The sequence below is a fragment of the Electrona antarctica genome, assembly GCF_951216825.1.
Source record: "Electrona antarctica genome assembly, chromosome: 23".
Lineage (NCBI taxonomy): Eukaryota > Metazoa > Chordata > Actinopteri > Myctophiformes > Myctophidae > Electrona > Electrona antarctica.
Genome location: NC_136804.1, coordinates 3,114,873 through 3,181,103, shown reverse-complemented (window position 1 = coordinate 3,181,103; position 66,231 = coordinate 3,114,873). Strand labels below are relative to the sequence as shown.

Genomic DNA, 66,231 nt, shown 5'->3' with positions numbered 1-66,231 from the left:
CCATATAGATCTTTAACTCTTGAGAGCGTGAAATGATTGCTAAATATCTGCATTACTTAACTTACAAGTCTACACAATTAGAGAATATAGAATAATTGATCGTTTGCCTGTTATCTCTCCCAATGGTACCAACATCAATACACAAATCTCATCAAATAGTGGTCCATGGCTCAAATCCCGAATAAATAACGGGCCTGCCCTTGATATATGACAAAAAGGTCGAAACCCCATGATCTAGAGCCAAACAAAATGACATTCCGAGTGCTTGTCAGGAGGGGGGTCCCACGGGGTCACGGGCTGAAAACAGGTTGAGTACAACCACTGTTGACACCAGAGTTGAATATGCAGACCACCTCCAACCACAGCACATGTACATGGAAATATGCTCCAGGTACAGTGCATTGGGTTTTTTATGTTTACATGTAGGCTAGTGTGCCATGCAGTGGAGTTGGTATTATATATATATATATATATATCCATTGAGACCCGAGACCAGATTCTACCAAATGTCTTCTAAATCCTAACAGTTTTCTGAAAAACATATGTTTCTATGTCAGTGGTTCTCAAACAATTTCATGTCAAGGACCCCAAATATTATAGCCCTTGTATTTGGCCGCCGACCCCCATCTGAAAATGTGTTGTTCCAGGGATCCCCCAGATGCAAAAAATATGAGTTAAAAACGTTCACTGTGAAAGAATATTCAAATATTTCCACACGTGATTTTTCAAAAATAGCAGATCTTCAAGCTCATAGTGTGGCACACGGTGCTGCGCTATGAGCTTGTAGATCTGCTGTTTTTCAACAGCTAAAGTTTAAAATAATGGTTAACTTTAACCATAATGGTTAAAAACCAAGGTGACACAGATGCATTCCTGGTCTTAATTAGCCTCGGTCCCAGGCTTACTTTTCTGGTCTTAATGGGGTATACAAAAGCCACAAAAAAAAAACAATCGGCTTCAAGGTAATCATAATAGTCATAATATACAGGCCAACATAATTCAATCACCCTTTGTCCAGAAACAAAACTCAACAAAGAAAAACATATCTGTATCTGTTTGTCTGTCAGTCATATTTAAGGCCTATATATGGAGGTCTCTGTATATGTGTGTGTCCCTTTTAAGAAAAAGGAAGAATATGTCTGCACACCGTTTTGAAAGCTCCCCAAAAACGTTATTTACCAAGGCGGGGTAAAACACAACGTTTCGGCCTCTGTGGCCTTCGTCAGGTATATTGGATAGCAATGCATATAGTACAGGTGTATAAGTGTGTAGATACAAATCAGTGACAAGCTCGCACACCTGTGGACAGTCCTTTTTATGCCCATGTATGGAGATCCCTGCATGATGACACCAATATGAAGTCATAGAGTTAACCCATTTTGACCTGAGATCAGATTCTAAAAATGTCTTCTACATCCTGACAGTTTTCTGAAAAAGCTATGTTTCTATGTCAGTCGTTCTTCGATTTTTCAAAAATAGCAGACCTACAAGCTCCCAGCGCGCCACTCGGTGGCGCGCTATGAGCTTGTAGATCTGCTATTTTTCAATAGCTAAAGCATAGCATAATGCTAACACCAAAATGGGTTCGTCACACGCTGCCTGATATTGGGTGCAACAGGTGGACACAACAAACTGGTATGACTCGCATTGCACTGTTCCCAACGGGCATCGTCTCAGTAATACATTCATAAATATATCATAAACCATTTAATTTGTGATTATTTTTAATAACATTTCTGTTACCGTGTGTCATTCTATTGACTCAAATATATTCTATATACCATGAATGTATACCATTACAACATATATCTGTTTAATAAGTTAGACAAGTGTGTCATTTCTCAAATAAAACATTTGGCAAAGCTAGTTATATAACTTAGGGAGGGTTTACCTTTACCCTCCACTCCAAAAACGGATCAAACTACATAAAGTGCCCCTCGGGGCACAGGTCTCCACCAGGACAGGTCAGGTTGTAGCCTCCTGGTGGCGCTATAATAGGGAAAAGGGTGCCATTTCTTCTTACGCCTTGGATGGCAATTGGATGATTTGAGGCATTTTGCTACAAAAATGTGTTTTGCACAAATCCACCTGTTGGTGGCGCTATAACAAACCAATGTGAAAAAGGGTGGGATATATTCTAGCAATCCTGCAAAATTTGAAAGTCAATGTTAGCCAATTAGGAATGATTATGAAATATCGGACAGATCCGTCTTGAACACATGACTATAGAGATAGGACTGTGTAACGATTTGCGGAATTTTTGGACAGAATCTGGAGGAGTAATATCAAAAAAAATGTTTTACAAAAGTCAGCCTCCTGGTGGCGCTATAACAGGCCGTTCTGGAAAATTTGTTAACGGTGCTGGAGATTAGCTGTACACCGACGGACGGACGGCCGCACGCACACACGGACGGAGTGCAAAACATACTCTCTCCCCATGCCTTCGGCCTGGTGGAGACAAATATACAAATCGCTTTCATTAGATGCATTTTGCGTTTTCCCCATCAGGGGGCAGGCTTGTCCAAAAAAATGACAACCATCTTGAGCCATGAGTTCAGACTCACACACACTGCTTGGGGAATTTTACTGTAATGTTAGAATTTTCAACCTATCTTCATAATACGTAATTGGTCCTCACTAATGTTCAGTATTTTCTACTCGGTCTGTGTCTCATAGAAGGGCTGTGGCCAGTTCAGAAACCTGTCGTCCACCAGTGACATGCTAATAGAAACAGTATGCGATAATGGAATCTCACGATAATACAAATATGCCAAACGATGATGTAGTAGAACAGAATTGTGGTATTTTATCATGAACATTATAGGACAGATTATATGAAGATAGGTTGAAAAGTGGTGAAGTGGTCCTTTAAGTAAAAGTCTGGACCCTTGTCCTGCTTGGGAGTGTGTTATTCAGAATCAGAATTAGCTGTATTGTCACATCAGTTTTACCAGTAACAAAGCTAATGTTTATATTATTGATTGGTGTATTTGGAATATGTTTTATATCATCAGTGAATTTGCAACATTTTACGCCAAATTCACATTTCTACAGAAATGGCAGCCATTGCATTCATACTACTTGCACCACCCCTTATTTTGAAAAACCTTTTAAATAGGTTCATATAGCCGATCTACAAGCTCACAACATGTCGATGTAGATCGGCTAGTTGAACAATATTTTAAAATGTTTTTCAAAATAGTAAAAAAGGCAAAGAAGATAAGGGGGTTTCGAAAGATAGGGCCACTAATGCATTCTCTCTTTGGGTATAATTAGATACATACTGAATGCAAACGTTGTAGTTTGTAGTCAAACAGTAGGCCTACTTGGTTTCATTTGTGACGTTTCGCTGAGTTTTCTCTGTGTTAAATCTCTTCCCAAATCAGGACAGAAGCACCCGAGACTCGGTTTGCGGTTGAGCATTTGACCTGGTTCTCTTTCAAGGTACACACTCACTGATCTGGCACGCTGGCACCACCACCAATCACAATGCTGTGACACCGTGACCCAAAAAAAAAACACCACCGCAAGGGGTAAGATGTCAAGAGATTATCTTTGACTTTTTTAATTGGACAATAATTACAGGATGTACATAGTGTTTCATTGAAACAAGAGTGTAACACTGGTGGGCGACGCCCTCTCTTTGCTCCTGAGGTCACGAGATGATGGCCGTGGTCACCCTCGAAGATGTGCGCTTGGGTAACGTGGTGTTGTCGTCGGTATACAGTTGGTATAGGATATTACTTTCAGGGGCAAAAAATAAAAAAAAACCAAGGCATGTGTGTCTACGCAGACTAAGTAACCACCGCTGGGTTGGTATATAGCTTCCACAACGAACATGGGCTTTCACAATATCAGCAAAGTGGGCCAACTTAGTCAATGGTATCAGAGACGAAAGCTTGAGGCTAAAAATCAATGAACAGAATAATACACCATCTTCTTTTTTGTTTACACTTCCAATGCGTTAAAATAGCAAAAAAAAAAAAAAAAAAAAGATCACAAAAAAAGCGTATGTACACTTTAAACTCAATAGATATATACATATATATACACATACAATATATAAATATAGTAAAATAGATTAAATTACATTGATTTCATGGTTTTCCATAAATAGTTGGACAATAACAGCTTGAATGATGTCTTTTTAAGTTAGCGGTGGAAGCACTGTGAGCCGCCACAAACGAGGTGACAGGCCCGGGACGCGACAAGTTTGTCGAGCAGTCAAAGCCCTCGTCCTCGCCAAGCTCTCAAGTTTTAACCGGTGGTACATTTATAAAGCACAAATCTGCAAATCCATATGGGAAAAACACAACAAAAAAAAAACACTGAAAATGTGACGCCGTCCCAAAGCTTTTGCGATGGAAGTCGGAAGTCATTTCATGTAACAATCGACAATGTATTTGGTTGTGTGCGGCCTTGCTGCCCGGGGAGTAGCCTATAGCCTACATTGTTCCGTGAGTTCCAACAGATAGATACATTATTATAACCACTGCATGTGGTCAAAATCCAAGTATTCTCCCATGAAGAAAAAAACTTTTTTTTTGTACATAATTATCCCCTACTGTAATGTAAGGGAGTTGGACCTGGGGGGACGTAAAGACACCTCAGATCTCTATAAAGCTTCATTTATAATCCGTGGCGCAGCGGTGTCGCTTGCCGACGAGAACCCATCGTCATAGCTTGACGATCACGGTTGTTTTTGGCGAGCATCATGCTACGGAGTATAAATTTGGCTTTTAAGCAGTAGTGTTGTTGGCTGCACACACACCTTCCAACATGGTCTTCAGTAGATGATGAGTAAATACAGTTTTGAAAGAGACCCCATTCCATATTTCGCAGCTCCCAGTGTTGGGTTTGAGAAGGCAGGTTGTTTTGTTGTTGTTGTTGAATGACACTATGCAATTTTACAAGTAAAAGCTGACACTATTTAAGCAAGGTCACAAAGCCTTGGTACAAATACTGATAGGCATTCTAGTGGGCCTAATCCATGACAAATGACCATTTCTTCTTCTTCTTCTTCTTCTTCTTCACAAGTGTGCTGAACGGTAAGTGCTTTTCAATATACAAAGATATTTTACAAATACGTTTGTTTTTTTGGCAAAAACAACCAAAAAGAATAACAGAAGGAACTTAATTGCCCTTTGAGTAGAATCTACTTTCAAGCTATAGCTATTGAAAAATAGCAGATCTACAAGCTCGTAGCGCGCCACCGAGTGGCGCGCTACGAGCTTGTAGGTCTGCTATTTTTGAAAACTTAATTGCCCTTTGAGTAGAATCTACTTTCAAGTCTATTGCCTCTAGTCAGTCTCTGTCGGGAAGTTCACATTTCTCGTACGGTTAGAATCAGTTGCTGAGCATTTCTGAGATGACAGCCAGTCACAGTTGACACAAACACACACACACACACACACACACACACTCACCGTACCTTAATATAAGCTGCAGTTGAATCGCTATGACCAATAAGCAGTGGCGTGCACAGATAGACACTAGGGGGTGCTAGAGCACCCCCTGCCCTTTTGGCAATGTGCCCTTTTGGAAAAATAAAGGGGAAAAAAAACTTTTTTTTTCTTACTTTTTTTTGGTTTTTCGAAAATAGCAGACCTACAAGCTCATAGCGCGCCACTCGGTGGCGCGTTATGAGCTTGTAGATCTGCTATTTTTCAATAGCTAAAGCATAACATAATGCTAACACCAAAAGGGGTTCCCGCCCAAAATGGATTAAGGCAACCGGCCGGTTCCACGCGCTGCACAAGGTGCCCTTTTTTAACTTGAGCACCTGCCCCTCTAAATGTCTGTGCACGCCACTGCCAATAAGTCGTCCTTGTCCGAGGCACCTTCAATTGTTTTTTGTTTGTTTGCTTTTAAAACGTGTACCATAAACTACAAAAAAAGTAACGTCGAGAGAACAACAAAAAAAAAAACGTAACCGAAGAACAATAACAAAACAAAGAGTTAACCGTAAAAATAAAACAAGCAAAAAAACACACCATCTTTGTGGTCTAAAAACAGCATACTGTACAAAGTTAGAATACATTCTCTCAGAATGGCATGGTCTATTGCTCAGGTGTTGAAGCTGAGCATTTTGTTTTGTTTTTACTTGTTGTTCAATATTTGTCCTTCTTTTTCCGTGACGTCCTCTCTTCCTCGTCGTGGGGTGCAGTCTTTTATAAGTCTTTAGGTTTTTGTTGTTTTTTTTAGCAACGCAGCACTGCTTTTAGCACTGCTGTCGCGGCTGCTCTGCCTCAGGCAGGCCAGGCCAGGCCAGGCCAGGCGAGCGGCGGCACCGCGTCACGTTTACTTAGTGTGGGGTCGCGGCAGGGCTGCCGGAGTTTTCCGAGGAGGAGGTGGCGTTGTGTATCCAGTCCAGGATGATGAGCGTCATGCTGCCGATCATCACGAAGAAGCCACAGATCAGGAAGATGGTGGCCTAGAGAGGGGACCAAAAATAACAACGTCATTATTCCAACCTCTCAATATTTTCCGACCTCCCATAATTTCCGAACGAACACTATCCCAAATCCTAACCCTGGACCTCTGTCTTAACCGGCCACGTAGGTCACTAACCCTAACCTCAGTCTTAACCGGCCACGTAGGTCACTAACCCTAACCTCAGTCTTAACCGGCCACGTAGGTCACTAACCCTAACCTCAGTCTTAACCGGCCACGTACGTCACTAACCCTAACCTCAGTCTTAACCGGCCACGTAGGTCACTAACCCTAACCTCAGTCTTAACCGGCCACGTAGGTCACTAACCCTAACCTCAGTCTTAACCGGCCACGTAGGTCACTAACCCTAACCTCAGTCTTAACCGACCACGTAGGTCACTAACCCTAACCTCAGTCTTAACCGGCCACGTAGGTCACTAACCCTAACCTCAGTCTTAACCGGCCACGTAGGTCACTAACCCTAACCTCAGTCTTAACCGGCCACGTAGGTCACTAACCCTAACCTCAGTCTTAACCGGCCACATAGGTCGGACTAACGGGAGGTCGGACTTATAAGAATGACCACCATCGGCATAACATGCTGTGAATAGGTCACCAAATTTGTATTGTTGTTTTTTTAATCTAAATCCTGCAAATTCAGTTTCTTAACCCATTTTGGGCGGGAACCCCTTTTGGTGTTTTATTATGTTATAATTTAGCTATTGAAAAATAGCAGATCTACAAGCTCATAGCGCGACCACCGAGTGGCGCGCTACGAGCTTGTAGGTCTGCTATTTTTGAAAAATCGTGAAAATATTTATTTCAGAAAACTGGAGGATTTAGAAGATTTTTTTTTTAAATTTTGAGGTCAGGCCTAAATGGGTTAAACATATGCAGTGCCGCGGTTCTATAAGTCCAAAGAACTTTTCATTCTTCTTACCCCAATTTTCTGCACAGACTTCATGGATTCCTTCTTCACCAGTTTGATGTAGAAGGCCGACGGCAGGATGAAGATGAGCATGGCTGCAGCCGAGGCACCTGGGTAAGGAAAGGACAGTCGTTTGAACAATTAGCATTAGCATACTACAGCGTGATGCAACATACAGTAATGCATTCTCCCTCTGCCAGGGCCGGATCTACCATATGGGCACTTTGGGCACGTGCCCAGGGGCCCTTGGGCACCAGGGGCCCCTAAAAAAAAATATATATATATATATATATATATATATATATTTTTTTTTTGCTCCACAGAAAACTTCCCTGCTAATCCGAATGAAGTGTTTTATTTTATTGTTGGTGAGAAGGAAGCTGAAAAGTGCAATTGTGTGTAAAGCAGCAACAATGCGCTAGATTGGCTGTCACTCTGGGGGGGGGGGGGGGGGGGTAGGCGACCGGAAATAGGCCAATATAACGGCATAAAACTGCCCCAAAACGGCTCCAAAACAGCAAATAATTTGCACGCGCGTGAAGGGGGGCCCTTTGAGCTTCAGTGCCCAGGGGCCCTCAGAGGTGTTAATCCGGCCCTGCCCTCTGCACTTCAATTCCTCTCCGTCACACACACACACACACACACACACACACACACACACACACACACACACACACACACACACACACACACAGATAGATATGAACGCAGACCACTCACCAATGAAGCCAAATATGTCCCTGATGGTGGGGACGAAGATGACCAAAAGGTTGGTTCCGGCCAGAAGGATGATGGTGATGGCGGTGTGACGGATCCAGCTGAACTCCTTGGACGCACACAGCAGGGCGTTGACAGAGGTACGGATCTGGACAGAGAGAGACAAGAGAAATGGGTCAGGAGAGTATAATTAACCCATTCTGGGCGGGAACCCCTTTTGGTGTTAGCATTATGTTATGCTTTAGCTATTGAAAAATAGCAGATCTACAAGCTCATAGCGCGCCACCGAGTGGCGCGCTACGAGCTTGTAGGTCTGCTATTTTTGAAAAAATCGAAGAACGACTGACATCGAAACATAGCTTTTTCAGAAAACTGTCAGGATGTAGAAGACATTTTTAGAATCTGATCTCAGGTCAAAATGGGTTAAGCCATGTATGCTTGTCACCGTGCTATGGAATATACTGAAATATAGACTGTACGGTATTATTATGATTTCATGAATAAGAAAAGTAACAGCACCCCGACGGGGACAGTGAGGGGAGGGAGGGCGTACTTACGGGGAACAGCACCACGGGGACAGTGAGTGTGACGGCGGTGAGCACGGCCAGGCGAACGATCAGCAGGATCACGCTTTCACTTTCACCTTTCACCTTGGAGTAAGTATGGAGCAGCTCTGGCTCCACTTTCACTGCACGGGAGAGGGAGAGGAGAGACAGACAGACAGACAGACGTCACAAGATGCCCTCTGCTGCAGAAGATTCAGTCTACCAGTCATAGTCAATGGAAGCCAGCGACCTCAAGATACAAAGATACATCCAACATTTGTGGCTGCTGCAAAAGAGATATGCCAGGGACGCCCCAAAAGAGAAGATTTGTACAACTCTAGCAAATGAAATGAAACTAGAAAAAGTGCCCTTCTGGGCACAGGTCTCCACCAGGAGGATAGGACTGTGTGAGATGTTTGGCAAAATGTTTAGGAGTAATATAAACATGTTTGCCTTTGATGGCAATTGGATGATTTGAGGCATTGTTCCAAAAATGTGTTTTGCAAAAATCAACCTGTTGGTGGCGCTATAACAGGCCAATGTGAAAAGGGTGGGATATATTCCTCAGCCTAGTAAGAAAATGTGTGAAAGATTTCACGTAAATTGCATGCTGCGTTCATGATTTGAGGCTTTTGTTCAAAACGGGGCAATCTTGCAAACTGTGAAAGCCAATTATAGCCAATTAGGATGGAATATGAAATATCGGACAGATCCGACTTGAGCACATGACCATAGAGATACTGTGTAACGATTTGTGAGATTTTTGGACAGAATCTGGAGGAGTAATATCAAAAAATGTGTTTTACAAAAGTCGGCCTCCTGGTGGCGCTATAAAAGGCAGATGCGGAAAATGCAGGTCAAAGGTTTGTCCTTGGCCTCTAGGGAGTGTGCATGCAACATTTCACGCAGATCGGTGCAGTTTTAGGTAAAAAATTAGAAAAGCTGCCTCATGGTGGCGCTATAACAGGCCGTTCTGGAAAATGCGGGGCAGAGGTTCATCGTTGGCATCCAGGGAGTGTGTGTGCAAAGTTTGGCATCGACCGGGTTAACGGTGCCGGAGATTAGCTGGTAACGGACGGACGGAAGGACGGACGGACGGACGGACACACACACGGACGGACGGACGGACACACACACGGACGGAGTGCAAAACATACTCTCTCCCCATGCCTTCGGCCTGGTGGAGACAATGAAATGATTACTATATTTACCCAGGGTATTTGGGCTAAGCTCAAGAACTTGTTTCCAGCCAGGCCCTGCTCATAGAACATTTCATCGTAGTGGTTCAATGCCTTGTTCAAGGGCACTTCAGCGGTGGTAATTTTAACGTGTCGGGCCGCTGATTCGAACTGGCGACCGTCCGGTATCAAGACCGCTCCGCAATCCGTTCGGCCACCGCTGCCACAGTGATTCTTTCCCCCACCCACCCCCACCAGTTTGACAGACCTACCGAGTTATAGACCTATAAAGGTTTCTTTGGCTCCTAACTATCTATCATTTAGCTGTGGACCACCTGGAACTCCCTCAAAGGAACCCTAGGTTCTATGACACATTGTTGTTGGTTTGGAATGAAACTGTCCTCGTCAGAGCTAGATTAAAACATGGATGAGTGTGTCCCATCCGGACAACGGCATCTACAGTCTGTAAAGCTTAATTATCTGGCAAATGTATTTTTTCCCCCCTGTGATTATCTCAATTATTTCCACCTGGTAACCTACATGCAGTTACTACATGACCCTGGCTAAATAAGTTATCGTTTTCCATCAGCTATCTTGAATGGTTTTCCATCAGCTATCTTGGGTCAAGTTGGGTGTACTTGTGAGTTTCTCACGAACACCGGGTTTTTTTGCCCACTATGTCGGCTGAGAACGTTTTTTTTCTTCCTCCTCGCTATCTGTCCTTGCATAACCAGTTTACATTTCTAGGAACACGTCTGCACACACGTATCAGGATGTTCCTGCCACAACAAACACCCGCAGAACGCCCCACAGCTCACAGGCACATCATGGGCACAGCTGTTTTATTATCACACCAGGCTTACATAACAGACACCCCCACACACGCACGCACGCACGCACGCACGCATGCACGCACGCACGCACGCACGCACGCACGCACGCACGCACGCACACAGTCCCCAAAACATTTGGAAGAAGCTACTGATATCCTCTGTTTACTTTGGAACCCATTGTGACTCCTGCAAACTTTGTCTGACGTGTTGCAATCGGGTCGTTCCAAGGACAGCCGAATGTGGCCGAATGTGACCCGTACGTTGGAGGGAGTCAATGAATCTACTACACTACTACGCTAGGCTTTTGACCACTTCCTTCCTAGTGGCATTCGTCCAACACTATGTGAAGCTGCTTCAATAATGTATGAACACTGATAGTGGTCCACTGGTTCAATCAATATTGTATATGTAGCACACTGGTTCTCAAAGTGGGGTCCTTAAGTTGACAGGTTTAAACAGGGTTTCAATACTTAAGGCCTATTTATTATTTCAGTTTGTTTGGGCACGCTGTGAACTTATATATCGGATATTTTCAAATAACGTTGTCAAAGTAATGTTGGCAAATCTTCTATGGGGGGTCCCTGCCACAAAATCATGATTTGAACATTGAGCAACACTGGTCTAGGATGCTTAATCATAAAAAATATTATATATTAGGCATATTATTTTATCACTCTTAAGTAAGTGCTAATGTGATGTCAATCATCTACTGCTCCCGATAGTTGAGATGGCTTCAATGCAAGATTACAACATTTCATGTACAGCATGTGCAAAATGTACAGTGACACATTCTCTTTCTTTTCCTTTTCATTTGAGCTGCATTTATTTTTTTTATTTTTTTTGAGTGGTGCAACCACTCCAAGGAACAGCAATGTGTGTTGTGTGTTGTGTTCAACTATGTGTGTGACTGTTTGTGTGTGACGTTAATGAGCACCAGTACCAATGAGTACCAAAAGTGGCGCTGTTGTGCCAGAAACAGAGAGAGAGAGATAGTGCTGCTGCTGTTGCCTGCTAATGAGAGAGAGAGAGAGAGAGAGAGAGAGTGGGGGGGGGGGGGATTTGCACCACTCAGTTCACACGGGTGTGATTTTTGCAGTGTGCGGTGCTTTTGGAAGAAGAAGAAGAACTCACGGTTGAAGGTGAGGTATCCGAACAGCGCCGCCAGCAGGTACATGATAAACATGGCCAGGAAGGAGACGTTGGCGACGCCCTGCATCTTTCTGCGGGAGCGACTGGAAGAGGTGAGAGGAGAGGAGATGGAAGGGAGAGGTGTTAGCCCATTGACACCTGGAACGCATCTGTGTCACGTTTAGCTTTGAACCACTTTAACCCGTTTTGACCTGAGATCAGATTCTATAAATGTCTTCTGCATCCTGACGGTTTTCTGAAAAAGCTATGTTTCTGTGTCAGTCGTTCTTCGACTTTTCAAAAATAGCAGACCCTACAAGCTCGTAGCGCGCCACTCGGTGGCGCGCTACGAGCTTGTAGATCTGCTATTTTTCAATAGCTAAAGCATAACATGATGCTAACACCAAAAGGGGTTCCCGCCCAAAATGGGTTAAACCATTATTTTATACTTTAGCTGTTGAAGAATAGCAGATCACAAGCTCAAATCTACGAGCTTGTAGATTTGCAAATTTAGAAAAATCGTGAAAACGTGTGCATATCTTTGAATATATATTCTTTATATAGCGAACGTTTTTAACTCATATCTTTGCTTCTGGGGGGTCCTTGGCATGAAATAGTTCGAGAACCACTGATATAGAAACAGGTTTTTCCAGACAAGACATTTGTAGAATATGGTCTCAGATGGTCTCGATAGGTTAGACTCAACACTTTCCTGTTGTCTACCTAGAAGGTTGCCTGTGACGTCCAACTATTGTTTGAAAAGAAAACACACACACACACAAAGCTAGTAATGTTTGGGTTTGGGTAAGGATGTGTGTGTGCGCGCGTTTGCGTGCATGCGTGCGCTAGACAGGAAAAAGACACTCACTCTTTCAGTTCCTCGTACATGGGCAGGATGGCAGGGTGGCAGACGAAGGCGAATGTCAGGATGGGCACTGCGTACACGGTCTGAAACGAAGCAACAACGACCACACGGTATAAAATGTCAGCCACAAAGTCGAAGATGAAGTGTAGTACAGACGACTCGTCGTGTAACGTAATCCGCGTTACAAAGAACAATGGATACGTTTTCAACGGCCTACGAAATAACACGATGTCGCTGTGTGTCACACGTTGTAACACGTCTGTCACACAGCAACGTTTCTGACACAAGCTTGCGCCTCGGGGGAGCTTTGCTGCCTGAGAGTTACCCGAGTTATTTTAAACTTGGGCTGTTGAAAATTTGCAGATCTACAAGCTCATACAGGCTTGTGGATCTGCTATTTTTCTTTTAATCGTGAAAATGTAGCGCAAATCTTTGAATATATACTGTATTCTTTTACACTTTACAGCAAACGTTTTTTGGGGGGGGGGGGTCTGTGGCCAAATACGAGCAACGTTTCTGACACGAGCTTGCACCTCGGGTGGAACTTTCATTACCTGAGAGTTGTAGACAAAGTATTTTGGCGTGCAGGCGTCGTCGCACGCCAACACCGTGGTGTTGAGTATGGCTATGGTGGCGTTCGCTAGCGTTGAGTTGACCAAATCAGCATCATCATCCACACTCACAAAAGGGCACGGGATCTGGAACTTCTTGTAAATGACCTACGCACACATAAAGGACAGGACATCGTTGAGTTCAATATTATAGCCACTGTTTTGTATGTTCTAAGCAAAGACATGTCTGCATATCTCTGCTGTCGGGAAGAAACCACCTAACTCCAAAATGTTCATTTTTTCAGGAATTGAAAAATATACATTCTTCAGGAAATTAAGAAAACCTCGGTATTGTGACTTTATATAGGTATTGCCAATTACTTGCATGAGAGGGGGAGAGGTGGTGGAGTTAGATGCTTTAGCAGACATTTTCAGGCTCCAATGGAGTTAAGAGCGTTTGTCCAAAGTGTTTTTTACTACTTTCCATTGGTTCAATATTTTCGAAACTTCAGCTCTTTGCGACGCGCCGTGAGCTTGTAGATCTGCTATTTTCCAAAGATTTTAATACATTTTGAACACTTGTGAAATGGGACATTCTGCATAATGAGTACTTTTACTTTTGGTACTTTAAGTACATTTTGATGCAAAAACCTTTGTACTTTTACTCAAGTCCATTTTGAATACCAGATCTTTACCTTTACTTTACTTTTACTAAATCATCTTCAGTGATTTCACTTAATTCTAATATCACTTTTCCTTTTCTTTTTTTGTGATAATCCTCCCAACTCTAGAGTGTGCTGACCATTTAAGGAGTTCCTCCCTGTCCACAGTTAAACCCTGGGGTGAAAAAAGCTTAGGTTTCGTTTTTGGCTAGGTGACCCAGCCTTCATCCAATCAGGATAGAGAGGTGCCTTCCTCCAATCATGATCGAGCAGAGGTGGGCCTTGGTGTGCGTGCTGTTGGCCTGTTGCGCGTCCCCCCACTGTAGAGCGTGTGCATGTGCACATCTTGTTACCGGGGCGGACCGGGGGGGTTGTCCAAATCACCCAAATCACTGAATGCTCCTTTAAGTAAAACATTTGAGTATTTTTTTCCACCATTGTTAGCCTGCCAATGCACACCATCCCCCCCCCCCCCCCCCCCGGTCTCACTCTGACGAATCCACGTCTAATCTGTGACATCACAGGAAAGGCATGGTCAGACAGACAAGCGAGCTAATAACACTGGCCACTTCCTGTTTATCATCGGTCGTCGTGGCAAACAAGGGGAAGGGAAACGCAATGTGTTGCGTGCGTTGCGTGTGCGTTGCGTGCGTGTGAGTGTGGAGGGGCTTTACTCACCACAATCACAAAGAACACCATGCAGAGGAGGGAGAACCCGCTGGTGTAACCGAGGTATCCTGAAGGACAGAGACGAGAGAGAGAGTGTTCGTTAAAACGGCAGCATGCTGTGAGAGAGAGGGCAGCGCTACACTTTCAAGAGAATTCTGCATTTTCTTTCCTTCTTTTTACTAGCCCCAAAGTGTTTTATTTTTATCGCTTAAGCTACCACACACCAACCCATTTACAGGTTTTGTACACATGCACACACACACACACACACACACACACACACACACACACGTGTTGCGTCAGCTGCCTCGCCCCCTACACAAGTATTTACACAGGCATCCGCTTTGTGTAACTCTGATGCAAGCATGTGGACACACACACACACACACACACACACACACACACACACACACACACACACACACACACACACACACACACACACACACACTGCTTACCTAGGTTCTTCAGTAGTGAGAGGGGCAGAATAATGATCACGGTCACAATCAGCACCAAATAGTCTCCATTAGTGTACCATTCACTGTAACATAGACAGATATATAACATTAGTGTACCATTCACTGTAACATAGACAGATATATAACATTAGTGCACCATTCACTGTAACATAGACAGATATATAACATTAGTGCACCATTCACTGTAACATAGACAGATATATAACATTAGTGTACCATTCACTGTAACATAGACAGATATATAACATTAGTGTACCATTCACTGTAACATAGACAGATATATAACATTAGTGTACCATTCACTGTAACATAGACAGATATATAACATTAGTGTACCATTCACTGTAACATAGACAGATATATAACATTAGTGTACCATTCACTGTAACATAGACAGATATATAACATTAGTGCACCATTCACTGTAACATAGACAGATATATAACATTAGTGCACCATTCACTGTAACATAGACAGATATATAACATTAGTGTACCATTCACTGTAACATAGACAGATATATAACATTAGTGTACCATTCACTGTAACATAGACAGATATATAACATTAGTGTACCATTCACTGTAACATAGACAGATATATAACATTAGTGTACCATTCACTGTAACATAGACAGATATATAACATTAGTGTACCATTCACTGTAACATAGACAGATATATAACATTAGTGCACCATTCACTGTAACACAGACAGATATATAACATTAGTGTACCATTCACTGTAACATAGACAGATATATAACATTAGTGCACCATTCACTGTAACATAGACAGATACATAACATTAGTGTACCGTTCACTGTAACATAGACAGAACAACAACAACAGCACGTCAACCTACCATCCCTATTCATAACAATATTTACCCATTTAGACCTGAGGCCGATTCTATAAAAATGGCCTAGGTTTTCTGAAAAATGTTTCTATGTCAGTGGTTCTGAACCTTTTTCATGTCAAGGACCCCCAGAATGATCTGTATTTGGCTGCGGACCCCCCATGTGAAAATATGTAGTTCCAGCCAGGGACCCCGCCCCCAGAAGAAAATATTTGAGTTAAAAACGTTCGCCCTGAAAGAATATATATTCACACATTTTCACGATTTTTCAAAACAAATAGCAGATCTACAAGCTCGTAGCGCTGAGCGTGAGCTTGTAGATCTGCTATTTGTCAATAGCTAAAGTATAGCATAATGCCCTAGAACACCCAAAGGGGTTCCCGTCCTTTTGCGTTTCCACTGGTAATGACAGGCAAACGTTGTGCTTGCAGCTCAAACCAGACGAAACGTGTCGGCTATTATGTCTACAAATGTCACGTTCCCACGATTCCTCCCACTTGTATATCTTTTTCTGTCTTGTATTTCATTTTAAATCAAGCTGGAAAGAACGTATCAATGGAGAAAAAAAAGAATCTGCTGCAGTGCACGCCAAAAAAAAAGAAGAGAGAGAAGGAGAGAGAAAAGCACTTAGGGGGTGGTACTGTATGACACTTAGGGGGCGGTACTGTACTGTACAGTATGTGCGCTGGCAGCAAAACCACATCAATGTTTCATGGTGGGACTGAGGTCTCTCTTAGCCCGTTTAGACCCGCGGACGCATCTGTGTCACCGTATAGCATTTAACCCATTCTGACCTGAGATCAGATTCTAAAAATGTCTTCTACATCCTGACAGTTTTCTGAAAAAGCTACGTTTCTATGTCAGTCGTTCTTCGATTTTTCAAAAATAGCAGACCTACAAGCTCGTAGCGCGCCACTCGGTGGCGCGCTACGAGCTTGTAGATCTGCTATTTTTCAGTAGCTAAAGCATAACGTAATGCTAACACATAAAAAGGGGTTCCCGCCCCAAAATGGGTTAACCACTCTAACCATTATGTTAAACTTTAGCTGCTGAAAAAGCAGCACATCTATAAGCTTGTTGTAGATCTGCTATTCTTTTTTTGAAAAATCGTGAAAATGTGCCGCAAATCTTTGAATATAATATATTCTTTCTTTCACGGCGAACGTTTTAACTCAAATATTTGCTTCTGGGGGAGGTCCCCCTGGAGCAACATATTTTCAGATAAGGGGGGGGGGAGTCCGGAGTCCCGTGGCCAAATTCAGATAATTCCGGGGGTCCCTCCTCAAGGAGTACCACTGATTAGGTTTCTCTGAAAACTGTCTTCGGGATTCAGAAGACATTTTAGTAGAATCTGGTCTTAATGGCTTAGTGAGCTCATCCTGGGCTCCGTCTCCACGCTGGTACTTCCAGATGCCTCCTTCTAAAAGGAGCCTTTGAGCGAGCCGCTCCGAGTGCCCCCCCACCCCACCCCTCCTCGCCTCCCTATCCAAACGGAGGGACTTAACAAAGACGCTGCTTCACCTTCCAACATGCGCCGCTCGGCACTCGAAAGCAACTCGCGGCCATTTTGCCGGGCGGGCACTCTTTTTTTTTTTACTTCACTTCGTGCGCTCGACATTTACCCAAAAGACACGCACACGAACAACACACACACACACACACACACACACACACACACACACACACACACACACACACACACACACGCACACGTAATCACTTACTCTTTGGCTCCTGTGAAGGATATGATGACAATAGGGAGCTCATATTTGACAATGTAGAGGTAGCTTGACATGGCTGCAAAACAAGAAACAATGGCACCACGGTTAGTTCGTATAATTCACGAGACCGCGTGGCGTCGGGCATGTCGTTATATATACAGGGCATTAAATTCTCAAGCGTTTCTGAACATTTTTCAAAACTCTTAACATACAAAAGCTCACACCATATTAGAGGGGAAAAACACGGTTTTCTGAGGTGGTGGAACACAGAATTAGTGAAAGGGCCGCTGATGTATTTGTCAATATATAAGGCCAAGTTGCTCCGAGGGACATTCTTGACACAAGCATGTGTCAACATACATACTGTACCACACATACATGTGGTACAGTATGACTCAGGCGTTTTATGGGAAGCCACGTCGTTCACCCGAAAACACAGACACGCTGTTTTCCAGCTTTGACATCACTGGCTGGGATCTCTGGCATGTTTTCCCCCCTCCCAACCCGACCCATTTTAGACAGACATAATATCCCTTCGCATAAACATACTGGGACCTTTACTGTAAATAAGCTAGGAATAAGTTAGGAATACAAAAAAATAGAGAAGCACATTGTGGAGGATGAGAAGAAATGGAAGTCGAGTGGAAAGTACATTTACTCAAGTACTGAACTCAAGTAAATCTTACATGTTACTGCACTTTTACTTGACTGGAGTATTTCCAAATTCCAGTACTTTTACTTCTACTCCACCACATCTCGGATCCAAATATTGCGGGTCCATTTGGTTTCATTTTACACTCCCAAGAGTTAAATTATTCAATTAGTGAATGTAGAAGAATTATCTCTCCTATGGTACCCGACTGTACCAGTGCCACATCAATAAACCATGGAATTGTGGACAGAATCTTATCCGACGATATAAAAAACATTTGTTAGTTTGGGTCTGAGAGGATAAATGTCATCAAATGGTCACCCGTGGCTCAAATGCCAAATAAATAATGGACCGTGGCATGCACAAACCACTGGGTTAGTTCAGAGTCAGACGCAGGTTGGACTCAGTTCTCACCTCCAATGTTCTGCATGGTGATGGAGATGGAGGCGGCCAGCTTCCCCGTCATGCCGAAGGCTTTGTAACCAAGCTCTTCATACACCAGTGACTCTGTGAGTGTCCAAAGAGACAGAATAATTAAAAAAAGAAAACGTTAAAAAGTCATTCATCCTTAATTTCACTCTGAGAGTGCACACACCCCGGAACCATAAAGGGTTCCATTTGGGTCCATGTGTACGCTCTGAGGATTTGTTTTACTAAAGTATATACTATAAACACATAAACACACGTACTAATGATTGTAATAGATTGTTAAGACACATTTGACGCACGCACGCACGCACGCACGCACGCACGCACGCACGCACGCACGCACGCACGCACGCACGCACGCACGCACGCACACACACACACACATGCACACATGCGCACACACACACACACACACACACACACACACACACACACACACACACACACTCACCTCCTTCACTGGCTGTCTTCAGCAGCAAGTGCACTGAATATAGAGAGAAGATCGCCACAGCAACCAGGAGAATCCTGTGAAGAAATAATAATAAAAAATCACCACGCGAACCCACAACAAAACTTCACATAACGAGCACAGGTTTGTGCTGATCGAGCACGAAGCGGCACACGGCGGCCCTTATTATTACAGCGGTGTCAACGTTTCGCACTCGAGGGCTAATCCTGTACCGTTACCTCCATCGATACACCGGAGACCCATTGAAGTGCAAGGCCAATTCAATAACAAATGTATTGTTCTAACCCACGGTAAACAATCACAATGACAACAGACCACGCCCAAAGGTCAGCTAGTCCTTCGGTTTCACATTTCTGTACATATACTTGTTGGCATCCTGTGCTTCACACATGTCCTGTACTTTGATGTGAAAGTTAATACACTATAAAACTGCAACGTATTATTATTATTCTTCTTATTTAACACACAGACAGCCAGTGTAAATGACCTTCACGCGGTCAGTCTTTCATCATCAGCGATCACCTGATCATCAGCACACAAAAAAAAAAAAACCCTTGTGCGTGACAGTTATGATACAAACTGCATCGGTAAACGTTAACAGGACAATGGACACCCCCCCTAGCTCCCTCCCCCACCTCTCCTCTCCATTTTCCTGGGAATGAGCAATGAATGAAAACTAATCTCCCAGAAATGTGAGCCACGGGGCAAAAATAATACAGACGCACTGCACCTCCTAGGAATTGGCAGTAAGCATGTGCCCGCGCGGCACAATGCGAGGGATCCAAACACCGTGGGGCCACTGGAACATCACGGCCACGTGAAGGTCCGAGGCTTTGTCGGGCCATGCTCAGCCCAGCCACGGTCTAAACCCGGCCTCTGTCTTATACTACATCATTTGTATCTTATCGCCTCGGGTGCAGTGCCAGTGACCGATCAAATACACCCAGGGGGCAGTATTATGCGTGTCTTAAGTACCAGGTCTTATTACTTAACTTAAGACCTGGAGGCATGGTCAATGCTGTTTGGCCACTCAGAATAGCCAAATGGCATTGATCACGCACGCCTCCAGGTCTTAAGTTAAGTAATAAGACCTGGTACTTAAGACACGCATAATACTGCCCAGGGCGACCTTAAAAGAAAAGTCAATTTGTTCTCTGTGTGAGGCAGATTGCTAGCCGCCAGCATGAGACCTTTTAAATAGTTAGGAATGTTGACATAATATCCCCCTGAACTACTGTATTTGTTTATTTCTTTGAGAACTTCCGGATGGAATAGCTTCCGAGCTATTACAGAAGCCACCTAATCTCCTGCCCTACATTTTTTTTTAAAAACGTTCCTAAATTCAATGGTCTCTCAACGTGGAACTTTTCCATGAGGCGACGGCCCCTCCCAAACTGGGTGAGAGAGACGGAGAGCCCTAATTAGAGTTGACGGCTGACACCTGGCCCGGGCCAGCCGTTGGCTCCATTCATGATCTCATGTGTGAGGCATGACTGTACCACCGTAAATTACCTCTTGGGGTAATTTCTATAACTCTGTGCTCAAATACAGCGGGGGGATTACGGCCACTAAGCGGCTTCCCCTCTCTCTCTCTCTCTCTCTCTCTCTCTCTTGGTGCTGCTTTGTGCGTGGCTCGGTGTATGCCCCCCCCCCCCCCCCTGGCCACACGTCCGTCGAACCGCACACTGCTCACATTACCTCTCCTGGTGTTTGTAAACACGACCACGTCGAGTGGAACGCGGAGAATTCAAGAGTATATTGCGTTTAGAAAGTATAAAACATCCCCTGGACACTGACTGTTGACCACCCTGTGGTCTGCTTGAGCACACACCGAGAGTGAATCAGGTAAAGGTCTTAAGAGGGAGTAAGCTGATTGTGTTAGAGTATACGGTAGTAACACCTCGCTGACCCTACTATACACATACTTCACTATGTTAGTGCACTTCACTAAGAGTGCACTGGTCCCCAAACAGTGGGTTACGGGACCCGTTTGTGGAACCTTTATTTTTCCTGCATTTTGTTTTTAATTATTATTATTATTATTTCAAAACATTTTCAAAAAGCATTACCGGAAAAGCAAACATTTTCATGAAACTAAATTAAATTATTTCTTTCCAGTCATTTCATGAAGAAATCAAAGACAAATCTTAAGAAATTACATAAATTAGAAAACTAATATTTAAGAAGTAGCAGCTTGTAGTAGATCTGCTGTTTTCAATATTTTTAGTCCTGGTCCAAAGAGCTAATTTCACTTTGGGGTCTCGACCTGAAACGTTTGGGTGTAAAAATACATGTTGTGCCCAACAGGGGGCACTCTGTAGGAAAACACCCCTGCGAACACATCATTTGGATGTGATGGTCTCACTGGAAATGTTTAAATGTGTTTATTATTTAACCCATTTTTAACACCTTTTGGTGTTAGCATTATGTTATGCTTTAGCTATTGAAAAATAGCTGACCTACAAGCTCGTAGCGCGCCACCGAGTGATTTTGAAAAATCGAAGAACGACTGACATAGAAACATAGCTTTTTCAGAAAACTGTCAGGATGTACTGTAAAAGACATTTTTAGAATCTGATCTCAGGTCAGAATAGGTTAAAGGAGTATATACTCACACAAAGAGTGCGATCCCGGTGTTGGCCATGGCGTAGGACAGACCCAGGATGCCGCTGCCCATGATGGCGTTTCCGAGGTTGAAGACTGACATCCCGAAGGACGCAGTGCCCTGGTGCTGGAGGGAGGGGAGCGCACAAATCACATTAGAACTAGCAGTGCAAGTCGAATAATGTGGTTTTATAACATTTAGCTAAAATGTTAAAAACATTACAGAGAGGATGACAGTGCACTTATAGTATTCTAAAAACGTTAAGAGAGAGAATGACCGTGCACTTACATATTCCGTCTCATACTTCTTCTTGCCAAGGTTCTGCCCCGGAAGGAAGTTCTGGTTCTCGGCGTCGATGTCGGACGGGTGGTATTGGCTATTAACATGCACACACACACACACGCACACATGCACACACACACACACACACACACACACACACACACACACACACATGTAGGCATTTAGCAGACGCTCTTACTCCAGAGCCACTTGTACAGTAAGCGAGAACAACACCAGGTAATGCTTCAAATGCATATAAATGGTCATCAATGATCAGAAGTAAACTAAGAACCCAACATGCATCTGACAGTAGAATATCCAGTACAATGAAAGTATAGGCTACACTATAGAATGCTATATGTCTACATCTACATGTGACATAATGTTGGAATTGTGTGGTTTTATATTTTTGGGGCACAGGAACCGGGCTCAGGTGTATACCTGCTCAGAGTACTATGTCCCGATAGTGTATCGGCCCTTAATTGTCATATCGGGGTCATATCGGTATCGGCGAATATGCCAGTATAAGCACCGATCCGACACAGGGGTATAAGGGGTTGACACGGGTAAATAAAATGTTGGGGCATGTGGAGTTTGCGTTGGAGTTGCCCAAACTGCAAGTGCACCATATGAGTGAGGAGTCTGCTATAAACACAACACGAGATAGCTAGATAGCTATAAACACAACACACAGATCACAGCACTGGTATCGATATTCGGTATCGGCTAACACAGAAATTGTGGTATATCGGGATCGGATCGGGAACGGAAAAAGTGTATCGGGACATCCCTATAGCTCACAGGGATCTTTTTAGGAAGCGGGCTCAGGTGTACCTGCTCAGAGGGATCTTTTTAGGGCAGTCCTGGTGGTACGTGTACTCATTGCTGTTGGAGCTGCAGCTGCTGTCTTCATCCGGATTGATGTTGAAGCTACTCATCTCTGTCTTGATAGTAGGTTGTTTCATCCTGGATAGACACGTAGAAATTAGGTTCTTTCATGCCGTCATACACGTAAGAATGAGGTTGTTTTCATGCTGTTATACACGTAAGAATGAGGTTGTTTTCATGCTGGATATATATGTGTGAAGTGAGGGGCGCTCTTGTCATGGCACATCTCATTCCGGCCAATCACAATTTGCGTCATGTCATCATCATGACGCAAAATAGACACTATGACGTCAAATTGTCCATTCATTGTTAATGGGAATTTAATGTTTGTGTCCAAACTGCACAACTGCACAGCCTACACCAAAAGCTGGACATAGGAGGGGCTATAGCGTCCCTCAAAAATGAGGGACGTGAATAATAATGAAGTCGGTTCATGTTGTTTGTCGTAACGTGTTTTAGAAGTGGGGTCCGGGGCGGGGACCCCCAGGGGTCCTTGAGGAGGGAGTTCCAGGGGGTCCCCAGCTATAGGATTCGGAACCAAATGGACCCTTATATGGGTCTGTAACTCTGAGAGTGTGCAAATTGAACCATTTGTACAGTCTCAGAGTTAAATGAACATTGATTTACTTTTTTACAATATACACATTGGGGTCCCAGAGATAGAAATGCCATTAACTGGGGGTCCGTAGCCTAATTCAGGTCATACTGCGGGGTCCTTGAAATGAAAATGGCTGAGAGTCACTGCTAGAGCCCAAATCTTCTCCATATGGGGGGTCCCTGGCATATCTTTTCAAATGGGGGTCCGCTGGCTAGTATAATAAGTGTCAATATGGGGGTAGGCAGTAGGCTACCACTGTTTTTTAGACTATATTTCACTGTTCCAGACCTGCGTCATGCACCCATATAATATCTATGATAATATGCAGACTGTTAGCCCTCTTAGAATAATCAATATTGTACAGAGCGGAGCCGCAGCCCACCTCATAAATCTGACACCACGTGACCACCGCGTTTTGGAAGGAGGGGGGTGACTCATCGGCAGTGGAAAAATACCAGAGAGCCGGCATCTGACTCTATAGCGCGCATCTCACACACACAGACAGCGTGCATGACATGACACACACACACACACACAACACAGTAACACACACACACACACACACAAAAACCGCATTGTGTGGCTCCATTGACTTTGCGCTCAAAATAGGCTAATCCGAGACGAAGTCTCGGAAATATACTGCCACACATATTTAATTTCAGTGTCTAAAGTCAAAGTGTAGCCTATATATAGGCTAATTTGTTTATTATTTATTTAAATATAATAAAATAAATATAGCATTGGCGCCCCTCTCACAGCTATAGGGCGTGAACTCCCCAAATGTCAATAAATGGAGTTTAGTTTTTTTGTTTTAGGGCCTACGCTGTCTGTCAGCAAAGGGATAGGCTATATCATAGCCTATATAAAAGACCTTAAAGATCGCTTTAATGACATTATGTCCACGTCTGGTTCCACAGATGGAAACAATGGCACGTGCTCCTCTATTATGGCCTGGGCAATGATGATGGTTCTCTCTGTCGTTTTCCGCAGAGCCGGTGCTCTCACATTCCAGTTCTCTGACTATATCATCCACACTTTAATCATATGTATTGAACTTTACAACATCGACATTTACACGCGAGACTTTATCAATTATCATACACTCATCATATCGCTTATGAAGCTATAACACTCTCCATTTCTGAGGCTCACAGATAGGCGACACTGCAGCATCACTGTCATTTAGACTAATTATTTATTAATTTAGTTGAACGAGCGTCTAATGGCCTAAGCTCTACTCTAATGTACTACAACATAGGCCTATTAAAAAAGAATAGGCTTACACTGCTGTTTCACAGCACCACCACCATGCCTATTGAAAAACATAAGTCCCAAAGATAAGACTATAATCATTTGCATATAGAGAGAACATGTCGTCTAGCCTGATTTTATTCTGCCGGGCCTATAGCTGGTATAGCTATGGTCTGAAATGACACTGTATGTGTGAGGTGTAGGTATAGGTTATGTAAGGTGATGTGTTTTAAAACCAGGCCGTGTATACGTGCATTAAAACGTGGAAATACACGCGTTTCCTCCTAATATATAGCCGGTGTCATTGTTGACACACTGTGTGTGTGTGTGTGTGTGTGTGTGTGTGTGTGTGTGTGTGTGTGTGTGTGTGTGACTGTGACTGTGTGTGTGTGTGTGTGTGTGTGTGTGTGTGTGTGTGTGTGTGGTCAGTGAGTGAGCTGATGCTGCCGGTAACTTACCTTTGATGAAATGGGGAGGGTCTGAGTGTAAATTCCTTGTGATCAAAACGCAGATGATCGATCAGACAAACTCTTTGAAGAAAAAGAATGTTCCAAAAAAAGCTTTTTTTTTTCTTCTTTTTTTTACTCTAGAGGAAAACGCATATATTTACAAATAACGACCAAGATTACATCTATGTATTTCAATGGATTAAAAAAGAAAACAGGCTTCTTCAAGTATAGGCTCTATTTATAACTCAATACAATAAGACTATATACGAACAACAGGAATGATATGTGATCTTCTTCTTCTTCTTAAAAAAAGCGTTAAAATTCCTCCAGAACAGAAACAGTGTAGATGCTGCGGTGATGTGAGTCCGTTGAATGATGAGCAGTTGTTCTGAATACAGGAAGGGTTGGACGAGACTCTTTATACCTCACCGTCACAAGCTGCCTCCTATTGCATCAGCCCTGTATCCGAGGAGGGGGCGGGGCCTTGCCTCATAGTGACGTGGGTTTGTATACAAACATAGGCTAGGCCCTGCCACACACACAGCACACACACACACACACACCCTCTCAAAGTGACCTAAGTTAGTATAATATATATGTATATATGTATAGCTTATATGTATAGTGTCATTATATATAGATATGTTCTAGTTACGTTCTTAGCTTACGCATGTTTCTTGATAAATGCTGTTTATATATGTGACGTATTCCCATGCTTTTGTTCTTGCTTAATGTAAATCGCTCTGGATTAAGAGCGTCTGCTAAAATTGTAAATTGTAAATTGTAAGTTAGCTATATGAGTCCAAAAGCCTTCCACATTTAATAGGCTTATACATATATGAATCGATTAAACGTTTCTATAACGGTTCTTAAAATGTCCCCATAACTGGATAACTGCGTGCCTGCAAGGAACCCTGATGCACTAATCTGTGTTAAATCAACATTTCACTTTTAATAGCATGAGGTCAATATTTCACATGTAAACTACAGCCTATAGGTGGCTATGTATGGGCATACACTAGGCCAGAGGTGCCCACACCATCGAAAATAAAGACCATGTGTATGTTCACGATCGTAACTTGAGAACTGTCCCACCGATTGACTTCAAACACGCACAAACGCGCACATTGTCAAGGATCCGAGCGAGTGTCGTGCCCGGCGTCGAGTTGGTCGAACCTCTAAGCCAACTAATATACCCATATATGGGCATATTATTTCATCATTTCTCCCCCCAAAAATATCAGTAAAACAACAAATTAGCTTGATGTCATCAATATGACATCATAGTACTGACATCATAGACATGGACTCCATATTTGAGCATGCCTGACACGGAACTCCATGTATGGGCATAAAAGCGACACAGACAGACAGATACAGAAATCTCCATATGGGCACAAAAGGGACACAGACAGGCAAGTATAACCAGGTGGAGCGTGGATTTCCAACTTGCATCGTTCCCGAGTAGGCCGGTGCCCAAGCGGTCTAGTAGTCTATCTTAAGGACCACAGGTCCTTGAGAGAGGTTCCAGAGGGGTTTGAGAGGGGTTCCAGTTTAAACCATTTTGAAAAATAGCAGATCTACAAGCTCATAGCGCGCCACCGAGTGGCACGCTACGAGCTTGTAGGTCTGCTATTTTTGAAAAATCGTGAAAATATTTATTTCAGAAAACTGGAGGATTTAGAAGATTATTTTTTTAATTTTGAGGTCAGGCCTAAATTGGTTAAACACCTTTGGATACCCTTGTACTTATTTGTACTTAATAATATCGTTAACTTGACATGAAAAAGCTTATCTATAGGCTCTCAGTGCCACCCCGACGACCCCGCGGCCTAATTAGCTTTATACTGTCCAGTATTTGAACCGAAGCGGTGCGGTAGCAACGAGCACACTTTGACGATGAGGCGGAGAGAAAGGGACGAGATGGGGTGTCGTTACAGATCAGCGTGTGCGACAGAGCCTTCAAAGCGGACCTCCCTGGTAGTGCGCGGAGATTACACTGTCGTGCACGGCGTCATGTGACAGACAGACGTGCACGGTTTGCCGAGCGAGTCGTCCCAAATTCCCTCATTCCTGTCAGTGTTGATTTTGACAGCAAATTTAGATTTTAGTTTTAGTCATAGTCTCTCTTTTTGTGGCTTTCACCTTTATTTTATATTTTTTATGGAGGGACAGACAGTAGGCTGACAGGAAATGGGGAGAGAGATGGGGGGGAAGACATGCAGTGAAGGCCGTCTGGATCGGGAGTCGAACCCGCGGCACACTGCCAGACTGGATTGCCAGCCAAGGTGCCTGGACCACTGGGCCATGGCCCAGGCCAGTCATAATCTCTCTTGAATAGTTTTCATTTAGTTAAATAGTCACATTTTAGTCACCTGGTATGTTTTAGTGTCTAGTTTTAGTCGACTAAATATCATAAGATTTTAATCGACTAAATCTACAGTTGATTTAGTTGACACGTCGTAATGACACTTGCTGAAAAGAGACGATCTACAAGCTCACAATTTGAGATTGTATATCTATTTTCTGCATGCAACCAAGTGTAAAATGACTTATACTGGATACTGGATCGAAATTGTCAATATATTTAGTCTTAGTCATCATCATCATAGCTTAGTTTTCATTTAGTTCCCATTTAGCTTTCGTCAGTGAAAAAAGGTAGTCGACATTTCTTGTCATAGAAGTCGACAAAATCGACACTGTTGTGCAGCGATCATTTCGGTTTCCCTAGCTCCTTCGAAATCCACTTAATTTCTCCCTTCTGATACAGTAAAAACAAAACAGACCATTGTAGCCTAGCTGCTACAGTATAAAGGCGCTATATAATGCACCATTTACCCTTTTTTTAACCAATACTACTGTCACGTCATCAGAAGTGGGTGAAATTATGTATTTGTGAAATAAGTGTTTTTTTGAAATAAGTATAAGTGAAATAAGTATTTTTGCTCAGTTTTTTTGGTTTATCCTTTATTCAACCACATATAGAGGTCTCGTTACAGTATATGTACAGTAAAAAAAAAAACGTACCAATAACTACAAACCCTGTTACTAAGGCTGCAGGCCATATTTCCAATTTGCCATCTTATGTTTTTATTCACATCACTTTGACTTCAGCGAATAAGAATAAATATTTCACATCCTTGAACAACACACATTTTCTCTCTCTGTCTCTCTCTCTCTCTCTCTCTATTTCTCTTTCTCTCTCTCTCTCTGTCTCTAACACACACACACACGCACGCACGCACGCACGCACGCACGCACGCACGCACGCACGCACGCACGCACGCACGCACGCACGCACGCACGCACGCACGCACGCACGCACACACACACGCACGCACGACACACACACACACACACACACACACACACACACACACACACACACACACACACACACACACACACACACTCCAGCTCATTCTCTCTCTGTGTACTTTCAGACGCACACATACACAGAGGCAGCGTGCATTCCTAATATGCCCTCCTCAGTCACACATGAGTACGTTTGTGTATTGGTCTGTGTGCGAGCCATTGTTTTGGGCTTTACCTTGACCCCACAGATCTAAGGCGGATCAAGGCCAGGGGGATGGATTTGGCCCTCGCACTGGGGCCCCCGTCAGTCACCCTAAGGGCCCTGGCGCATCATTCGCCCCGGCGCTTCCACACACTAACTCTTGGGGCACCGCGACAGTAGACATGCACTTAAACTCTGGTGAGAGAGGGCAGGTGAACTTGGACGACTTGTACCTTTTCAACAGTTCCAGATCAACCACTTTGACCCTGGTGTCCTTGTTTGGGCCATAGGTGAACATGTGCAAAGAAAACAACAACAGCCCTGCGCTATTATAGGCCTATGCTTAATTGATACCGTATACAATATATAAAACATTTTTCCTTTAATGTCTTTTATGTAATTATCAGAACATACGGCAGTGGTTCAGGGGTAGAGTGGTTGGCCACCGGTAGAGCGGCCGCAGTTCGATCCCGGGCTCCCCCAGAGTTACTGTCGAGGTGTCCTTGAGCAAGACGCTGAACCCCTAATTGCTCCCGATGTGCAGGTTGGTGCCTTGCATGGTTTCCTCCACGATCGGTGTATGCAAAGTGTGTATGAATGGGTAATGCACAATGTAAAGCACCTTGGATCAAAGCTCTATATAAATGCACCATTTACCATTTATAACTATATTTCTTTTCTCTCTCACAAACGTATTTACAGAATTCAAAGACAACTCCGTGCTGGTTGGCAGGGCTACAGTCTTCACTATGGACCCGGAAGCTGCCCTAGTATTGGACACGGTTGCTGCCAACAATGCCCTTTGATATAGTATGACTCCAGACAGCCCAGTCATTCAGGACCACATTCATCATTGTGATTGTCTTTTCTTACGGTAAGTAAATTAAACATCTACTGATGCACAAACCTGGACACATCATCATCAGTGTTGTAAACCTGGGATCGTTGGGTGTTTCTGGGTCTTACAACAGACACCCTCCCTCCATCCAGGCGACCCGACCAAGGCTGATCAGACCCCGGCCTGTGTCCAAGTGGCATGCTACAGCCCCCCCCCACGTACTGTACTGTCTCTTGTGACACTCAGAGACAGCTATACATTTTTTTCCCCCTTTATTTACCCAGGGTAGTAGCTGAGCACAGGTGCTCATTTTCAGCAACGCCCTGCACATAGAGACACACAGACAGAAACACACACATTAAAACCTGGGAGCTGACTGTTGGCCACTAAGCAGCTCCACTGGAGCAGTTGGGGGTTCAGTGCCTTGCTCAAGGGCACTTCAGCGGTGTTGGGTGAGTGATGACCAATCACTTCCCCACCCAGATATTTCCTGCCCGTCCGGGGAAACGAACCGGCAACCTTTCGGCAACAAGGGCGCTCCTCTAACCCTTAGGCCACCGCTGCCCCACAGTCAATGGGGGAAGATGGCTGATGAGATGTTGTTGACACGAGAAGGCTCTCTAGGCGCTGTGGGTTGTAACTGTTAATTCCACTACTGTAGCCTCGGCCCCAGCCTTACTCATCCGCGAAGAGAAAAGCCTGGTCACGACCTATAGGCGGAGAGTGTATCGGCAGAAGTGTCGGGCCGGAAACATCCGTCAGATGTATTTCCCCCCCGGATACGATATTTTCCGACCAATCACAACACTTGTTTCATTCACGGAGAATGTAAACTGATTTGTAAGGCGTCAATGTCATTTCCTTGAGCGGTATACTTCCGCCAAAATCCTGCAACTTCCGACCCCCAAAAAATGATACACTTGGCTCTACACAGCGTAGGTCTTGCCCAGCGTGTTGGTACACCACACCACACCACAGTTAGTAAAACAAAAGTACTAAATGAATAAACGTCCATTTCATTTAACTGCATTGCTCTTCGACAGTAACGGAGCAGCTTGAAGCCAGCGCAGCTCAACTCGTTGTTTTCAGTTCACGGGTGTGGGTGAAGTACAGTATATTTAGGCTTCAACTTGTCAGAAAGAAGTAAGTAGACGTGGAAGGAAGGAACATGATTGGTCAACAAGCCACTGTATGTGCCGGGGGTCAAAGGTCAAAGCTCAGCGGCCATGTGTGCTGCAATCTCCCAATGAGGATGTTCTTATGGCTGATTCACAGTGGTACTTTACTCCAGTATTTACAATGTCCAGTACTTTTACTTTTACTCCACTACATTTCTGAGGCAAATATTGTTACTTTTACTCCACTATATTTATTTGAAAACTTTAGCTACTAGTTACTTTGTCGAATTCTGATTATTATTACAAAACATACATTAACCACTTCAACCTTATATACATTTTGGCCATTTGAAAATAGCCGATCTACAAGCTTGTATATTTCAAAATATTTGTATACATTTGAAAACTTGAAATGGCACATTCTGCACAATGGGTACTTTCTGTAGGGCCTACTTTAAGTGCATTTTTACACAAACACCTTTGTACTTTTGTACATTTTGAATTCCAGAATTGTATTAGTAACAGATTCGTTCTACATTGCAGTATTGATACTTTTACTTAAGTAAAACATTTGAGTACTTTCCCCCACCACTGCGGATTCATACTCAGTCGTGTGCGGATGTTGCACACCGACAATAGTCGATCTACATATACAAGTTCACAACAACACGTCTATTTATTTGCTATAAGTATACATTATTAACCCATTTTGACCTGAGATCAGATTCTAAAAATGTCTTCTATACATCCTGACAGTTTTCTGAAAAAGCTATGTTTCTACGTCAGTGGTTCTTCGATTTTTCAAAAATAGCAGAGCTTGTAGATCTGCTATTTTTAAGAGGGTCCACATGCAGACAAATGAGGGACTGTTTAAACACAGTAAGCCCTATATTCTCCGGCTATTCAAAATTATAGCCGATCTACAAGCTCACACAACACCTCACGTTGCAACAGGTTGTGAGCTTATAAGGCCAGCTGTGTAGGCTCGCCCAGAATCTGTTCAAATGGGGGTCTGTGGCCATAATAGCAAACACGTAGTATTTGTGCTGTGGAGTGTGGACTGCGTATATGGTTTTCAACCAGTGGTCCGGGGACCACCAGTGGTCCTTGAAGGGGTTCCAGGTGGTCCCCAGCTAAATGATGGAGAGTTGGTAACCAAACCCTTTATAGATCTTTAACTCTTAAGAGTTACATTTTTGTTAAACACCTACATTACTTAATTTACAAGAAGTCTACAGAATTAGAAATAATTGTGTCGATCAATGTTTGCCCGTTATCGCTCCTATGGTACCAACATCAATACATGGAATTGTGGACAATATCTTATCCAACAACAACAAAATATTGTCTTGGGTCTAAGAGGCTAAATGTCATCAAATGGTGGTCCGTGGCTCAAAATGCTGAATAAATAATGGACCTTGATATGAAAATGGTTGAAAACCACAGGTATATACAGTAGTATCATAAAGTGCACATTAACACATGGATTAAGATTAAGAATGTTAGCATAACCATTGTGATGATGAATACAAATTAACCTTTTGTGAGATTACAAGTTATGCTGTTTTGGTAGTCATTTGATTTTGTGACATCTGTGTTTATAAGGCATATTTTGACAATTACATTTTTCAGTCTTGGAGGCAAGGAAGTTACAGGAAGAAACCTGTAACTTAATTAACACTAGGAGTGTAAAAAGGTTTGCAGTGAACCTTTTTATGTCACTGCTTTTTACGCACTGTTCTTTTTTTGCACACCAATAACCTGCTCTGAGCAACTGAACTCCACATATTTAACTTGGAGTGTGTGTGTGCTGGAATCTATGTGCACGCACACCACACCGTCTTACCACACTTCTGTATTCATTTACTTCTCTGTATTAGGATAGACTTAATTGACATAAATCTTATGAATAAAATTAAGGAAGGCCTCAATCTCAAGAACTAAATTCAGATTGTTGATCGAAACTGCAGTCTTGAATGATTGCAAGCAGTCTTTCTTGAATGCGTTCTATGATATATCCTTCCACCGGTTGGCTCTCGATCTCTGGCAGTCTAGTCGTGTCAAACCGCAAAAGGTGAAAACTGTTGAACTGGCACTTCCTGCTTACTCATAAAAACAGGAAGTTATATATGATCTGATCAGAAACAGGAAGAACTGTAGGCTTACTTAAGTGCAAGTTTTAGGTAGTTGTACAGTAGGCTACTTTACTTGAGTATTTCCAATTTCCAACACTTTCACTTCTGCTCCACTACATCTCAGATCCAAATATTGTACTTCCACTACATTTATTTGGCAGCTTTAAGTTATTGTGTAGATTTGGATTCATATTACAAAACATACACTATCCACTTCAGCCATTATATACATTTCGGCCATTTAAAAAAGAAAAGATCTACAAGCTCACAATGCGTCGTGATGCGACACATTGTGCACACACACACACACACACTATACATTTTATACTATTATACATTTTGAAACTTTGAAATGGGACATTCCGCACGACGATTACTTTCCACCTTTGGTGCTTTAAGTATAGGCCTACATACATGATGCCAATACCTTTGTACTTTTTCAAGTGCATTTTGAATACCGAGACCGTTTCTTGTTTACTTTTTCCTTAAGTAAAACACGCGAGTACTTTCTTCCACCACGGATGTCTAGTAACTTGACTGTCCACTGGGGCACAACCCAAACATTCCTCCACCCATCCCGTCCCGTCCATCCATGGCCCCGTACTCTCCCACCGTGCCCCCCTCCCGCGGCCTGGCCAGATCACTAACACCCAGGCACAACTGTTCTTATTAACTTTTCATTTTCCTAGGCTTTAGACGGGGGATTGTCTTTTCTCTGCAACCTTGATCACCCCCACCCCCCTGCGAGCGTTCCTAGAACATCCTACCTCCAAGGGAGGTTATGTTACAATATAGACGGAAGACCTTTTTTGTTCCCCGAGAAAAAGAAAAAAAAATCAAAGCTCTCACGATTGTGTGCACTCTAATAGCAAAATTACATTTTTTTCCCTTTTTTGGGTTCACGTGTTAACTGCTCGGGTCAAGCAGTTTGAGGGGTAAACGGGTCCATACCGTGTGTAAGCGAGAAGGCCCTGGGAAAGTGAACAGTGAGGATGATTGATTGATTGATTGATTGATTGATTGATTGATTGATTGATTGATTGATTGATTGACATTTTTATTTCACAGTATGTAGAATGGGTACTTTTAAAAAAAATGCACAAGCCAGGCCTGGGCCGTGGCTCAGTGGTCCAGGCACCTTGGCTGGTAATCCAGTCTGGCAGTGTGCCGTGGGTTCGCCTCCCGATCCCGACGGCCTTTACTGCATGTCACTCCCCCCATCTCTCTCCCCATTTCCTGTCAGCCTACTGTCTGTCCCTCCATAAAAACTATAAAATAAAGGTGAAAGCCACAAAAAAAACATCAAAAACAAAAAGAAAGCACAAGCCAATACAAAAACTGTTACTTTGTGGACGACACCATGATAAAGCACTATAAAGACTTGTTTACAACACGGTCCACCTTTTTCAATTAATCAGAAACCCAGATGATCCTCGAATGAGTCCACACCTTGACTCCAATTTTAGGATGCACGATTAATCGGTAGCATAATCGGAATAGGCCATATCGTCCATAAAAATGCCATATCGGTATCGGAACGGTCTCAAAATAATACAGATTATTTAATCGGTTTTCACCAGTTTAAAGATTGAAATCATCAATGAGTTATATAATAAATATAAAATATAATGTATATAATATAAATCAAAAGTGTCTAGTACCTCTAGTCTACAACAGAAGCCAAATCATTATGATGTAAAATCTTAAGTAATCTTAAGAAAAAATAAACTTTTCTTTTTCTACATTTAATTTGTGTCTACATTTAAAATGTGTCATTCAGTTGTGAAAGCAGACACTTGGAAAAGAATATATGCTATTTATTGATTGATTTAATACTTTATTAACAGGCTTTGGGCCAAGCCCCTTTAGGCCTAGGCTTGTTTCCATTGCGGTCCTCTGTATCCTTGGTATCGGCAGATATGACCCTGCAAATAATCGGAGATCGGATATCGGTCATAATTTCATAATCGTGCACCCCTACTCCAATTGGCTCTTTGCACACACACCAAGATGTTACCGTCGATGATACTAATGAAGGCTCTGTTCCATTCTGGTCAAACAGAGTCAGTGTTAATGATACTAATGAAGGCTCTAGTCTGTTCCATTCTGGTCAAACAGAGTCAGTGTTAATGATACTAATGAAGGCTCTGTCCCATTTTGGTCAAACAGAGTCGGTGTTAATGATACTAATGAAGGCTCTGTTCCATTCTGGTCAAACAGAGTCAGTGTTAATGATACTAATGAAGGCTCTGTCCCATTCTGGTCAAACAGAGTCAGTGTTAATGATACTAATGAAGGATCTGTCCCATTCTGGTCAAACAGAGTCAGTGTTAATGATACTAATGAAGGCTCTGTTCCATTCTGGTCAAACAGAGTCAGTGTTAATGATACTAATGAAGGCTCTAGTCTGTTCCATTCTGGTCAAACAGAGTCAGGGTTCTGCTATTGTGCATGTTGGCTCACTGGGAACACTCTGCTACACCAGTGGGTCTCAAAGTGTCCTTGAGTGGGTTCCAAATGGCCCCGGCCGAAAGGGTCTGTAACTCTGAAAGTGTACACTCTCAGAAAAGCCACTGTACACTTAATGGAACAGAGCCTTACTTAGTAGCATCGGTAACACCTGTTACTGTAGATAAGGAGTAAAAGGAAATAGTGATCGGTATCTTTGTTGTGGAAATTGTCACCAAAACGCTGACATTCTTTGACTCGTCATTTTCCCCCACATCGGGGTGGTCAAAGTCAAGTGCAGATGTCCTGCTCTGCTCCTGAATGGCACATCCTGAGAAATCGAAAAATAGCCACAGCAGTCACTTTCTGTACTCAGCATCGCTATCTCTCTCTGTCTCTCTAACTCGCTCAGCACATGAGCCATAGCAGCAAATTTCTCGTCAATAATGTTACAAATTTCAGACTTGACAATAGTTCGATCGGAAAGCACTGAACGTGCTTTAGCGTAAAACTTTAGCGTAAAACATCTTGCTCTGGAGTTTCTCCTCAGGACATGTCATCTCCGTCCACTCCGAGGCTCGATGCTGTAGCGCTCAGTTCCAGTTGTCGTATATGTAGCAGTGGCTCAGGGCCTCAGCCTGATGGCCTCAAACATGTAATATCTCCCAGGTCCATAAGGATATCCCTTTCGTCTAGTGGTTAAGTTGTTGGACTTTCACGTTGGTTGTTGGTTTCTCCTCTGGCCCTATCGCGCGCACACAAGGCTTTTGGGCTTTCTCCCGTGTTCTGATTTATTTTCTTATTGTCAGCATTTCCCCTAACTAGCCTTGGATCGCCTCGGGATATCCCTCTGGAGAGGGACGTGTGGTGCTCTCTCTTGCCCCCGTGACCCGACCACGGATAAGCGGTTGAAGATGGATGGATGGATGGATGGATGAATTCTTTACTCATATGAAGTCTGAAGCATTTCAATACACAAGTTCCACCAAGAGTAGCTGGTCTTTTGCTATAAATGCTTTATATGAAATGCACAAGCTACTGTGAAGCGCATCCTGCTCAACAATCGACAGACCCCCCCCCCCCAACTCTGTTTTTATCTCTTTTAATGTGTGTGTGTGTGTGTGTGTGTGTGTGTGTGTGTGTGTGTGTGTGTGTGTGTGTGTGTGTGTGTTCACTATACGCCACGGGTGCGTGAATGTGACTGCCATTCCACAGTGGAGACACAAAAGACAGCCAGTGGTCATCAGACTGAAAAACAAACAAGTCACCAAAGAGGAAGTGGTTTACGTTTGTACACACACACACACACACACACACACACACACACACACACACACACACACACGGCCATAGTTGATCCTGATCGGACGTGAGGCCTGTGCGACGCTACGTAAACATTCCTTACCTAAACACGCACTCCCGAAAGAATGGGAACATGCACGGTGCGCCTCCAATCTCTGTCCCCCTGCAACACGCACCCTCGATGAACCTGCGGCGGGGCAATTTGGGACAAGCGTCGAGATGTATCTTTGGTAAGTTGTCATAAATCCAATCAACGACATTTGATACGTTTCGCAAATTGTGAGTTGAAATTATTCCTGTGAACTGACACATTTTTGTCATAGACTTTTGAATAACATTTCTATTTAGTTTTTGTCATATTTTAGTCACCTGAAATGTTTTAGTGTTAGTCTAGTTTTAGTCGACTAAAGATCATATGATTTTAGTCGACTAAATCTACGGTTGATTTTGACGACAAAAATGCATTCTGGTAGGCCTTGATGGCATCGTAATGGTTGATTGCGTCCCCACTTGGTTGAGCGCAACCAAACATAAAACGATCTCTTCTCCACTAGTCCCTCTCTATAACATTTTAGCCTAGTTTTTATTTGTTGACAAAATTGTCAGTCTTAGTTTTTAGTCATCATTTTCGTCATAGTTTTTTAGTCGACGAAATCAACACACGTGGCACTCGATTGGTCCGATCCGACACAGACAGTCAAAAAAAGAAAAGGAAAAAAAAATCACTTTAATTTTCTACATGAGTTATTAAGTTCAGCTTCCCAGTGTCTAGATCTGCCCGAGCATCTCCTCATATGAAAGCATTACCTTCCTAATCCTCTTACTGGTGGGAAAGTGCTTTAGTTGGGAGTGCATTCTTTATGACAGGAGCACAAACGGGGAGGTGGGGTGGGGGGGGGGGGGTCGTTATCCTTAGGGGCCCGCGAGGGGAAGCTCGCGTTTGTCTCGCTCTCCCAAAACTTTCCACCCACCCAGGATAGACCACCAGCAGCATCTCTGTGAACCCGCTGACTCCCCGAGCTGTCCGCCTGCACGGGGGGTATATGATGATGATGGTCAGCTTGGGCGCCTCCATCAGGCGCCCAAGCTGACCAGGGGGAGGCAGCATAGAGACCAGGATTACTTTTTTTTATTTTACTAATACAAATCTGAAATCTACTGCATGTTTGGGACACGGGGAGAACATGCAAACTCCACACAGGCTTAACGCATCACTCTGCAACGCGCTGTGAGCTTGTAGATCGGCTATTTTCAGAGCGCAACACCCGAGCACAACCAAACAAACATAAAATTACTTTCAGTTCTAATGGATCTCTTCACTAGTCCCTCTTTTATAGTCTATAGTTTTTATCTGTCAATATTATTTAGTCTTAGTTTTAGTCATAATAGCTTTAGTTTTGATGTAGTTTTCGTCAGTGAAAAAGGGTAGTCGATGAACATTTCTTCGCCACAGTTTTAGTCGACGACATCAACACCGTTGTTCTGTTATGGACTGGTGTGAGTGTTGTGACACGTACGTCTCTTAAAACCCATTTTGGGCGGGAACCCCTTTTGGTGTTAGCATTATGTTATGCTTTAGCTATTGAAAAATAGCAGATCTACAAGCTCGCAGCGCGCCACCGAGTGGCACGCTATGAGCTTGTAGGTCTGCTATTTTTGAAAAATCGAAGAACCACTGACATAGAAACATAGCTTTTTCAGAAAACTGTCAGGATGTAGAAGACATTTTTAGAATCCGATCTCAGGGTTAAACATGAAACAAAGTGTAAAACCGTTCAGGCTGGCTGTGAAACAAAAAGGTAATTTGTGCAAATGTAGGGCTCTGGTTTGGTTTGGCACGGGAATAAGTGGAGCCACAGTGCCTGAGAGGATTAGACACACACACACACACACACACACACACACACACACACACACACACACACACACACACACACACGCACACACGCACACACGCACACAGGCACACAGGCACACAGGCGGCAGTGGTTCAGGGGTAGAGTGACCGGATGGAAAGCGAAAGGTTCCCAGTTCGAACCCGGGGTCCCCCAGAGTTAGTGTCGAAGTGTCCTTGAGCAAGACACTGAACCCCTAATTGCTCCCGATGTGCAGGTTGGTGCCTTGCATGGTTTCCCCCGGCATCGGTGTGTGAATGTGTGAGTGAATGGGTGAATGTAATGCACAATCTCTGTAAAGCGCCTTGGATAAAGGCGCTATATAAATGCACCATTTACACACACACACACATACACTGTGATACACAGAGCAGGGGTGGGCGATATGGAAAAATATAACGTCAGCATACTCTTTCAAGCCGAATTACGATATATTTCATTTTGTATAGTTATTGTTCAAGTTACTTAACAACCACCTACAAGGTAACAACAACTAAAAGAAAAAAGGAGTAACAAGACCATTTAGACCAAAATACTTCTTTCTCAGCTCCTTCCTGCAGGTTTGAACTAAGTAATTACCTGACTCCACCTTCATCCAATCACAACAGTCTGCTGTCTATAAATAAAAAGCTAGGTTCCCACTCCCAGTCACCTCAGCTCGTTCTCTCTCAACCATTTCACCTGTTTGCAGCCCTACGGTAGCTGACCCTTCCTTAATCGTTTTGTCTCCCATTTGCATTTCACAGAGCAAACTTTGTGCATTGTATTGATGTATGTTCTCCTACTCGTAGTTAAATAGACGTGTTACGGTGTGAGCTAAAGTAGAACCCAAATGCAGGCAGCACAGGCAGAGTAAAAGGTCAACAAGTTTAATATTAGCGACCAATACAGGGGAAAAAAGGCTTACATCAAAGTACAGCAGGTAGAGGTCAAAACCTGTCTAGATACTTCCTTAATGTTAACGAAGTCCACACCCACAACACCAGAGGGAGTGCAACGAACCATGTACAACCCAGATTCGGCACAAACAAGGGACTAAATTATTTTCGCTCCTATGCCACCAAAATGTGGAACGCCCTACCAACTGTCATTAAGACATGCGAATCCCTTGACTCCTTCAAAACCGCTCTCAAAGGGCACCTACGGACGGCTGCAATTCGAAACTGGCCCCTGTAAAATCGGAATCCCCCAAACACGAACGCAAGGACAACACAAGAGACGGTCGCGGCCACATAGCCAACTCAAGGTACGGCCACGGAGCCGACTTGGGGACCCAACACAAGGACAACACAAGAGACGGTCACGGCCACATAGCCAACTCAAGGTACGGCCACGGAGCCGACTTGGGGACCCAACGCAGCTCCTCCCAGGAAAACAAACAAATTAACGGAGCTGAACGTGAATCCCCCCCACCGCCCACCCCTTTTTTTTCCCTCACTGTATATGTTTCTTTTCCCTTTTTACCTCCTTTATGATGAATTCCTGTTCTGTCTATAGAAGTGTCTATTTGTACGTCTCTAAATGTTTTGATGATTTGAACATGGTGGACCCTATTGGAAACAAGTGTAATGCTTAATTGGGTCGTCCACTCACAGTTAACAGCCTTTGTATTGAGTTTGTGCTTGAAATGTACTGTAATTCTGCAAACTGTTAATACATTCTTCAATCAATCAAAAAAAACAGGAAAGCAGTCCAAAACGAGGCAAAAACAAGCAAAAGGTCAAACCTCAGTAACAATCATCAAGATACTCAAAAGCAGGAGTCCAGAATACACACCACTAACATTGTTTATAGTCTAGCAAGGAATGAGGCAGAATGAGTCCAGTTTTATAGGTGGTGGCTTGATTGGGGAAGTTGGCACGGGTGTGTAATGGGGAACTGTTGGGCTGAAGAGGCAGTTGGAGACGTACAGACACGTTTTTGCAACTATGCCTAAACCTAACCTCAGTAAAACTATGCCTAAACCTAACCCTAAACCTAACCTCAGTAAAACTATGCCTGCCCGGGATCCAATCAGACACATGGTAAGGCGGGTCTATCCCAGAACGTTGGTGGGATTCATAATCGTGCGACCGTGACCGTGACAAGACACACAATAACTCGTACTACTTCCTTCACAGGTGTTACAGATGATACTACCGGTAATTAAGGTTCCATTTAGTGTAGGCCTATAGTGGTTCTCAAACCTTTTTAATTTCAAGGACCCCCATTACTCTGAAAGTGTACAAATGGAACCCCATTTGGTTCCATTAATAGTTACACACCCGTACGGGGCCATTTGGAACCCACTCAAGGACACTTTGAGAATGGTGTAGCAGAGTGTTTCCAGTGAGCCAACATGCACAGTGCAGGAACCATAGATATTAAATAAAATCACACCCGTGTGAAGTGAGGGGCGCTAATATATTAAAGTCTAACGCATGTCGCTATGATTAGGTGATGTAATGGTGATGTAAAACAAACGGCGACAAAACAAACATTCAATTCTCTTTATTGTTAATGGCATTTAATGTTTGTGTTAGGGACAAGATGACGTACATTTTCCCTTCATTGTCAATGGCGCTTTTAAAACAAACATTGAACTAAAAACAAACCTTAAATTAAACCTGTATATAGGAGGGGCTAGCGCCACTGAAAACTAGATACCTGGAGACGTGTCTCCATTGAAGGCAGGAATAAGTCAAGCGGAAGTGCCATAGCGGGAAGCGCTGAAGGCACGCTGCGCTCGCTGCCCAAGTGACGTCACTCATGCGACTCCTCCGTGTCTCTCGCTGTCACTCAACTGACTACTGGCCAATCACAGTGCGTCTTTTCCGGGACCATTTTGCACGCAATGCTTCCAGATGCTTCCGCTATATGCTTCGCAAAGAATCTCTGGAAAATTGTGCCTTCAATTGTAACATGCGCCCCAGAGCCGGAAGAGGCGTCTAACTTTATGTCTATGGCAGCAACACAAGACTCTGTTTGACCAGAATGGAACAGAGCCTTCATTAGTATCATTAACACTGACTCTGTTTGACCAGAATGGAACAGAGCCTTCATTAGTATCATTAACTGACTCTGTTTGACCAGAATGGAACAGCCTTCATTAGTATAATTAACACTGACTCGACTCTGTTTGACCGGAATTAGGGCCTTCATTAGTATCATCGGTAACACCTGTGAAGGAAGTGGGGAAGGAGCCCAAGTTCTTTCCAAAATGGCGTGTTGTGTGTGCATAGAGCCCATATGCTCTGCCTTGGGAGTGGGACAGGTAAGAGGCCTATATGCACCACACAGGCAGAACCCTGTTAAGCACACTAGGTATAGGTAAGGGCTGTTTGCCACCTATAGACAAATTCACAGAGGCTTGCCTGGGTGCTGCCATTACTAAGGTGTACCATTAAGCGCAGCAGCACTGATTAGCTACACCTGGCCTACGGAGCACCTGCTCCATGGATTACCCCTCAGTATGGCCAGGGCACCCCTCTGTGAATTTGTCTATATGTATTTTTGTCTCCACCAGGCCGAAGGCATGGGGAGAGAGTATGTTTTTTGCACACATACTCCCTGGATGCCAACGATGAACCTCTGCCCCAAAATTTCCAGAACGGCCTGTTATAGCGCCACCAGGAGGCCGCTTTGTGCAAAACAAGTTTTTGGACAGTACACCTACAGATTTTGTCCAAACATCACGCAAATTGGTACACAGTCTCTCTAGAGCCATTCAACGAAACAGGTTTTTCAGATTTCTCAGACTCAATCCTGATTGGCTAAGATTGGCTTCCAAAGTTCGCAGGAGTGCTCAGTTTCAAACAAAATGCTGCAAATCATGAACACATCGTGTGATTTCCGTGAAATTGCGCACGCACATTCCCACTAGGCCGAGGAAGAAATGCCACGTGGACATTTTCAACTCAGCCTCATGGTGGCGCTATAACTGGCCGAAAAGTGTTTTTACCTCCAACTGCACGGATTTGTGGATAACTTTGTATGCCAACTCCCTAGAGGCCAAGGAAAAACCTTTGCCTGGATTTTTTCACATCTGCTCTTTATAGCGCCACCAGGAGGCCGACATATGTAAAACACATTTTCTAATATTACTCCTTCAGATGTTATCCAAATTTCACGCAAATCGGTACACATGCTCTCCATAGTCATGTGATCAAGACAGGTTTGTTTGATTTCTCATAATCCACCTTCATTGCCTACGATTGGCTTCTAAACTTTTCAGGAGTAGCCCGCTTTGTACCCGTTTTGTACAAATCGCCACAACGACTCAACGTCCGATTGCGGTGAAACTGTGCATGCATATTCCCACTAGGCTGAGGAAGAAATGCCACTTGACAGTTTTCAAATCAGCCTCATGGTGGCGCTACAACAGGCACACACACACACACACACACACACACACACACACACACACACACACACACACACACACACACACACACACACACACACACACACACACACACACACACACACACGATTATATTACTCCTAAACATTTTTCCAAACATCACACACACTCCTATCCTCCTGGTGGAGACCTGTGCCCAGAAGGGCACTTTTTCTAGTTTAACAATGCTTTGGTTAGAGTAGTTCGGTAGGCAGGCTTTTGTTTTACTATAGTTACTAGTTTCTTAGTCTGTCCGTTGTTTCCCTAGCTGCTTTTATTTTGGCAAACATCTGTGTCCCTTGGTAGTGGCCTTTATTTGTATTAAAAAATATATATATATATTTTTTTTAAATGTAGGATTTTTATTTTATTTTTACTCGAGTCGTGAAGCATAGACATTGGTCCGTGACCCACAAATGGGTCCCGACCCAGTGTTTGGGCCTGTTTCCCAAACACTGGGTCGGGACCCATTTGCATTAGACCATTCAGAAATTTCGTAGATTTTCATTCTTCGGACAATTTGATCCCATAAACTTCACTTGTAATATGCAATAATACTGTAAGTCTGAGTGGAGCGCAAGGGAACATGACTTTACTACTGTGTACAGTGTGTGGTTTGTTGTGTACAGTTGGAGGCCATCGATATTGTCCTTTTCTTTTTGCTGAGGTTTGCGTGATCTGCGCAAAAGGACAGTTAACCCATTTTGGGCGGGAACCCCTTTTGGTGTTTTAAACATTATGTTATAATTTAGCTATTGAAAAATAGCAGATCTACAAGCTCATAGCGCACCACCGAGTGGCGCGCTACGAGCTTGTAGGTCTGCTATTTTTGAAAAACCGTGAAAATATTTATTTCAGAAAGCTGGAGGATTTAGAAGGATTTTTAAAAATGTTGAGGTCAGGCCTAAATGGGTCAAATGATAAGGGACAATATCGGTGGCACCCAACTGTATGACTAGACTAGACTTTCTAGCGTGCGTGTGTGTGTGCTAACCGTCACTCTTGACTTATGTAAAAATCTAAAATCCCTTTAAATGACTTTAAATAATAACCTATATTTTGTTTTGTAACCTATATTTTGAGCTGTATTTCAGTGATTAAGATGTGACGTTGCCATCTTTTACATTGGAATGGGGAAACCCCTGACAAAGTAAAGAAGAAAGAAAGAAAAATGAACTAGCTTATACTAGCATTGATTGATTGATTGATTGAAAAATGTATTAACAGTTTGCAGAATTACAGTACATTTCTTTTTGTAATTTATAGTTTTTATTGATTTTTTACATTGACACCTTACAGCATACATACATCAGACGTCGTATGCCAAGACGGATCTAGGCCACATATACATCAGTGTCCAAAGGATAACTAAAAACATAAAAAAATGAAATAATAAACAAACAGAAAAGAAAATTGAAGAAAAGTAAAAAGAAAAGAAAAGAAAAAGGGAGGGGGGGGGGGGGGGTCCTTGGGTTGTGTTAACCAAAATACATTTGTTTTGTTTATGTTTTTGCACCGTTCAAAAATAAAGGTAACAGTTAGTGTAGTGGGACATTCTCATACGTTCTCTGTGGCCTCCAAGTTTCTAATGTAGTTCCATAGGGGTGACCACATGCTCCAGAATTTGTCTGTCTTTTGGTGAAGGTCATAAGTGAGTTTCTCCAAAGGCAAGAAAGTAGAGGCTTGGGTAAGCCACATTTTAGCTGAGGGTACTTGGGGGGTTGACCACAGTAACAGAATACATTTTTTAGCAAGATATGTCAACATGTCTAATAAACGGGTGGAGTCAGGGTCCAAGGTCAAACCACTGTCATGGTTCAGTAAACTGGGAGTAAAATTAAGGATCTTGCCTAGGATTAGGTGTGAAAATGGACCATCTTCCAGTATTGCTGAATTAGATCACACTCCCAAAAGACATGCATAATAGTACCTACTTCCTTATGACACTTGAAGCAAAGTTCTGAGGTGTTGGGAAACATATTATGAAGACGGAGAGGTGTGTAATACGTTCTGTGGAAAAATTTGAAATTTAATTCATGGATGTTTATAGAGGTACATTTAGGAAATATCTTGTTACAGATGAAGATCCATTCTTCTGGGTCGAACGTCACCCCAATATCCTCTTCCCATACTCGTTTTAGTGAGTCATAGGAGGAGGTATCAATATTAGTCAGTATATGATATATATCTGAAATATGACCCTTCCTGACATCAGGGCTAATAAATAACTTTTCAATTTCTGTCATTTCAAAACGTAGTTTCCCCTCTCTCCTCTGACTTTCCAAAAAGTGTCTGATTTGGAGATACTTGAAGAAGTCCCTATTTGTAAGATTAAATTCTTCTTTTAGTTGTTGAAACGATTTCATAATACTCTGGGTATATAGGTGTGCAATGTGGGCAATGCCCTTTATGTTCCAGTCAGAAAGTCCAATGGTTTGCAATTGGGCGGGAAAGTCTGGATTTAGTCTGAGTGATGAGTAGATTGACATGAATTTGGGGATCTTCAAGTATTTCCTCACATCCTTCCAAACCATAAGTGCATTATAGGGAGCATAGTAATCAGCAAGATCTTGTATGTTATCTACATTGTAAGTAAACAGTAAGGAGTCTAATGATCTTGGGTGACACAACATTGCCTCTGTCTCAATCCACATTGAGTTTTGTCTTTTTGAACACCAACCTATCATGTGTTTTATCTGTGCAGCCCAGTAATAAATCTGTAAATTTGGTAAAGAAATGCCTCCCATGTGTTTTGGCTTCATCAATTTGGAAAGTTTTAGTCTGGGCTTTTTCCTGTTCCACACATATTTGGATATAAAAGAGTTAATCTTTTGAAAAAATGTGTGTGGTAAATAGCAGGGAAGATTTTGGAATAGATAGTTTAAACGAGGTAAAATATTCATACGGATTACATTAATCCTGCCGAGCAGGGTATTCGGGAGGATTGACCAGTTAGTTAAATCTTGTTTAATCTTAGAAACCAGGGGTGTGTAATTTGAGTCAATCAGTTCTTTCAGATTAGAGGTGATGTTGATCCCCAAGTATTTAAAACCTGTCTTTGTCACCTGAAAGGGTGAGGATGACTCCAGATCAATTCCTACAGGAACGTTTAGGGGCAGGGCCATCGATTTTCCTAAATTAACCTTATATCCTGATAACTGGCCAAATTCTGATAGAATGTTCAACACTGCATTAATTGAGGGAACTGGGTTGGACAAGTATAAAAGAACGTCGTCAGCGTATAACGATATTTTGTGTTCCTTGTCTCCTATTAGGATTCCCTTTATATCTTCACTGGACCGTATGGCTTCCGCCAGTGGCTCAATGGCCGCGGAGAACAAAAGTGGGGACAGGGGGCAGCCTTGTCTGCAGGATCTCCGTACAGGGAATTTTTTTGAGAGTAGGCCGTTTGTATTTACTGAAGCTGAAAGGTCAGAGTACATCAATTTCACCAAATTAATAAAGTTATCGCCCATCTCCATTCTCTTCAGGACTGCAAACAGGAAGCCCCATTCCACCCTGTCAAACGCTTTTTGTGCGTCTAGGGAGACAATTAATGCTGGTTCCCCCGCCCTACGTATGTGATCCATGACATTCACGGTGCGCCTCACATTGTCTGTGCCAAGCCTGTGCTTGACAAAGCCTGTTTGGTCCGGATTAATAAGTTTCGGAAGGAAGTTCTCAAGTCTTCTAGCGAGCGCCTTAGCGATTATTTTTGCGTCCACTCCCAGCAAACTTATTGGCCTGTAGGAGGAGCACTTAACAGGGTCCTTATCCTTCTTTAATAATAAGCTAATCGAGGCATTTCGCCAGGAGTCAGGCATAATGCCTTTTGCCATGAGGTCGTTAATAGCAGGCATTAAGATGGGGCGAATGTCTTCCCAAAATGTACTATAAAATTCCACCGGAAAGCCATCCAAACCGGGGGCCTTTCCTGATGGCATTGCCTTAAGAGCAGCCAATATTTCTTCCGGTGTGAATGGAATGTTCAACACATCTTCGTCTGTAAGAGTTGGTAGTGTAAGTCTATTTAAAAAATTGGAGATGTCCTCTGATGTTGCTTCACTTTCTGATGCGTAGAGGTTTTTATAAAAGTTTTCAAATGATTTGCTAATTGAGAGAGGATCGTAGGATATTGAGCCGTCTTGTGTTTCAATGGATTTAATTGTCCTTTCATTTTGTTCCTTTTGTAATTGATGTGCTAGTAACCGACTTGGCTTATTACCAGATTCATAATGGTTTTGTTTAGTGAAGAACATAAGTTTATTTATATGCTTGGTATGATCTAGTTTTAGTTTGGCTCTAGCGTGGGCCAGCAGGTTCCAGTTTGCTTGGGTAGGGTGTTGTTTATGCTGATGCTCTAATTTCTCCAGCTCGGTTTCAAGTTTTTCTCTTTTTACTGTCCTCAGTTTCTTGAGTCGTGATGCTTGGGAGATTATATGGCCTCTTATTGTAGCTTTGGCTGCATCCCATATTATTGCTGATGGCACTGGAGATAGTTGGTTCTCTAGCCAGTACAGAGAGAGATTATGTTTAACTGTAGAGCAGAATTCCTCATTTTTAAGTAATGATGTATTAAATCTCCAGTGGGGGGTTTTAGGGATCTTTATACCTATGTCTAGCTCCAGGTACGTTATTGCATGGTCGGATAAAACAATAGAGCCTATACTGCTAGACTGCACCGTATGCATATTGCAAGCTGGAATTAGCATGTAGTCAAGTCTACTATATGAGTTGTGTGGTCTACTATAGAAGCTGTAGTTTTTAATGTCAGGGTTTAGTTCTCTCCATGCGTCCGCGAGACCTGTGGATTCACACATATTTTTGAAAACCTTAGAGGCTCTAGGATTGGAAACCCGGGCAGAGGAGGAGTCCATCTCCCTATTATAAATACAGTTGAAATCACCGGATATCAGTCCCATTCCTTTATTATGTTGGTGAAATAATAGGATCATATCTGATATAAATTTAGGAGAGTCCTTATTTGGGCCATAGACATTTAGTATAGTTACGTGTTGGCCTAGTATGCTACCAGTTATAAGGATAAATCTACCCTCTGGGTCCTTCTCTTGGTGTTCAAGAATGAATGGAATATTTTTATTAATGAGGATTGCAGTGCCTCTTTTGTTTGAGCTATACGAGGAGAAGTAAACTTGTCCAACCCAGTCCCTCTTAAGTTTGGCATGTTCAATGTCAGATAAATGAGTTTCCTGCAACAATGCAATAGAGACTTTCTCTTTTTTCAAAAATGTCAGAATTTTTTTCCTTTTAATCACATGGCCACAGCCCTTTATATTCCAAGAGGCCCATTTAAGAACCGTATTCATGTCCCATATATTTTTATGAAATCATAATGACGGTGCAATAGAAAAACAATGATATGCCCAAGGGAAGGAAAGGGGAACAAACAAATAAATGAAATAACATAGTAAGACTTAAAAGAAAAACCCTTTCCTATCATCCTCCCTCCTGACCCCCCTCCCCTCCATCCCAGGCCTATTCCCCCAAATGGAAAGGCCAGTTTCGAACAGAATTTACTCTGAACGCTGTCAACTAGCTGACAGGAACACTCTCCACTAACTAAACAAATGAGAGTATAAACAAATGGACAGTACATTTCAAGCACAAACTCAATACAAAGGCTGTTAACTGTGAGTGGACGACCCAATTAAGCATTACACTTGTTTCCAATAGGGTCCACCATGTTCAATTCATCAAAAACATTTAGAGACGTACAAATAGACACTTCTAGACAAAGGACAGAACAGGAATTCATCATAAAGGAGGTAAAAATGGAAAAGAAACATATACATGAATGGCGTCTAGGGAATGTTCATTCATCAGTTGATTGGTGGTGGTATGATGACTTCCTGTCAGACAGGTGTGCAGTTGGTGACGGTGGTGGGTGGTGTTCACCTGCTCAGTCAGTATCAGCGAGCTGTTCATTGTGTTGTTGTCGTCATTTCCCCCAAACGATTGTGTACAATTAAGGGTTAGAAATAATGGATGAGCATCTTTCATACTGACCTGATCCTGCAGTGCACCTGGCACTTCACTCACTCTGGGGGTGTGGAACGCGTGTGTCGTATTTGAAGTCAAACGATTTTCGAGTTACGTGGACTTACACACGTAAGTACAGAGACTTGCATTTATAGATAGATAGAGTAGACCCAATTTCACGTCTCTGGGTTTTCTTCAGAATATGTATGACACTTATTTACTACGACACTGTGGCACATTCAGAGTCCAACAACTATAGCCTGGCTAATAAGCCAGACTCAAATCACACTGTCGTGTGGTATTTGAGTCTGGAGATGCTGTGTATGGATCTTGTTTCCCGGGGGGCGGGTTCAAACATTTTCTCTTTGACGCAATTGGTCAGAGCTACTGTCAGTCAAGGTCTCAAGCATTGAACGTCAATGTACCAAAGCCCGCCCATATTGCATACCGTGTCCCGAGTTCTCTGGTGTAGGAAATGGGCGTACAATTGAGCCTCTCCAGACCGTAATCCGCCGGCAGGCAATTTTTTTTTTGCCAACGGCTGATTCGGTCTGGCTTATTAGCCAGGCTACAACAACTAGGCCTAGTGGCTATAGTGCTAGTGGTTCTCAAACCAAATGGTTCCATTTGCACACTCTCAGAGTTACATGTTACGGTCATTCAGAAGCCCATGCAGCTATAGCTCTTTGTGTGTTGCTGGTAATGTTATTGTCCACTCATTTTGTATGTCCATGGCAGAAATGGAATTTTGACAAAAATGTCTACGAGCCAGAATGGCAATGACTTCATGGGCTTCTACCTATTTTCATATTACAGTAGTTTCATTGGCCCAGCACCCGCACCGTCGGTGTGTGTGTGTGTGTGTGTGTGTGTGTGTGTGTGTGTGTGTGTGTGTGTGTGTGTGTAAATAAATAAATAAGTAAGCTTTGAAGTTGTTCGTTGCTATGCCAAATATATATGTGGCAGACCCAGAAACACATGTGATTGATTGGTTTATTGATTGATTGAAAAATGTAATAACAGTTTGCAGAATGGGTAGAAAAAGCACTGAGACTTGTTTACATAATCGTCTTCCATTTTCTATTCACCAGAACATTTAAAGACATACAAATATACAATTATATGCAAAAAATAAATCATCAGTTTGTGCTTCCCGAAAATGTCACAGCATCCATATCTGAACATAGCTTAGGTAACATAGCTCCAAGGTTAGGTTCTCGTGTGTGTGTGTGCGTGTGCGTGTGCGTGTGCGTGCGTGCGCGCGTGCGTGCGTGCGTGCGTGCGTGCGTGCGCACGTGCGTGCGTGAGTCCCTTACATTTAGTTTGTGTGCCGTGGTCCGTTAATAAGGCCCAGATGTAACAATAATAGTTAAAAGCTTGGTTTAGACTTTGCTGTTAGCTATAGTTTTACCTGCAGGTAGACAATAAGTCCACTTTCTGAGCCACCTCTGCGTTGGTCCTTAAAAGCTTATTAGGAGGAGCTCATTCCAAAAGACAGTGGAATCATTTTGAAGAGACAACATGTTCCCTTGATGTTCATTATTGCACCGATGGAGACGGAAGCGTAGAAACGTAATGTGAGGCCCTCGGGTGGCGCAGCGGTAAAGTGCTGCCCACCACCACCTCGGAGGTTGTGAGGTTCATATTAGTCCGGCAGCCAACAGGCTTCTTTTGTTTAACCCATTTTCCCAGTTTCTATGTCAGTCGTTCTTCGGGTTTTTCAAAAATAGCAGACCTACAAGCTCGTAGCGCGCCACTCGGTGGCGCGCTATGAGCTTGTAGATCTGCTATTTTTCAATAGCAGACCTACAAGCTCGTAGCGCGCCACTCGGTGGCGCGCTATGAGCTTGTAGATCTGCTATTTTTCAATAGCTAAAGCATAACATAATGCTAACACCAAAAGGGGGTTCCCGCCCAAAATGGGTTAAAGTGGGACATTTGGTATATAGTTTTTCTTATTGGCCTAAAATATTGTCTATAATTACATTCATAAATCCACTTGCTGACCGGCTGTCCAACTTGCTTAATGTGCCCAAAATGTGCTGACCTCATCACATTTGTGATGACGGCTATGGCCGTTTTGTAGCCCAAGGAGTGTTGTTTTGTGCAAAACTAATGCTTGGAATGGATTCAGAATCATGAAAACCCCCTAGTTTGACACGTCACATGCTACGTAAATCCTAATGATATTTTTTTACATTTTTGACAATTTTGCCTGAGGTTGTTAATAGTATTTACTATTGGTCACGTATAAACCCCTATAAAACATGCTCAATGCTGACAGCCGGTCAGCAAGTGGATTCATGCATGTATATGTGTATAGGCCTACTATATAGACAATATTTTAGGCTAAAAAAAGGCTATTAAGATTTTCCTCAAGTGTTTTCTAAATTTGAGGCCTCTCCAGATGGAACTCACCTGTGTGTCCTGTACCCTTAATTTAAGGGGTGTGTTCAGAACTTCAGATATAGTGCACTATAGAGCCCACTGTGCAATACGTAAGGGATAATAAACCCCAACTTCGTCTCTGTGTTTAATTATCCTATTTTATTTCTCGATAATGACCACAGACCCGTTTATTATCCTGCTTAGCCTATTACACGGCTACTTAATAAGTAAATAAATACATTGACCCAAAATTAACAACAAAGCCAGATATTTCCTTGCTTACGGTAATGAAAAGTATTCCATCAGTATTCTATCAGTCAGTGCAGCGCAACACTGTCGCCACGGAAAAGGAAGGAAGTGTTGATCAAATCGAATCGTCTATTTCTCGCTTCAGCTGTTTTCAAAAACATTCTTGAGAGCAACGTTTAGTTGTAAATGACATTGTGTGTTTCTTTATATGGCTGTCGTGCTGGACACAGCATACAATCCAAGCAGCGCAGCCAAGTGCTCTGGGGCTTTGATTAAGCGGAGCGGCCATTATCAAGGATTATTACATGGCTTGGTTGAATGCTTGATTCTGATTGGTCAATCGCTGAATTCAGCGGTGTGTTATTTCTTGATAACAGACCGCTCCGCTCTATAACAGACCGCTGCCTAATCAAACCCTCTGAGCACACACACACACACACACACACACACACACACACACACACACACACACACACACACACACACACACACACACACACACACACACACACACACACACACACACACACACACAGTGACACACAGTGACACACAATGTCATTTAGAGCTAAACATTGCTCTCAAAAAGGTTTTTGAAAACACTTGAGCGGGAAATAGACAAAGCAGTACCCGAAAATGGGTTCTATTTGATTAACTCACTTCCTTGTTTTCTGTGCTCCAGCCCTGCAGCTGACGCAGCCAGCGCAAACTTATGGAATACTTTTTTTGGTTGTGTTTTAGGTCAATTTATTAATTTATATGTTAGCCATGTAATAAGCGGGATAATATCTGGCTAGGTGGTCATTGTCGGGATATAATAACCTTCAGGGTGATTAACCACCTCCGCTTCGCCTCGGTAGTTCTCCCGACAATGACCACCTAGCCAGATATTATCCCTTACATAACACACCGCCGAATTCAGCGCTTGACCAATCAGAATCAAGCATTTAACCTAGCCGTGTAATTAAATATCTATTACGTGATTGCGCTCCCGGTGCGTATATCCGAACGCAACCACACATGTGAGGCTCACAGCATTATTAGGGGCAGCAGTGGCTCAGGGGTAGAGTGGCCGGATGGTCCCCAGTTTGAACCCGGGCTCCCCCAGAGTTAGTGTCGAAGTGTCCTTGAGCAAGACTCTGCACCCATAATTGCTCCCGATGAGCAGGTTGGTGCCTTGCATGGTTTCCGCCACCATCGGTGTGTGAATGTGTGTGTGAATGTAATGCACAATCTATGTAAAGCGCCTTTGCGCTATATAAATGCACCATTTACCATTTACCATTTTATTCCCTGAAGAAGAGCTCTGTGACAGGTCGGAACGCTGGTTTCCTACTAAATAAATCCATACATCGCGGCTACGCACTGTGCGTCCTCTCTTTTCATTCTGTGAACTTGAGGTCATCCCCACCGTATTTATTTATTTATACGTTCATCAGCTCGTGGTGAGGGAGCAAGGCAGCTGGGAGGAGTGAGAAAGCAGAGCTAGGTTACCACTATGCAAGAGTCTGTGTGTGTGTGTGTGTATATCCAGTTATGTAAGAGGTCAGGGAATCTGACAGGGACACACGGAGACAAGGAACTGGCTGTCTTCTCTACTCTCCCACACCTGGCCGTCTTTTTGGATGTCTTTAGGCCACATATATTTTCTCAGCTTGTGATTGTGATGGGACAGAATATATGTTCATCGTTGCATTATTGTGAAACAATCTGCAATGCTTAATTTTCACAAAGTCTACACAAATGGAGAATGTAGAAGAATTGTTATTTTAATCAACGCTTGCCCGTTTCTCTCCTAATGGCACTAACAACAATACAGTTATCCGACGATAACATTTAGTTTTTTCCTTTTTTTTTGTGTGTCTGAGAAGCTAAATGTCATCAAATGGTGGTCCGTGGCTAGGATGCCAAATAAATAATGGATCACTTGATATGACATATAGTGATGATAGACACATCACACAGCAGCCTACAGTTGGGTGCCACCGATATTGTCCCTTATCATTTGACCCATTTAGGCCTGACCTCAAAATTTAAAAAAAATCTTCTAAATCCTCCAGTTTTCTGAAATAAATATTTTCACGATTTTTCAAAAATAGCAGACCTACAAGCTCGTAGCGCGCCACTCGGTGGCGCGCTATGAGCTTGTAGATCTGCTATTTTTCAATAGCTAAATTATAACAATGTTAAAAACACCAAAAGGGGTTCCCGCCCAAAATGGGTTAACTGTCCTTTTGCGCAGATCACGCAAACCTCAGCAAAAAGAAAAGGACAATATCGATGGCCTCCAACTGTATATGAAATTACTTTATGGAGGAAGACTTGGTAGGGGCTCATGAGACTTTCAATTCTCCCTAAAACCTACACTGCACTTTGGCCAGAGCTCTTATTTTTTCATTGCCATTTACTATCATTAAGCCGTTTTGTTTTTGTCCAATCAGTTTTAAGGTCACAAGTCTTTCTCTCGTGATCTGTACTCTGATACTCTGATGCCAGGGATTGTTTTGACATTGACATTCTGGCCATAACTAGTATGATGCCATACTGGTTGACCTTTCAGACTGGCCATAACTAGTATGATGCCATACTGGTTGACCTTTCAGACTGGCTGTGAAACCGCATGCACGTCCGTCCTGCACGATTCTTGCTCAAGTGCGTATCTTCCTTCACAAGAACTGAGATCACGATTCTCATTTTTTCCATGAAAATATGTATTGTCTTTAGTCTGTCGTTGCTGCCCTGGCCTTGTCCATCTCCACTTCTTCCACGCCTGATTGTCTTTTGCATGCATTATTGCACTAAACCTGCCAGCGCTTAACCCATTTTGACCTGAGATCAGATTCTAAAAATGTCTTCTACATCCTGACAGTTTTCTGAAAAAGCTATGTTTCTATGTCAGTCGTTCTTCGATTTTTCAAAAATAGCAGACCTACAAGCTCGTAGCGCGCCACTCGGTGGCGCGCTATGAGCTTGTAGATCTGCTATTTCTCAATAGCTAAAGCATAACATAATGCTAACACCAAAAGGGGTTCCCGTCTGAACTCCTGCCTCGATCATTCCAGTGTTTATTTCGTCGACTAAAACTATGACAAAAAATGTTCGTCGACTACCTATTTTCACTGCCCAAAACTAAATGGAAACTAAATGAAAACTAAGCTATGATGTCTAAAACTAATTCATTGACAATTTCGTCAACAAATAAAAAACTAGACTAAAATGTTAGGAAGGGACTAGTGGACAAGAGATCCAGTATAAGTCATTTTACACTTGGTTGTATGCTGAAAATAGCCGATCTACAAGCTCATAACGCGTCGCGCTGTGACGTGTTGTGAGCTTGTAGATCGCCTATTTTCAGCAAGTCATTACAACGGCATCAAGGCCCGCCAAAATTAATTAGTAGACTAAAATCTTATGATATTTAGTCGACTAAAAGTAGACTAACACTAAAACATTCCAGGTGACGAAAATGTGACTAAAACTAAATTAAAACTATTCAAGAGACTATGACTAAAACTAAAATCAAAATCTGCTGTCAAAATCAACACTGCCTCATTCTCCATGGACCCAGCTGATATATTCTCTGCCTCATATCCCTGGCGGTTTCAGTTTGTCCTGGTTCTGACCCAAGCATGAAACCTCGTGAACCTTGATTTGTTGCCTGGACGTCAGTCAGTGCCCGTTACAGATCGAGCACTAATCCATCTTAGTGGAATTAACATTCTGCGGGTTGGAATGGCAGCGTGCATCATGGGAATGAATGCTGAAGTGTAAGATGTCTAAACATTTCTGCGTCCAGGAGCTTATCTTGGATAATAATGCAATGATCGATGCCAGCTTCGAGGAACTTTCTTCTAAAGCACAGTTGTTAGAACAGGAAACTTAGCCTACTTAACTTAGCTCTATTGTTTGATTTAGTCAGTGGTGGAAAGCGATGGAGAGACTCGATGGCCTTCTGTACGAGATAGAGTTATTTGGCTTTACAACCCAGATGTCATTATATTAGAAGTTTGGGCATCCCGGTTAAGTTCTAATCGGATACCATGTTGCGATGGGTTCTAGCGAGACAAGTAGTACTAGTTCGAGCTATTTTATATGGTCCGACTTCAAATTTGACACACGCGTTCCACACCACCACCACAGGGTGCCCGGCCTTGAGTCGGTGGGATACACCGTTGTCCAGAACCAGCACAAAAGGCCCTTCCCGGGCTCTGGACAAGGGCCCAAATTAGCCAATTGATCACACCTGATCACCCCTAGCTCTCCATATATGGAGCTGGCCTGTTCTGTCATCACAATGATTTTTCCTTTAATCCAAGGAATCCATTGGTTACAACAGGTACTACCTGTGCCAAGACGTAAAGTTACGTTATTTAAGTATTTTTGTACTTTATTTTGTACTTTTTTGTACAATATTGATACTTTTACTTGAGTAAAAATTGTGAGTACTTTTAACACCGCTGACTGGATTTAGTTGGTTTCTAAGAACTTAGCCTACATTACATACATAACGGCTAATGGGTTTAGGCATTCCTCTGCATACAAAATGGTATTTGAAGAGCAAATGAAATGATGAGAATGAGAAGATTGCTATTGAATAATAACCGCATACAAATGGCCAAAAGAATCCATGATGTTTCGCTCATTACAGTCAACAATGGAGTGAGTAGTGGTGAACTGATACAGGTTTGTGTATGAAGGGTTTTCAACCCTCTTCATATCAAGGTCCTTTATTTATTCAGCATTTGAGCCACGGACCATTTGGTTCCATTTGGGGGCAGCGGTGGCCTAAGGGTTAGAGGAGTGCCCTTGTTGCCGAAAGGTTGCCGGTTCGATTCCCCGAACGGGCAGGAAAAATCTGGGTGGGGAAGTGATTGTCATCACTCACCCAACACCGCTGAAGTGCCCTTGAGCACTGAACCCCCAACTGCTCCCCCTGGAGCTGCTTAGTGGCCAACAGTATAAGACTGTGGTTGTACTGGTCAGCTCCCAGGTTTTAATGTGTGTGTGTGTGTGTGTGTGTGTGTTTCATGTGCTCAGCTACTTTCCTGGGTAAACAAAGAATTAAAAAAAATAATGTGTACACTCTCTGAGTTACAGACCCTGTTATGGCCATTCAGGACAAGATCTTTTATGTGTATGTTTCTGGTTAAAACGGACATACATTTTGTATGTCTGTGTCAAAAAATGGAATTGTGAAAAATGTCCAGCACAAGCCATGTGGCGATGAACCCTGCATCAGAGAGAAATGTCTGCACAGGAAAGGACATGAAAAACTTGGAGGCAACGCAAAACAAATAGAAAATACACCTGAACAAACTTGAACTTTAAATTTTGCATGTCGGTGCAATGATTTGACGTGCATTCAACATGGAGACGCATCTTCGTGGCACCTGATGGGAGGGGGAAAGGAACCTGTTGGAACAACGTGTTCCCTTCCACGTGCTACGTCCAACCGGGGGAAACTCACCCCCGTTTTCAGCCAAATTTCAATACTCAAAGTCTCGGCCACTCGCTCACTCACACTCGGTCGCTCCAGCATGGCAAATGTTACGGTGAAAGTGGTGACCTGGCGGAATATGTGACCACGTTGTGGACTTCACACAACTTGCATGGAGGTCTTTAAATATGTGGCCTAAACACCACTAGATTCAACTCTGCTAATAAACAAACCGCAATCATTTACGTTCAGACGTGAAGTCATGTGATGTGATGTCTATACACTATTGTCATATTTCAGCAGGTCACCAAATTCACCATAACAACGCTAAGCTGGAGTGACCGAGTGTGAGTGAGCGAGTGGCCGAGAATTTGGGTGTAGAAATTTGTCTTTGGACTCCTCATGCACTGAAGGAAACATGAGGGTAGTCCGTTGCTCTCCCCAGGTTGGCAGAGGGAGTGTATACAGCGGCCCGCCGCCCAGGATTACCTATACATTATTAGAGAATAGATACTGGGGGTGAAAAAAATGGGTTACAAAAATCGTGGGATAAAAATGTATAAGTAAAACGAAAATGGAGACGCACCTTTGTGGCGCCAGCCAGAGTAATCTAGTAAGAGAGTAGTGACACGCTTTGATCTCGCCACAAAGCGGGTGCCTATGGGCTATAGTTCCAAACATTGCTCCTGGCTGGAACTATTCCATTGAGATAGAATGAGCACTTCCGCATTCCATTGTTACAATGAGAGTCAACGGGAGTGTCATTACTCTCTTACTAGATTACTCTGGCGCCAGCATAATGCATACCTAATGTACATCAGAGGATGGTGGCCCTGTTGGCTTAAACTTTATGAATTCCATGTCTGTCTGTCTGTCTGTCTGTCTGTCTGTCTGTCTGGGTTTCATATAGCTTTGTTCCGTTGGTCTACTGTCTACTGTACCCCGTGTCCTCTTGGCTATGACTGCTACTGCATGGTCATTTCAAGCAAAGAAGCAAACTAAGCCTCTTTAAATGACAAGCGTTCACGCAGATTTCATCTAAATTCTCTCAATGCTGAACTTTTGACAGCCAACAGTTAAGGCATCACTGCTATACAGTACAGAACAAAACCATTTCTGGTTAACGATATAATAACGTTTATACAATGATGACAAAAAGGATGACACAAAAAGCCCTGGCTCCCCCCCCCCCCCCCCCCGTTATGGTTCTGTGTATTCAATTCATCAACATGCTTCTTGTTTACAATTTACAATTTTGGCATTTTGCACACACTCTTAAATCCAGAGTGATTCACAGTAAGCAAGAAGAACACAAGGTAATAAAATACATAAATACAAAGAAATAGTCATCTAGGAGCATAAGTAAACTATCATCCCGTCCAACAGTAGAATAAGTGTCATACATATTCTAAATAAGAAAGCATCCGAAAACCTGCAGACTTAACATTCAGTATTTTGGTGTGTAAAATAGAAAATCAAAAATGTGCCACAGACAAGACCATGTCTTTGCCACGGACACATTTGTCCGCGTACAGATATGATGTTGATAACCACTGGTTGTCGAGGCTTGGGCAAGTGCTACGGCAAGCTAGGTGTTGTCCCTATACAAAGTTCCTAACACCATACATGGCAAGAATGAGGTGATATTAGCCTGCATGCTGTCTTCCAACTATACAGGACAGTAACCGTGTCATGCTTTTCCTATCTGTCCCAAATGATACGTCACTGCATACGTTGGTCCGTTGGTGACGCGCTGAGGCACGCTGGCATTTCCTGTGAACAATGACAACCAAAGGCTGTCTCCAGGCAGCCACCATAGTCAGTCCAGAGGTGTGAACTCTGGGCTGGACGATCAGTTCAAACAAGGGGGTTGTGTCGGGGATGTTTGGAAGCATGCATGAGAGATGCCTTATCATTGTTTGGAATGCACTTTGGAATGTAAACCCGCTTTCAAAACACATTGACTTTTGACATATTTGGAATTCTAATCTTATCAACGGGAAGTCAATAACACTAATAGGGATTATTATCTTTAACGACCAATTGTTAACTTTTACTGACGTAACGTTAGGCAAGAGGAGGATTGGTATGTCATGGTTTTATAACATGTAACACCTACAGCCATAGCGACAGTGTTTGCAAACATAGCAAATGCTTGGCGTGTTCCTGGAAAGGGTGCGATGATGATAGTGCTCCTGCGGTGAATCCAAATGATTGGAGCAGAAAGGAGACGGGGTGAGAGTTGTGCATGAAGTAACGGAAAGTTACACCAAGTTGCCGCATGCACGCACGCACGCACGCACGCACGCACGCACGCACGCACGCACGCACGCACGCACGCACGCAGACAGACAGACAGACAGACAGACACAAAGACAGCTGGTCGTGACACGCACACTTGTAGATCTGATAGCATATCATATAGATCATGACGACCCCCCCCCCCCCCCCCCCCCCCCCAGCACACGCACGCACACACACACACACACACACACACACACACACACCTGGAGGATAGTGTTTAAGACAATAATCTTTTACCGACAAAGTAGTGCCGTGAGCTTGTAGATCTGATAGCATATCATATAGATCATGACGACCCCCCCCCCCCCAGCACACGCACGCACGCACACACACACACACACACACCTGGAGGATAGTGTTTAAGACGATAATCTTTTACCGACAAAGTAGTGCCGGCGGGCAGCCTACAGGAAGAGAGCACAGAAATATGATTACATGTATACAAAAAGTCACTTTCCAAAACCTGAAACAAAATATTCAAAGGAAAACGAGGGTTTGTTGTGAGCCTTGTGGGGGCGGGACATGGCCCATACATGGGGCCACGTACCTCCTGGGCTTTGGCGTAACACCCCAAAGGCAAATTCCTCATCAAAATCAAACAACCCACAATAGACCCATGCTTTGGAAACCAGTCAGATCAGCAGCAATGTCAAAGTATACAGTGAGTCATCGAGGGTCTAAAAATAAGACTTCTTGGATCTGCCCTCTCACACCGAAACACTGTTTCTGTCACTCTGTTGTAATCTTTGCCACCACCAGACATAGTGTTACACGCATCCATCACCTTCCATGTAACAGACCGCAGATCAAGCAGACAGGGTTGTCGGCGGCGCTGGACGGGGGCCCTGGGACACACACATTCACACACCGATGGTGGAGGAAACCATGCAAGCCTGCAACGCACCAGCCTGCACATTGTGGAGGAATTAGGGGTTCAGAGTCTTGCTCAAGGACACTTCGACACTAACTCTGAGGGATTGAAATGGGAACCGATGCGTGCAAGTATTACCGACCAAGAAGTCACAGGTCTTGAGGACACACACACTGCTTATAGTACTGATTGGATATTTTACGTCACATGATTACATACACAAAGACAGACGCACCTGCATGTGCCTTCTGCTGGCTTATTGGTTTGTCTCTTGTGTGATAGCGTGTGTCTCTCACAGTGTGTGTGTGTGTGTGTGTGTGTGTGTGTGTGTGTAAATATCTGTTATGGCTCACATAGACATGTGAGCCAGTAATTGTAGGCTATTCATGGGTGGAGCGAGCTTCAGTCTCAGAGAGAGAGCAGCCCTCCATTCAGACCAGGCAAGGCAGGCATCTTCAGCTTACATAAGACATCCAGCAGGGCACCAAGGTGCTTCAGCTGCTTCTTCCCTACTGCGCACGCACGCACGCACGCACGCACGCACGCACGCACGCACGCACGCACGCACGCACAGACGCACGCACGCACGCGCGCGCACGCACGCACGCACGGTCGCACGCACACACACCAAGGTGCTTTTTTCCTACATTTCCTACAACACAATCGCTCTCTTTGTTTCCTGCTATAGTCCACCGGATGGAATTCCCCCTCCAATAGAACAATCACATTGTTCCTTTGTAATGTTTATAAATGTCCATGTTTTAAAAAAGTCAGCGTTTCCCATGATAGATACTGGGTGGATGACGTGGTATTTCGTAGGGATGTTTGCCTTAAGCTTTATATTTAAAGATGATAACACAGGGAAAGAAATACACACATATGCTTCACCATGAAGACCAAGATCAAACAAATGATTCAGAAATACCTGTTAGCATTTTGTCCTAAAGCTCCGTCCGTACAATATACATCCGATACCAAAAATAGCAGCTCTTCAAGCTTGTAGATCTGCTATTTTGTCCCATGATGTCACGGACTGCCGCGGTGGAAAAAGTAGGCCAATACTCAAGGTTTTTTACTTAAGTAAAAGTATCAATACTGCAACATAGAACTATATACTCTGTTACAACTAAGTAAAGGTCTGGAAAAAAAGCCAACCCGGTTGGTTATTGACCCATCCTGGACGGCAACCCATTTTGGTGTTTTAACTAAGAATTATGTTTTACTTTAGCTATTGAAAAATAGCAGATCTACAAGCTCATGAGCTTGTAGGTCTGCTATTTTTGAAAAATCGTAAAAATGCGGCACAACTCTTTGAATATATATTCTTTCAGAGCGAATGTTTTTTTTTTTTTTCTCGACGTCAGGCCTAAATGGTGACCCAGCCAAGCCAATTGGTTATTACACTTTCCCTCCCACGAGTTGCACGAGTTAATTGATGCATAGAACAGCTTCCCTCCCAATCATGAGTTACACGAGTTATGTTTTCATTGTTTCATTCGCATTTTTAATATGTTTTAAGACTTACGGGGTTTCCATCGTACAGAGTGGGATAGGCAACGCGTTCGGATGACATCACCGGAAGAAGATCAGTCATGAATTCCTGTACTGTTCTTTGTCTATATAGAAGTGTCTATTTGTACGTCTCTAAATGTTTTGATGAATTGAACATGGTGGACCCTGTTGTAAACAAGTGTAATGCTTAATTGGGTCGTCCACTCACAGTTAACAGCCTTTGTATTGAGTTTGTGCTTGAAATGTACTGTAATTCTGCAAACTGTTAATACAATTTTCAATCAATCAATCAATCAATCAGTCACTGGCTTGCATGCTAAGGCTTCTGGGAAATGGAGGCCCAATGCATTCCAATGGCGACGCGTGGCTCTGTCCTACGCTCTTTGTTAATGGTCGGCAGTTTGGATTATTTTTCAACGACGACAAAGGATCACACCATTTTAAGGTGGATTGTCATGAAACGGAACAATGATGTCGGCGGGGTGGTTCTTCAAAGGTTAGTGGAAATACTATAGGCAGTCAAATGGGGATCGCAATGTTTTTATCCTGCAGTTAATGTGACGGTGCTGAAGTGGCTTCACCCACCCAGCCAAGCCAACCCAGTTGGTTATTAATGCTGACAGTATTCACTATTCCTGGAATTCATCCCACTGTACAGAACAGTACAGCTAATCCTCACAAAAGGAGCTGAGAGAGAGAGAGAGAGAGAGAGAGAGAAAGAGAGCGAGAGAGAGAGAGAGAGAGAGAGAGAGAGAGAGAGAGAGAGAGAGAGAGATGAATGCATCAATATGCATGGGCGTGTGAGAAAAGTTAAAAAGAGAGAGAGAGAAAAGAGGGGAGGAAAAGTGGAAAACATGGGAGGAGCCATGGAGGATTGGTCCGTAGGATGGAAAGATGAGATGGAAGAGGTGAGTAGAGCCTGGTAAAGAAGGAACTTAGACAGACAGACAGACAGTCTGACTGACAGACAGACAGACAGACAGACAGGCTCAGGGGTAAAGCAGCCGGATGGCAACCGCAAGGTTCCCAGTCCGATCCCGGGCTCGATCCCCCAGAGATAATAGTGTGAGTCGAAGTGTCCTTGAGCAAGTCTCTGAACCCCTAATTGCTCCCGATGAGCAGGTTGGTGCCTTGCATGGTTTCCGCCGCCATCGGTGTGTGAATGTAATGCACAATCTATGTAAAAATGGATAAAAAGAGCTATATAAAATGCACCATTTACAGAGGACAGGGAGTGAAGGGCGGACAGACAGACAGACAGACAGACAGACAGACAGACAGACAGACGGGGTAAATGAGGAATGTTAAAAAGGGGGAAGAGACAAGAAACACAAAGAAGGTGCGGACTGGGAATGCAGCCGTATTTACACACTCCCACCACCCATACCTTTATTTACACAACATACAGTGAATACTATGGCTTAAATGTAGGCCTCAAGCAGTATATATCTGCTCTCAGATCACTGACTCTCTCACTCACGGTCGCAGAAGACAAGGTGAAAAACAGCTCCACAGCTGTTTTAAACTTTGAAACTCTGCATACACACACAGGTAGAGAAACACACTCCGTTCCTTTTTGCACTTATTCTTTTCTAACCCCTATAAACTATCAATTAAAGCTACCCCTCTACTCTTCAACCATCTCTGCTCTTGGTTCTTTTACTTCCTCCCTATCTTCTATACATACTGCCCTGTTAGTACACACGTGAATGAACCTTGATCCGTAGCTCACACCGGCTGACCAACGACCACTTTAGCCTGGTGCCAAAGACCGGACATCCAGACACATCTAACGAAGGAGGCAGCCTCCCAGGGTTTTGTATCAATCTTCTTCTTCTTATTATTATTATTTGTAGTATTATTATTATTATTATTATTATTATTACGTGTTTATTCTTATTTCTTATTTTTTATTTTGTGTACTATGTGTTTTCCCACCATCCCTATCCTGCCCTTTTCATGTCGCCCTAGACACTACTTCCCCCGCCACAGAAATCCCTCAAATCTCATATACCCAGCTCGCTCACCCAGTCACCACATTATGGCCTTTGGAACTGCCACGCAGCTACCAAAGAGGAAATGCCTGAATTTATCTCAGCCCACGCCACCCTCAAGTCTCTGCATTTCCTTGCTCTAACCGAAACCTGGATCACCCCTGATAACACTGCTACCCCCGCCGCCCTCTCTGTTTCACACAAATTCACACACACCCCTCGCTCAACAGGTGGGGGGGGTGGTACAGGGATACTCATGTCCCCGAAATGGAATTTCCGTGTCTTAAATCTCTCTCACCTTTCTCTCACCACATATGAATTTCATGCTATCTCAATATCACAACCAGTCCCCCTCACCCTCATTGTGCTCTATCGCCCCCCAGGAACCCTTGGGAACTTCCTGGAAGAACTAGACTCTCTGATCAGCTCGTTTCCGGAGGATGGCACCCCCCTGATTCTACTGGGTGACTTTAACCTACCTACGGCAGAGAAGTATCTTCCCGTTACGTCCCTCCTATCCTCGTTTGACCTCTCCCTTTCTCCCTCCCCTCCCACTCACAAGGCTGGTAATGTTTTGGATCTCGTGTTCTGCAGAGCCTGCTCCCCCTCCATGCTCTCTGTTACTCCCTTAATTAGGTCTGACCACCACTTCATAACCTTCTCCCTCTCTCTCTCTACTCTCCCACCTAAACCTACTCACCCTCCGACCGTCACCACCCGACGCAATCTCAAGTCCCTAAACCCCTCCTCCCTCTCATCCTCTATTCTCTCCTCTCTACCCTCCCTGGAGTCCTTCCTCTCTCTCTCACCCGACTCCGCAACCACATCCTTCATCTCCTCTATCTCATCTGCATTTGACCACTCTCTCGACCAGGCCAGCTTGCTCATCCCCACCGGCCCCCTGGTTATCTGAAACCCTCAGATCTGAACGAACACCTCTCAGGGCAGCTGAAAGGAAGTGGCACAAGACAAAGCTACCAGATGATCTCTCCCACTTTCACTCACTCCTCTCTGCCTTCTCCCTCTCACTAACCACTGCTAAAACCTCCTTCTACCACACCAAAATCCAATCCTGCACTTCTAACCCAAGGAAACTCTTCTCCACCTTCTCCTCCCTCCTTAAACCCCCTCCCCCCACTCAACCCTCATCCCTCACCGCTCCTTTACCCCCCTCCCCCATAAAGAAGCACTCGACTCAACCAATGCTAACCATAACATACCATGCATGTCCTCCTTCTCTCCTCTATCCCCAGACGAGGTCCTGAAACTAGTCACATCCACTAGACCTACCACCTGTCCTCTCGACCCCGCCCCGTCTCCAATCTTCCAGACCATCGCACCTGACCTGCTCCCCTTCATCACCTCCATTATCAACACCTCAGTAACCTCAGGCTGCGTCCCATCTGCCTTCAAGTCAGCCAGGGTATCACCACTCCTCAAAAAACCAACTCTTGACCCCTCAGATGTCAAGAACTACAGACCGGTATCACTCCTTTCCTTTCTTTCCAAAACCCTTGAACGTGTTGTCTCTAACCAGCTTTCTCTCCATCTCTCACAGAACAACCTGCTGGATCCCAACCAGTCAGGATTCAAGAAGGCACACTCCACGGAAACTGCACTCCTCGCAGTCACAGAAGCACTACATGCTGCCCAGGCTGCCTCCCACTCTGCAGTCCTGATTCTCCTAGACCTATCGGCGGCATTTGACACAGTGAACCACCAGCTGCTCCTAGGCACCCTAGCTGATCTAGGCATCGGCGGGACGGCGCTGAAGTGGTTCTCCTCCTACCTCTCTGACCGGACTTACCAGGTTTCTTGGAAAGGTTTGCTATTATTCCCCCGCACCCTCCAAACTGGGGTCCCACAGGGATCTGTACTTGGTCCCCTCCTCTTCTCACTGTACACTAAATCCCTTGGCACCATCATCTCTGCTCACAATATATCCTATCACTGCTATGCCGATGACACACAACTGTTTCTATCCTTCCCCCCCTCTGCCACCCAGGTAGAAGAACGCATCACTGCATGCCTGGCTGACATCTCACAGTGGATGTCTTCCAACCACCTCAAGCTGAACCCAGACAAGACTGAGCTTCTGTTCTTCCCAGCTAAGTCCTGCCCTATGCGGGAGCTAACTATCTCCATAGACAACGCCCTGGTAAAGTCTGTCCCGACAGCCAGGAACCTTGGTGTTGTCCTGGACAGTCAGCTCTCGTTCAAAACACACATCACAGCTGTCACTAGATCCTGTAGGTTTACACTCTACAACATACGACGAATTAGACCGTTCCTCACCCAGGAGTCAGCCCAGCTCCTAATCCAGACAACAGTCTTGTCAAAACTTGACTATTGTAACTCCCTCCTTACTGGCCTACCGGCATGTGCACTTAAGCCCCTCCAACTGATCCAAAATGCCGCAGCCCGCTTGGTCTTCAACCAGCCAAAATTCTCACACGTCACCCCCCTTCTCCGCTCCCTCCATTGGCTCCCGGTCGCTGCCCGCACAGAATACAAAACTCTGATGCTGGCATTCAAAGCAACCAAAGGCATGGCCCCCCCATATCTCACAAGTATGATCGTACCCTACAAACCCTCCCGCGCACTCAGATCAGCCAACGCAGGGAAGCTGGAGGTACCTTCACTAAAAACGCCG

General features: G+C 43.6%; 1 protein-coding gene across 1 annotated transcript; it reads right to left on the bottom strand.

Moving 5' to 3' along the window:
• Positions 1-5,704: 5,704 nt before the first annotated feature.
• On the bottom strand, positions 5,705-25,551 carry slc38a2 (solute carrier family 38 member 2). Its single transcript, XM_079494020.1, has 16 exons — positions 25,199-25,551; positions 22,838-22,969; positions 22,010-22,097; positions 21,732-21,847; positions 19,099-19,172; positions 18,633-18,725; positions 17,570-17,642; positions 14,967-15,049; positions 14,518-14,576; positions 13,181-13,345; positions 12,630-12,709; positions 11,765-11,865; positions 8,635-8,765; positions 8,081-8,225; positions 7,373-7,470; positions 5,705-6,433 (listed from the first exon to the last, which is right to left on the bottom strand). Exons 2-16 carry the CDS (start codon positions 22,966-22,968, stop codon positions 6,305-6,307), a joined length of 1,566 nt encoding a protein of 521 aa, XP_079350146.1. The 5' UTR covers position 22,969; positions 25,199-25,551; the 3' UTR covers positions 5,705-6,304.
• Between the last annotated feature and the right edge of the window lie 40,680 nt (positions 25,552-66,231).

Coding starts and splice junctions, on each gene's coding strand:
- slc38a2 (XM_079494020.1), bottom strand. CDS start 22,968: ATGAAACAACCTACTATCAAGACAGAGATGAGTAGCTTCAACATCAAT. Junction 8,766..11,764: donor CGGATACCTCACCTTCAACC/GTGAGTTCTTCT, acceptor TCTCCCGTGCAG/TGAAAGTGGAGCCAGAGCTG. Junction 8,226..8,634: donor TCCCCGTGGTGCTGTTCCCC/GTAAGTACGCCC, acceptor CTCTCTGTCCAG/ATCCGTACCTCTGTCAACGC.